Source organism: Nuphar pumila, chromosome 7 (assembly GCF_984573655.1).
Source record: "Nuphar pumila chromosome 7, dmNupPumi1.hap1.1, whole genome shotgun sequence".
Taxonomy (NCBI): domain Eukaryota; kingdom Viridiplantae; phylum Streptophyta; class Magnoliopsida; order Nymphaeales; family Nymphaeaceae; genus Nuphar; species Nuphar pumila.
This window is the reverse complement of record NC_143255.1, coordinates 57736648-57808736: the sequence shown is the minus strand read 5'-3', so window position 1 is coordinate 57808736 and position 72089 is coordinate 57736648. Positions and strand designations below refer to the sequence as shown.

Genomic DNA, 72089 nt, shown 5'->3' with positions numbered 1-72089 from the left:
AACACATCCAGGGACTGAGACTTTTCATGAATCAAATATATGTACCCATAACGAGAATAGTCATCTATGAACATAATAAAATATTGTTGATCATTCCAAGAAGTCGTAGGGAAGGGTCCATAAATATCTGTATGAATTAATTCTAAGACGTCTGTTCTCCTTTTGGCACCTAATTTTCTTATGTTTGTTTATTTTCCTTTTATACACTCAATACAAACCTGAAATTCAGTGAAATCAAGGAAACCAAAAATCTCATTTGACACAAGCCTTTCAATTCTTTGTTTAGAAATATGACCTAAGCGTTTATGCCATAACAAAGCAAAATTCTTATTTGTTATTTTTTGTTTTGTACCACGAGAACTTAATTGCAAGGTTTTATTAAATGAGACAATAGTATCAAACAAATATAGGTTATCAATTGTAGATAAAGAGACGGTCTCAATAAGATTTGAATAAAAAAATAATTTAAATTCATTATTTTTAAATAAACAAGAATAACCATATTTGTCCAAAATAAAAATAAAAACTAAATTTTGCCTAAAAGATGACAAAATAAATGTTTCTTTCAAATCTAAATAATTTTCAGTCTTTAAAAGTAACCTAAAAGTTCCTATTGACTCAACTTCAACTGGTTCGCCATCACCCACATAGATAAATCTTTCAACATCAATTGACAGTTGACAACTTAGACAACCTTGTATAGACACACTTATGTGAGTGGTAGCACCAGAATCCATCCACCAAGTGTGTTCAGGTATAAAGGTCAAATTAACTTTAGAACGAACTAGAGTAAGGAGTGTACCTTTCTTCTCACACCAAGCATGATACTTGGTACAATCCTTCTTCACGTGACCCTCCCTTTTATAAAAAAACAACGAGACTTTGGGTCCTGATGTCTTTAAACCTATCCTTAGAGGTTGCTGTCAGATGAGCACTTTTTGTCTTTTCTTGCTTCATCCTATCCTCTTCTTGCATACAGTATGAAATGAATTCATTTCTCCTTCTGGCAGTTATAACTGACCTTAAACTGGTTGTATTGTGCAAGAAGGGATATCAAAACCAAGTGCACGAGTAAGTCTTCAGACAACTCTAACCTTAGTGCCTTGAGTTTTGAAGCAAGATGAGACATCTCCATGATGTACTCCCGAATGTTTCCTTTGCCCTTATACCTCATTGAGATAAGACTTGAAAGAATGATACTTCTCTCAGCCTTTTCATTTTTGCAAAACATTTTTCAATTTCTTCAAGAAAACGTTTGACATTGGCCTCTTCAGACATGGTGCCCTTGAAGGATTCTAGAATTACATGTTTTATAATCATGAGACTCATGTGATTAGATCAATCCCACCGCTCAGAGTTCTTTTTATCCTCAGTAGAACTCTTATCTGTAAGAACATGTGGTTGATCTTCTCATAGTGTAAGATCTAGATCCATACAACTAAGCACAATAATAATATTTTCTTTTCAGTTCTTAAAATTTGAACTGCTCAAAATAGGGATAGAATTAATGTTTGCAGATATCATAGAAGCAGATGTATTAACTGAATAAAGAACAAACAAGCTCACGATTAACATTCATATTTACATGAAATAATATAAAATATACACATTTAAACAATGGTAAACCCCATCACAAGATACCCAGCACAACATTGACACTTAGTCTTTGGATAAAAGTGTCAACTTATAAGTGGTACTCTTAATACAATAATCAAAATATGGATAATTAGTCCTGTCAAACAATGAGCTTTTTTTTAACGGACTCATTATTCACATGAAAAACTAAATGATTGTCCCATATTTATTACTGAAAGTATATATTTGGGTTCGGCCAAATAGTAATTTTCTTTTGGGCCGATCACTATTCGCATGAACCGCAAATATATAGTCATCACAATATTCTAAAATGAATTAACCTACACAATAGAGGTTACTTTGGCAACATACTGATTCAATCAATTCAATTTAAAATATCGAGCCCAAAATCAGAAATAATACCAACGTTCAAATGTGTCTACACATGCATATGAATAAAATAAGATAACATAATAATATACATGAGTCGAAAAGTAACCAAATATCGACCTACCAAAGTGACCCATAATACACGCCAAATAGCCATATAAAATCCTTAAATTTTTTTTATAGGTCTAGAGCACGAGTTTGACCAATCGGGCCTGGCCGGACCCACCAGCAGGGTCCCAAAGTTGATTTGACCCGAAACGGGTCAGATCCAACCCACTATATACGAGCAGAAAGAATAAGTCACAGGGTTAGGTCTGAATAGGCATGGCCTGCATATGACACAGTTCAGTCCCCACGCCCAAATGGGGATCGAACCGGGTCAGTTATGCCCCGATCCAAACAAAATAGCCAGTTCAGGCTCGACTGAATGTTGAACCCACCCTGAAGCGGTCGGCTAAAAGGCCGAACCGACCAATCCAGGATAAAAAAAGAACCACCCCCTGTGAAGGTAACAGAACCAGCTCATTGCAACTATCTTAGTTAGTTTTGCTGAACCGTCCCAAACCATATAGCCGATCCGGTCTGGGATGGTTAGCCAAACCACCTAGTCCCAGTCTGACTCAGCCACCAACCTAATGGCCGAATGATCCCGGATGCCCGGATCGGTGGAGACCTGAACCAGCCATCGACTGTTATAGGTCAAGCCTGAACAAGATGTCGAGTTCCACCGATTGTGTGACGTTTGGCCATGGCCGAACCTTATCCAGGTAGCATCGATCCTCGAGGTGTTCAACGATGGCCAAATCCAACCTGTGTGCCGACGACTCCAACGAGTCTGACGATGTCCGATTCCAAATACTGGTTGCCGACGGTGGAGGGTCGAAGTTAATCTCGATGACACCCGAAAACTAGTCTTGATCCCCGGTGAGCCAGAAGCAACCAGCGATGGTCAAATCTGACCTCGAATATCGACGAATATAGGTCTTAACAAGTGTTCCCCCTCTCGTCATTCGTCAATGGTCGAATCTGGCATGGGGTGCCGATGATACTAAATTCGACAATAAACTGGACCTGAAAAATATCTTGATTGTCGCTAGTCCTAAGGCACTCAAAGACGATGACTGGGGCAAGTCAGATGCCCCTCGCACCATCATCGGTCACGCCCGACCCCGAATGGTCGCCGATGGTGGCTGGGCCAAGCCACATGCCCAGACCACCATCGGTTGCAGAATGGTTTACCGTGGCCCTCGCCGACCGACATCGAAGATCAAGATGGCGGCAACAATCGTTCGACGATGAGAGATCAGATCAATAGGAAGGGGGAAGGCCGATCAACCCTCTCGCTTGTCTGGAGACATAACCTAAGGGAAAGGACCAACGACCCTTACTGTTGTACAGTCCAATGATGTGAGGTAGGGAGTCACCCGTTCGAAGATCAGACCAATCGTCCAACTGTCTGGTGGTCTGAATAGGGGCAAGCCCCTACTCCACTAGATGACGGTCCGTCGATCAAGATGGAACAGGGTTACCGCCTTATCGACAATGAACGAAAAAACCTGATGGCCCTTCCTGTCTGACAAACCATGTCGCCCGACAATGATTTGGTAATCACAATAGATCGTCACTGTAAAACAAAAAAACATATACAAAATACATGAAATCGTTTAATTTCAATGATTCACCGAGAATATGCGCTCTGATACCAATTGTTGGATTTTAAATCCATCTAATACTAAAATAGGATCGATAACATGCTCTCACTAAACCGTTGAAATCATAAACAAAATAAAACCAAAAGCGGAAGCTATACCTGAATTCATAGCATTTTGGTTGATCGTTGATGAGTATGATCTTTCAGAACCTGTATATTTGAACATTTTCCTTTCTCTAAACCTGATGAAAGGGACTCAATCTCTTTCTGACTTATCTGGAATCTAAAGAGGAATAACCTTTATATAAGGTTTGGAGACCATAAAACCTAATGCATTTAGGAGTCCGTCTCAACTCAACCCATTATAGAGTTGTAGACAGGGTAGGTCTCTCCACATAATGTTTCATACCATTTGAGATACCACTAGTCTCATTTAGATTAGACCACATGAACCGGGCCTAAACCTAAGACAAACTTACGATGTGTGGTTCAACGTATGTAGGCTCACATGATTTTCTAACACTCTAATCTAGCCAATTGTCAAGATATACTTTTAAAGATATATGTTGCACTTAAACATTATATATATATATATATGTTCTATTTTCACAAGCTAACATAAGCCAAACCAAGCCAAGCTGAATGTCATTTGTTTGTTCTCGACTCATTTATGTTTAACGAGCTGCTTGTGGCTCTGCTTGCCAGCTATATAAAATGAAGAAGAACAAGCTTATGATGAGCCACAACGAGCTGTTTGTGCTCCTAGATGGGAGATTCAGAAGATGCCAAGTATCTAGTTGAAATATCTTTACTTTTTTTTATGAAAAAATTTCACAGTAGAATAAACCAAATAGATGGCTTCCTTTTCCATGTACTTTGTTTGGACCACGCTCCAAATTTACGACCAGAATGAGGGTGAAACCATCCGGCCCAAACTGCATATTGATCTTTTATTTTTTCCATTCATTAGGACAAGAACAAACCCAATTCTCATCGACTTATATACGACCAGAATGAGGGTGAAACCATCCGGCCCAAACTCTGGCAATTTATCACATAAGTCTGAGTATGCACCATGTTGGCTCTTCTTCTTTTGGGTACAGTGGGCGCTGCTAAACTAGCCTAATGAACCTCAATAGAGTCTTAGCCCATTCCAGTAAAGAGCTGAGCTACGTTTGAGCTCATGGCAAAACCAAATTAAATGAACTGAGCTCGAGTTGATCACTCATTAACCAAAAAATTACTTCTTTTTTAATTAAAAATAACAAAAATTGGATTCTAAACCTTATGACCCAAGCTCAAACATGCTGAATTATAAATTATATAAATTGTTTCAAGGTTGTAAGCAATAGGATTTGAACTCTAAACTTATTGCTTTCAAGCCAAACACTTATATCATCTACGCTTTATGATAAGTAAAAATATATTTATTAGCCAAGCCTAGTTCACGAATATGAACAAGCTCCTTACTAGCTGAACAAGAGATGAGCCATGAGCAACTTGTTTTATTGCCTACTCTGTACACACACACACACACACACACACACACACTTATGGTGGACCGGGTTACGCGAACCCTCCCATTGCCTGGAACAATGTCTGTCCCATGTTTCTGCGTGTTAAGGATCAACGCACTGGATCCATTGGGTCCAGAATTGACGTAAGAGTCTAAGGAAGTCGTAAATTCTAAGGAAGCTATTTTGGCGAGTTCAAGATTTGAAAAGCAATCTCTAGAAGACAACCAAAATGAAGGAGTTTTGAAAAAGGACTCTCACAAGTTAGAAAGTTCTAGATTCTAGATGATATTTATATATCATCGTATATCTAAAAATAAATTCCATGATATAATATAGTCGGTATAAAATGTTCGGCTCTACAATGTCATCGATAATAAGAATTAAAGGCGATGATATGTATCGTCGGCTATATTAATTAAAACTGATGATAAATATCATCGCCTATATTATCGTAAGCCGACGATAAATATTATGGGTGTATTTTAAAAGTTGACGATAATTATCATTGTAGAGATATTAAAACATCATATATGTTCAAATAGCTGACAATAAATATCATTAGTTGTAGTAATTAAATGCAATGATAATTATCATCGAGTAAACTTAATAACATCGACGATATTTATCGTCGGCTCTCTCTTAAAGAAAATGATAATTATCATCATATTTATATTAAAAAACATATGTCAAAAATATTTGATGATAAATATCATCGGGTATAGATTAAACTCGACAATAATTATCGTTGTATATATATTGAAAAGTCATATATGTTCAAATAGATGATGATAAATATCATTAGTTATATTAAGAAAATTGACGATAAATATCGTCGCTAGTAACTTTGATATAGTCGATGATAAATGTCATCGGCAAAAGTTTTTTTTTAAATTATATTTTTACTAGAACAGTTTTTTGCATGAAATCGTGCGAATTTGCATAGAACTTCCATATGATGAAAATTTGCTCAATTAGAAGAAAAATCGCATAGGCTCATGAAAATATGCATAGTACTTCCACATAGTTTGATAAAAAATTTGTATAATTAGAAGGAAAATTGTATAAAATCATACAAATTTGCATAGAACTTTCACATAGTTTGATGAAAATTTACTCAATTAGAAGAAAATGAGCATAAAATCATACAAATTTTCATAGAATTTCTGCAAAGTTTGATAAAAATTTGCACAATTCTTGAAAAAATTGCATGGAATTGTGCGAATTTCCCTGTTCTTATAGAAGCTGCTCATCAATTATCATAGAACACTTCAATTATTAGAAAAAAAATATAACACTTCAAATTCTATTATTACAGAACACTTTAAACTTCAATTCAAATTTAAACTTTCCCTCTTATTATAGAAAATGTTATTCAATTCAAATAACCAGTCATGAAAATAGTCCATAACAATAATTTTAATAATGCATAATAAGAAGTTTCATCGATAATTAGTAAAATGTAAGAATGTGCATTATATTCTTAGACACAAATATCTTATACTTGCTCAATAAAACATTTTATGTTTGCTGAACCTAAATAGCAAAAACAAAAAATAAACTTCAATTGTTACAAACCCCAAATCATCAATCAAAATTTAAAATACATAATGAATATTCACTTTTTTTTCATCGAATAAAAAAAAGGACAAAGCAAAATCATCCAAATTCAACACATGTTCACACCTGCATAAAAAATTTTGAACATGAAAATTTTTAAACAATCATAGAATATGAAAAACATAATATATATTTAGTGAACAAACTTGAGCAACTAACTACGTAAAGATACATGCACTAAAGAAAAGTTATTACACTGACACTACAATATATTTTAGCTGGTATAGAAAAACAGTAAAACAATAACATGTTACTATTCAAAACTGAAATATCTTTTAGCTAGTTTTTTGGTCGGTAATGACCTGTTTTCTTGTGGTGAGGCCCCTCTCGAATTCAAGCACCTTGATAAGAACCACCATCAAAGCAATTACAACACTTGTTATTCATGAAACTTTCCTAATTTCTACATAAATATTTCTAAACTTTGAAGAAAAACATTAATCATGATGCAGGAGGAAACCCAATAGGAAATCAAACATCCAAAGTTAGTGTTTTCAAAATGTAGATAATCAAAAACATCAAAAACCATTAAATGTTTCTTACCCACCAAAATAATGAATTAAACACCCAAAATCAACACAGCAGCACTCAAGCAGCAGCTTCAAGCAAAGGAAAGATCATACCTTTTCAATATATCCGTAGAAGAAATTAAAAATTAAATCCTAAATCTAAAAGCATCACTTCGCAACCAACGGATGCTATTATCCCAAATGAATCCCTCATAAGTCACAACACATATTTGAAGTCCAAAAAATAGTCTACTCACATAAAAATTTCCTCTAAAATATTATAAAAAAATAGTGAACAAACGTGTGCAGCAAGAAGATAAAAGAAGATGGCAGCCCAAAGATGAGGAAGACAACACACATATGGCCGAGAACCCACCAAGCAAAACCCTAATTCTTCAACCCAATTGTAAATCCAGAACAAAAGCATATGAAACACTATCAAATTACCAAAAATAAGAGAGAAAAACACAATTTAGAAGAAAAATCGTACATTTCACGAAGGATTTCAACCTTCTTTCCCAACATGAAAGAGAGGAAGAAATAGGGACCGTTGGTGATTTATCGAGAAAAGAGGGAGAGAGTGAATGCACGAGTGTCGTCAACAAGAGAGAGTCGAAGCAACTATAAAACTCCAATCCAACCAATCAAAAACAAAATAAACAAAGAAAGTCAATAAAAATCACAGAAAAAAAAAAAACTATCAAAGAAGAAAAGGCTGTGCCAATATCTATTTCACACAGAACGAGATGATCAATGAACCAACCAAAAGAAGAAAAAAAAGACAATAAATTTGTGGTTCACATCCACCGACCGATCCAGAAACCAGGAAAAGATTGCATCTTTGAAAAGAAAAAATCATTAGAAGAATAAGCAGAAAACAAAAAGGGAGCCCTAGATCTGACAGGATTCCTCCCTGAGGAGGAACTAAAACCAGCCTTAAGCTACAAGAATGAGAAGCCGCCTCCGCCGTCGGAGGAACCTCCATGAGGGCAGAGCAACGACAGATCGGAGGAGGTTGACGATGAGGGGATCACTACTCCAGAGTTTCAAAGCGCGGATTCGAAACGAGGAGCAAAGAAACACGTGAGATTTTCAAGAGGGGAACAAAAAGAAAATGGGAGATACAATTGGATGTCAGGTTTGGATGTGAGGTTTTGGATGTGAGGTTTTTGGATGTGAACCGAATCCAAACTGATATGTTCTAGGTTTGGTCCAACTGAATCCATACCTAATCCGGTTCATGATAGGAAACCAAGACAATGACTGTCTCAGTTTTCCTCCATACAGACCTAATCCGGTTCATGATAGGAAACCGAGACAATGATTGTCTCAGTTTCCCTCCATATATATAATTGTATTTTTAAGCCACACTCGGTCTGAGTGTCACCCAAACTCAGTTTGGTTTGGGTGAGGACCCACCTGACCCGGTATGGGTTGCACCCAGACCTTGGTCATAGCCGACTCAGTTTAGTTTAAACCCAAAACCCAAACCGAGTCGGTCTAGGGCTTCATATAAACCGAGACAGAGAGCACTGCTCTCTGTCTCACCCTATTGATGGACCACACTCGGTATGGGTTTCTCCGAGACTGAGTTGGCCATCTGTCTTTCCCCTTTCATATGACCTGGTTCGGCCTGGGTGAACCCAGGCCGAGTCGGTTTGTTTGTGGGTCGAAAGCTCTATGTCTCGACCCTCTCATGTGACCTAGCTCGGTCTGGGTTCACCTAAATCGAGTTGGCTTGTTTGTTTACTATCCAAAAAAAAGCCGGGGGCATCAGACCATTGGCGTGGTTCAAACCGAGTCAATCTAATCCCGACTTTCCCGGGCCAACATAGTGAGGTTCATTCTCTGTCTCATTCCCCAACTTGACTAGACTCAGTCTAGTTTCATCCAAACTGAATTGGTCTTTGAGTAGACCGAGACATAAAGTAAATGCTCTTTGTCTTACTCAACATTTGATCAGACTCGGTCTGCCTACGGATCGAGACAAAGAGCAGTCACCCAAACCCTGACCAAGTCTATTTGGTTTCTCCCAAACTAAGTCCGTTTGTTAATAGGCTGAGATAGAGAGTGTTCACCCTAGATTTTACTAGAATCGATCTAGGTGAACCCATACCAAGTCGGTCCACTTGCAGCTGATTGCTCTTTGTCTCTCCTTGTGTTTGACCAGACTCAGTCTTGTTAAAATCTCCATGTTGAGATAGAGCATTTGCTCTCTATCTTGCTCCTTTGTTTGACCAGACTCAACTTGGTTTTAACCAGACCGCGTCAATCAAACTATGTGCTGAGATAGAGAGCAAATGCTTTATGTCTCAGACCCTCTATTTGACCACACTCAGTCTAGTTTTAACTAAACCGAGTCGGTCTAAATGTCCTCAAAAAAATCTTGGGACATATGTTCTCTGTCCTGCACACCCGACTAGACTTGGTCTGGTTGCCAACTCGGATGGGCTGAGACAGAGAGCGTTTGCTTCCTATCTCACCCCTAATTTGACTAGACTCGGTCTGGTTCATCGAGACCAAGTCAGTCTAGATGCTAGATTGAATTATACTGAGACAACGAGTGGCACCCTCTATCTTGCTTGAGTGAGTGATGTTGGTTGCCAATGGTTGAGGCATAGGTGCTACACCTCTCTCTCTATCTCTAAACAAAAACTCAAAAATAGAGGAGTGCTTGCCTTTCATTGGATGGTGGTCAGCCTTCCGCACCCTCCCTCTCGGGCTCTCTGTCTTTCTTATAAAATGGAGGGGGTGAGGGCTCCCCCCCCCCCCACACACACACACACCCACCCATTCCATTTATGAGGGGGTCTCCCCACCCCTTAATTAATGATTTTAATGGGGGGGGGGCATCCCCATTCCTCACATTTTAAAAACATGAAGAATGGGAAGGTGCACCCCTCGCAAACCTAGTCGGGTCAGGGCTCCAGCCCACCTAGCTCGGCTAGGTACATGCATTACAATCTTATGATCTCTCTCTTCACAAGGATCTTTAGGGTCTTGCTCCTAAGGAGCCACTCAAAGGTCGAAGCAGGTTATATGCCCCCCCCCCCAAGATGCAGGTACGTGTTCGGGGGTCTGAATGAGTGCCACATATATAAGCACGTGGGGCTCGTATCCTCGTGTGTGTCAGCATCACTTAGCATCGAAGTCCGGTGCAGTTGCAAAGACTTAAGTACCTTTTTCTACCACTCTCGTCATGAAACGATGGTTCAAGAAAATAACAAAAATGTCCTCCATCCAAAAAAGAGAAATGACGGTTCGAGAAAAGGACAAAAATGTCCTCCATCCAAAAAAGGGAGGATGATCTTAACTCTTCAAAAGTCCAAATGTTCCATTTTTTCCCTAAGCAGTAAACTTTTGTACCATATGCCGTAATAGGAGCTCCCTTTGATGACGCACCATTTGTCATTGTCTGCTACCACCGGAGCGCCCTTTGTCGTTATCTGCTACCGTCGGAGCATCCTTTGTCGTCGTTTGCTGCCGCCGGAGCACTCTTTGTCATTGTCTGCTGCCGTCAGAGCATCATTTGCCATCGTCTGCACAGTGGGAGAATTATTGCCACCATCAGTTGCATCTACCTTTTGGGTGTTTCTCCTCCACTGTCAGATTACCAAAACACATGGCATTTCAGTGAGTTTCGTCTAAGGTTTTGTTGTGTAAATAAATCAATTTATAAACTTGAATGCTAAATCTTACAATTGGTTATACTATTCATGCTAAATAACACCTTTTTCATACTGAAACAAATCAATTTGTACATATCTACCTTCTGGGTGTCAAAAAATAGTTAGCACGATTTCTTATTATAAAGGCCAAATATTACAACAATATGTACTTATCAAGGCTAAATTTCTACAACGATTTGTATGTTAGAATGCAACAATGATTTATACATTTAATGTAGTAGTGATTTGTGTGTTCGATGCAACAACGATTTATACATTTGAAGTAGTAACAATTTAATGAAATTACCACGATTTGTACTTATGTTTGCTAATTCGTACAACAATGTTTACTTATGAAGCCCAAACATTACAATGATATGTACTTATGAAGGTTGAAATTTCTATAACGATTTATAAGTTTGAAGCAACAACGATTTATACATTTAAAGTAGTAGCGATGTGTATTTATGAAGTTACCTTGATTTGTACTTAAGTTTGCTAAATCTTACAACAATGTTTACTTATGAAGTCAAATATTGCGATGATTTATAATGTTGGTGATTGTTTAACAAATGAGATAATTTATAACATATAATGATGCAATTAAATTTATGTGTTGTGCAGGTTAGCAATGACTAAAGCTCGTAAGACAAGAAAACCTTCGTTGCTTGATGGGATGACTATTGGAGAAATTATTTATCAATCCCATATATATGAGCGTTATGAAAGGTACCAAAATATAATAAAGATTGAGAATGATAAAGACAAGGACAAAGCATTGGAATTGTATAATGTGGAGCATTATCCATCCGATATTGAGGCTGAAGAACAAATGAAGAAGGATGAGGAAAAACTAAAGATGAAGAAGAAGAAGAAGAAGAAGGATGATAAAGAGAAGGAAAAGCAAAGGAAGGAGGAGGAGAATGAAAAGTAAAGGAAGAAATGACAAATGAAGAAGGAGGAGGAGAGGGAAAGGCAAAGGAAGAAGGAGGAGAATGAAAAGCAAAGGAAGATAAGGTAAATGAAGAAGGCGGATGAGGAGAGAGAACGGCAAAGAAAGAATAAGGAGAAGGAGGAAGAGAAGGAAAGTCAATTGAATAAGGAGGAAGAGGAGAGAGAAAGACAAAGAAAGAATAAAGAGAATGAGGAAGAGAAGGAAATGCAATTGAAGAAGGAGAAGGAGAAGGAGGAAGAGAAGGAAAGACAAATGATGAAGATGGAAGAGAAAAGGCAAAGGAAGAAGTATCAGAATGAGGAAGATAAGGAAAGACAAAGAAAGGAGAAGGAGGACAAGGAAGAAAGGGAAATGCAAAGGAAGGAAAAGGAGGATGAGGAAGGGAATAAAAGGCAAAGGAAGGAGAAGGAGAAAGAGAAAGGGGATGAGAAAGAGAAGAAAAGGCAAAGGTAGGAGAAAGAAGACAAGAAAGAGAATGAAAGGAAAAGGAAGGGGAAGGAGGACGCGAAAGAGAAGGAAAGGCAAAGGAAGGAGAATGAGGATGAGGAAGATAAGAAAAGAGAAAGGAAGAAGCAGGAGGAGAAATAGAAGGAAAGGGAAAGGAAAAATCAAAAGGACAAAGCAAAGGAAAGGGAAAGGAAGGAAAAAGTAGAAAAGCAGAGGAGGGAAGTGAAGGAGCGAAAGAAGGAAAAATTAGAAAAACAGAGGAGGGAGGCAGTAAAGCGAAGGAGCAACAAGAAAGATAGAGGATGAGAGAATGAATGGAGAACAAGAATGGCAGAGGAGGGAGGAGGATGAGCGAATGATGGAGCAACAAGAAAGACAGAGGATGGAGGGAGGGGATGGAGAGGAGAAAAGTGTGACCATGGTACGTAAATCACTCATGTTTACCACAATTTATTGTTATAGGTAATATTGTGAATAACGATTACTGTGATAGTGATTACTGTGAATGATTTACTGTGATAGGTATTATTATGTAAAGCGATTATTGTGATAGCGATTACTGTGATAGTGATTACTGTGAATGATTTACTGTGATAGGTATTATTATGTAAAGCGATTACTATGTATAGCGATTACTATGAATGATTACTGTGATAGGTATTATTATGTATAATGATTACTGTGATAGCGATTACTATGTATAATAATTACTGTGATAGTGAGTGTGTAATGATTATTATATATAGCGATTATTGTGTATAATGACATATAGAAGTACAAATGAGATTAATTTTGATTTGATACAAAGAATATGTTATTTTGTGTTATAGAGAAATTAGAAGAGAAGTAGAGCACCAGGTGAAAAGCTCAGAGGGAGGTATTAGTACTTCTATTGTGGTATGAACAGCTGAGTGAATATCAGAAGGATCGATTACGAAATATGCACTTCAGTGGCCTTTTGAACCAACATTATTTTGAAACGTGCTGGAATACCATGATCTACTTGGTAAATAAGTGGAATCATAAGACAGACACATTCCAGTTTGATTCTTTTGAGATCACCATGACCCTAAAAGATGTGACACGAATTACGGGTCTTAAGTGTCATGAAAATGTTGTCTTGTTAGGAGATTCAAACTATAACATAAATGACAAGTGCACGACCCTTCTAGGAATGTCAATGGAGGACTGGGGTCAATGTATTTCTGGTGGAATCATTTCTATATCGATGAAAGTTTCTTCTTTTGGTAATAAATGGGAAGGTCGGTCTGCTACACGTGCATCTTAAAGAGCTGATCAAGAGTTGTGTGGTTTCCTTGTTTATTTTTTGGACTTACTTTATTTTTAGATTTGTCTGGTTCGAAGTTAAGTTACCTGTGGCTGCAGTTCTTGGAAGACTTAGATGAAGTCGACAACTATGCATGAGTGTGATTATTGCTAATTTTTTCTCTTGTTTCTCTTTTTCTTTATAGCCTATTTTCCCTTTTTGAAGGGGAATAAAAGATAGAAAAGAAGAGAGAATGAAAAAATGAGAGAAAGAGAAGAACTCTTTTGCAAAGGTCTCACTTGACCTAAATTTTGGAAATATTTTGAAATTACTCACCTCCATTTTTGAAGATTTGCAGGAAAATGGAGAGACAGGATTCGCTTGTCGGTACGAGGTTCGACCGTTCCTGGTGCTTTTACCAAGGGTAATCGAACCAAGGATCGAACTTATGCCTTTTGCTTTGCCTAAATATTATCTAAGAAATTCTTCTAAGTCTAAAATGCATAAAGAATCATGCTTGTGCAATGCAAATGCAAAGATGTATGCTTTTGAGAAGAATAATTTTAGAACTTTTGGGATTTATCCAAGTGATTTTTGAAATAAATTTGAAGATACTTGGAGAAATGATTCAAAAGGGTTTGAAATTGGTTTGACAAAGTTAGCTTTTAATCTAACTTAGAACTTTGAACAATGGATCTGGAAGAAGAGACTTTGAAAATCTAAGTTTTGGAATAATCAGAGTTTGGAAAATAAATCTTGGATGAAGAGAAAATGAGAATTGGAATTCAAAATTAGAATTTTGAAGTAAGAATGAAATTTCAAAGTCAAGATAAACTTTGAATTTGGGTCAATTTTCAAGAATCGATTTTGAAAAGGGATATTTGGTTTTGAGTTCTGAATTCAGAAACTGAAATAGGAATTTTTTATTTGAAAATTGAATTTAGACTTGGAGAAATAGATTTAAAAGTGGTTTTGGAAAATAGAAATTGAAACTGGAATCTTGAAATCCAGATAAGATTTGAAAATGGAATTGAGTTTGGAATTGAAAATCAAATTGGAAAATGGAACTGGATTTGAAAAATCTGAATCCAAGGTAGAATTGGATTTGAAAATCTGGAATCTAATATGAAATCCTACATGAAATTCAGAAAATTTGGAATTGAAATATGGGATCCTAGATGGATTTGGATTTTGCAATATGGAATCCAAGATGAAATTAGATTTGAAAATCTGAATCTAAGGTGGAATTGGATTTGAAAATCTGGAATCCAAGATGGAATTGGATTTGAAATTCTAGAATCCTAGATGGGATTTGAAAAATTTGGAATTGAAATCTGGAATCCTAGATGGATTTGGATTTTGCAATCTGGAATCCAAGATGGATTTGGATTTTGCAATCTGGAATCCAAGATGGAATTGGGTTTGAAATCTGGAATCCAATATGAAATTAGAAGATGGATCTGGATATTGAGAAATCTTGATGAGATCTGAAGATGGACCTGAACCATGGAAATCTAGATGGGATTTGAAGATAGATCTGAATTTTGAAAATCCAGATAGAATTTGGAATTGGATTCAAGAAATCCAGATAGAACTTGAAGATGGATTTGGATTTAGCACTAATCTTTAGAATTTCGATCCTTACTTTCAAAGTGATTTGAAGATTAGAAACTCAAAAGATTTCAGAAAGAACTAAGATATTTTGAGAACTTGAAGTGAAGAATAGAAAACTTGATCAGAAGAGGAACTTCAAAGTTAAATTTGAACTTTGAAATTCGATTTGAGTTGATTTTGAAATTGAACTTTTGAATCTTGGAAATGAATCTGAAAATTCCAAATTGGGATATTGAAGTTTGAATTTTTGAAAATAAGATAAAGTAGAAAAATGAATTGGGATTTACAGATAGGAATTGAAGATTGATTTGAGAAATGAAGAAGATATTTGAAGAATCATTTCAAAATCACTTAAATTTTTAAAGAAAATTTGAAATAATTTGAAAAATATGATGTAATTCTATCCTAAATGATGAATGAATTAAAGAATTTTGAAAATTGGATATTGAAAAGCATATTTCATTCTTTAAATAAATTGAAATAAGATTGAAGAGCTAATACATTCCTGACTATGGTCATAAAATATATTATAAGATAATCTATATTTAAATTCAGATGAAGAATAAAACACATATTGGTGCCTTTATAGAGTTTAAAATGAAATCAACTCTCAATATATCCTGACTATGACCATTGATATATATTTTAAGTTAATTTCAAGTTAAACTCTGATAAAGGAAGACAATATTTAGAAAAATATGATGATTTTTGAAGGAGACCCAGTGTGGATCCAATGTTATTCCATAAAAGATAAAAATCCTAAGCATTGTTCACATTTTGACTATGGCCATCAATGTGAGTTATTTGCTTAGGATTAATTACCTCTTATTAGAATGGTGCACGTGTCATTCGTGTTTTACCATGATGGATTTTCAGAAATAAAAGAAGAATGATATGAAAATAGATAATTTATGACATTTATATGCTCATACATTCTACTCTAGTACTGAAATGTAAAGAATTCTCATTATATCTAGCTATTACATCACTGAATGGAATTTTAAAATTACTAAACTAAGAAGAAAAAGCAGTCTCTTCCACCTAATCCCTGCAAAACTCAAGTTAGCACAAGGTAAAGGTAATTTTAGACATTTTATTTTCAAGAAAAATGCTTATGTTTACTCTAAGTGAAGAATATACACATAATATCTAAACACCATACCTAACCAATGGGAAAATATGCATGTGACATCTATGGGCCAAGTGAAAAGCTTGTGGGGGAGTGCATATGCATGTTTGCTTGGGGGTAATGAAGACATATTATGAAATGAAAGAAGCTCCAACCTTCATAAGGTTGATGTGAAGAAAGAGAAACTACAACACATTGGGATCAGTCGATGAAGTGGAAAGTCTGAACAATTCCATGTGAAGGGGTATAGTGTGAGCTTGGTATTGGAGACAGTTGGACACTATATAAGGGATGATGTAGGTAGGCTGGAAGCAAGGAGTGGCGGGTTACATGCAGGAAATGAGCAGCAAAGATGGTGAAATAGTGATGGGTAAATGCAAGCACAAAGGTGAATGTGTTGTATAGATGATAACATTAAGGTGACAACAAAGGGGCGACTGAACCAAAAAAATGCGAAAATTGTTGTTAACAGGTGGCATGCACAGTGCCGGTTTGTGAGGTGATAGGGTGCTAAGGTATTGGTAGGGGAAGGTGTAAATGATGGGTGCATAGCCACAGTGGGGAATGTAACAGTGGTACACAGAAAAATGCAGGGATTTGGTACCTGCAAAAGATGATGCAACAGAAGCTATGGTGAGGATTGTTGTGACTGTAAAAGTGTAGATGGAAATGTCAATGATATAGCAGATGGATGAGGGTACAGTGGAAGTGGATGAAGCTGTTGGCTGTTGTGAGAGTGTGCTACGTGAAGTGAGATGGGAAGTGAAGAGATGATAGTATAGGTGTGATGTTGGTAGATGGTTTAATAGGTGATATGCAAAGAACAAATCAGGTGCAACATAGCTTATGCAGTGAATTGTCCAAACCTATCCGGTGAGGGTGATGGAAGGTAGATGCTGGAGGTTATGCACAGGTGGTAATGTAGGTGCGTGTAAATGGTGGCATATGCCGCAGAATGTGAATGTGGAAAGGTGATAAGTGGACGGGGGGGGGGGGGGGGGGTGTAGTTGGTGCCATATGTGTGATGAAGTGCAGCAACTGACTAGTGACATGTTAAATGTAAAGTGGATGATAGTGAACAGTGATGAAGGTGGGTACAACAATGATGGAGCATATGCTGGAATGTGTGGAAATGAGGGTGTTATAATATGGTGGTGCACGTGTGTGACATGCGCAAAGGTGGTGAATAGTGTATTTTGATGAAAAATATACATGATATGAGGTGGGTGCAATGTGATGTTACAAGGAAAAATAAACGCAATTGATAAAAGCAAATATAGTACATGATCAAATTATAACATGCTATGATGAATGAATCAACGAACAAGCCTAGACCGTCAATATAAGAAGTAAACTGTTGGTTTAGTTGAATCACCAGACATCCTTGAATGTCATTTCCCTATCACCCAAACGACCCAGTAATCGTGGCTCATTAAAGTTGCCAAGGTGGAGATAAATGAAATTTCTTTCATAGGATCGTATCAATTCAGAAATGGTTGAAAAACATATCCAAGTGCTTTAGCTGAAGGCTCCTCCATTTGCAAGGAATGATGCTTCTGTCTTAGGCAAATCGACTCTTGTCATTCCCTTGGAAATATCTTCCTGCTTTTTCCTGTAAAAAGATCCATCAACAAGAGATCCATTATGAATGGACATATCTGTCTTTTCATAATTAGAACAATAACTTTCTTTGTTGTCACCATCACCACAGTCGTCCTCATCATCATCACTTTTCTGATTCATCCTCCATGTACACCAAAAGTGTTGATCCCTGTCAAGATCCATACGATCTGTCTCATGCAACCTCCCATCTCAAGCATACACTCGAGCACATCTTTAAAATTTCTTTTTAGTGGTTACCTGATCTGAGTAATGAAAAGTTGCTCTCAGAACTGGATCTGTAATCTTCATTCCATCATACTGAAAAAGGCACTCTATCGAGAAGGCCTTAATTTTAGATCTGATAAATGTGCCCTCCAAATTTAGCATCAGGGTCCAGCAGCAATGATAACTCCTCCAATTTATCCAGTGGAATATTTGGGATAAACCAAATAGTTTTTAAGATTTCACTTGGCAATGTTTCAATTTCAGGAGGAACCATAAAAAGAAAACGCTGGGAATGTGCAAGCAAAACACCTATTTATCAGTGTTGCAGACAAGCTTGTGATTCTTATAATTGTGTTCAAATTTTCTGGCATCCTGTTTCCATTAACCTCTCAAAGAGCCTTTTCAAATTTTCTTTGAAGCATCCCAATCAACTATACTCTCTCTCTCTCTCTCTCTCTCTTTTTAGCAATAATAGCATCTTGACTTTGGGTCGATGATGGAACAAGCAAATGAAATCGGGAGGCAATCAACAGGGGATAACAGGAAAAATAAAATGGACCATCAAAAGAAGAGATGAAGTTGATCAACAATCAAAGACCAAAATACAGATAAGTTATTCATGGTAGCAACAGGAGGTTAGGGTTACCGAAATATATATAGACATGGCACATGTATGATAGAAACAAAATTTTAGAAATCACAGAAGATGAACGAAATGTAGAAACATAAATAGAGATGATACTCTAAATAGGAATATAACAAAAACAAAATGACAATAATGATAATCAAAGCAGGAATGAGTAAATTGAGTGTGATGCCTTCACAAGGAATGCTATTTCAAAACAAGATGCCAAGACCTATGCTAACATGACTAACGTGATGCAGGAACATACTATCAAAGAAGATAATCAAAATTTTAAAAAGAATGAAAACGAGCTATCCACGGTAAAACAGTAAATCCAAAAAATAGACTTATTAAAAGAATAAATGAAACACCCAAACTATCAAGAGATCACGGTGAAGATTGTTCATGGCTGAACAGGAAATCAAGACTATTGTGATCATCAAGATCAACCGGATAATCAAAAGTTTAAAAAGAATGAAAACAAGCTATCCACGGTAAAACAGGAAATCCAAAAAATAGACTTATCAAAAGAATAAATGAAACACCCAAACTATCAAGAGATCATGGTGAAGATTGTTCATGGCTGAACAAGAAATCAAGACTATTGTGATCATCAAGATCAGCTGACCACTAATTTGACAATCAACAGGTAATCAAAACAAACATAAACTCAACCATCAATAGATGATAGAAATATAAATCGATTGTTGAAAAGAAAGCTAGAAATCAGGTGTGAAAGAGAAATAGAGATAGGAAAAAGAAATCACAATAGAACGGGACATGAATTAGAGTCACGATCTACTGTATAATAACCCGAGCATTGACATATATAGAACTACTGAAATTCAATAACCAAAAGAAAGAAAAAACAATAAAAAAAATGTCAGAATCGAGTCATTCTGTTAATATTACACAGTGATGCATTGAGGTTGCTATATGCAACTCAACATCATCTATGGTGTATTAATGGAGACCAAAAACGAAAGAAAAATAAAGAAGTTAAAAGAAAATTCAAAGGAAAATCAAAGGGAAAAAACAAAAGTAAAATAAATGCAGAGATAAAATTGAATTTCAAAACAGATGAATCGGCGATGCCATTGCGAGGCATCATCGGCCATCAGTACATAAGGAAAGATATTAAACAAAATCGAAAACTCATTGTGAATTTGAAACATAAATAAATGCCAGAAATTAAAAAGCAAGTGAAGAATGATATATAAAGAGATGATGAAGGAGAAAATAGAGGAAATCAAACTATAAATATGCGTTGAAACTCAAAAAAATCCATGGATAAAAGATGAAAGGGGGAGGGGTTTCTTACCTTGGTTTTGCAGGAATCCTGAAGGAGGGAGGAGGGCTTTTCCTTCTTTCTATTGTAGAGATCTTTCTACTGCTGAAGAAGAAGAAGGGAAGAGACAATGGGGATTGAGGGAGGAAAAAAAATGAAGCGTGATCGGGTGGAGAGGCAAAAGACCGATCATCGTGAAGGAGAAAGCAAATGGCGAGGTAGAAGATGGATGATGAATCGACCCCCTGAGGGTTGGTTTTATAAGAAGTGGTTGTTAGGCCCTTTTTCAAATCTGGTCCTTCTTCTTTCAAGAAATTTCAAAAGGGTGGTTTTTGAAAAGAAGTTTTTCAAAATGGTGGTTTCAAAAAAAATGTTTTCAAAAAGGGGTTTCTAAACTATTTTTTTGTATTTTCATTTTCTATTTTCTATTTTTTTGGTCTTTTCTTTATGTTTATATATATATATATATATATATATTTGTGTTTTTGAAATAAAAACTCTAAAACTATGGAAAAATAAAGGATTTTAAACTATTTTTGCAAAAATTTAAAAATATTTACAAAAGAAGGGTTTTCTGAGAATTTGGGTTATTCCTTTGAAATTTCCTCAGAAAATGGGTTTGGATCTGAGGTTTTGAGGAAATATTCAAGTTTTGGACCTCAAATCTAAAAATACAGAGCAATGGATTCAAACGGATACCGGATGGACTGTCTAAGCCATTCAGAAACTATTTTTGGTATTTTTATATTTGCGATTTAAAAATTAGATAACAGGGCTCAGAATTGAATTTTGATATTGGATCTGGATCCGAAATTGAGTGAGATATAAAAAATGGATTTGATTCTAGAAAAATCTAAGGAATAAACTGGAATTTTGTTTAAAACTGACTCAATTATTCAGAAAATGGGGGCCAGGGACAAAAAAGGGATTTTTTGTAATTTTTGAAAAATTTGGGGTGTTCACAATGGGGTGCTGCTATGCTCGCACACTTGTACAATCAACTTTACTGTGCGAGTAAGGGTACAAAAACCATCACAGGGTTTTAACCATTTGTCTAAGTAATTGTTTATTACATATTTGGTAGTTGTAGACTAAGATCATTGAAGGTTATAGTCTTACTAATATATTGATTTTGTAAGCCTGATTGTGGGAGCATATTGTCACCTTGCGTCCTCAGTGCAACTTTATGATTTGTGATTTTCCAAAGATCAACCGGTGGGCTAGAATAAATGTCAAGGAAGATATTGCTAAGTTCATTTTAGATGGTCTGCAATTAAATGAGGTAAATAGTTTCAAATCGTTTACAATCATTTCAACATTTATCATTCATTAGTATAAATCCTTGAAATATTTAGCATTCTTGTAATCATCGCTGCAAGATTTTGTCTTCGTTTATACAAATCATTCTAATGTTTAACATTCTTAAGTAATGATCGTTGAAAGATTTTGTATTCCTTAGTACAAACCGTTATCGCTTTAGCATTTAACTTTTATTAGTATAAATCATTATAATCGTTAACATTCTTAAGTAATGATCATTACAGGATTTTGTCTTTGTTAGTACAAAGCATTATTGTTTTAACATTTAGCATTCATTATTGTAAATCGTTGTAATATATTGCATTCATTAGTGTAAATCATTTTAATATAAAATCTCATTAGTAACAATCATTGTAATATATTTAGCACTCATTATTATAAATCATTTAAATATTTAGCATTCATTAGCATGAATAATTATGTCTATACCTAAACCATAATCTCCAATGTACAGGTTGTGTTGAGATCGTATGGAGATGAGGAAGACGGGGACCAAGAGGTTGTTGTTGAGGTTGTGAGATTGTCTGTTTGACAAATCTGAAGCCGAGTTGTAGCATGGTAGTCGAGTTCTCCTACAAGCTGGCTTGAGACAGTCTACCCCAAAGCAGCTTGTGAAAGTAAGGAGGAAAATGAATAGTGGTGGGGCCAGAAACGTGAATTGGCATGAACGCTTTAGGGAACAATTGAACAGTTGGTACAAAGAAGGTGTTTGTGCCAAAATATATGATTATAAAAAACAAGAATATGACCCCAACTATTTCAAAAAATATTGGGAACCCATGCATCGAAATGTGAAGATTGAGAAGAAGCAATGTGGAAATGTTGGGAACCCATGCGTCCCTTCTGTCCCCCATCATGTCGTCTCTCAGCATGGAAAAAATGTCCATCATGTTCCTCCGACTACAACAACGATTCTCTCAGTTGCAGTACACGATGAGGAGCGAACATAGCTCACAAAAAAGAAGGTAGACTCCGCCACAAGATTAGAGATGTTAGAGACTGAGAATAAAGAGTTATAGAAGCAGGTGAGGAATTTGGAGAGACAAATGCGGTCAAAACATGGTACACTGGTAGAGATGATTACCAGTGGTTTTAATAAGATCAAAGGAACCAAAAAGCCATCGAGAAAAAGAAAGAGACAATTTGTATGTCATAGTCCATCTGAGTCGTCAAGTGCCACTGAATAAACATTATGTAATTTTTTTATCCTGATAATTATTTCTTGTAATTCTATAATTCTTTTTTATAACGTGATATTCTATAAATATATAATTCTTTTTTTAATAAATGTAACACATAAGTGTCACTGAACAAATCAGTGTAATGTTTGGCCTTCATAAAAAAAATTGAAGAAGCGTTTAGCGTTGTGTACTACGCAAATTATGATTTGTGTTTACGAGCTATCTTTCTATCACAATTTACACAAAATTTGATAAAAGGCTAAAACAATTTATACATATGAAGACTATGTGCTATCGCGATTTGCTTGATACCAATTGGCTTGCAACCAGTTCTATAAGAGATCGTGATTTATTTTTTATAGAAGGTGTTCCATCATGATTTGTATAGATATCCCAGCTAAACCCATCCAACAATCTAACCAAATCTATTTGAATATCCTATTGCGATTTGCTTTTACAAGCTTTGTCTAAGTGAACGATACATACCATCGTGATTTACATAATGACTGATTCATAAAAAGTGGAAAAGAAAAACACTAAACAAATCAAGATGATGTTTAGACTTAGTAAAGTACAAATTGAGTTAACTTCAATGATACAGAAGTCATTGTGTAAATCGTTATGGGACACTATCTGATATAACGATTCAAATACAGTATATATACAATGATTTGTCTTATAGCGATTTACACAACGACAGATAAAATGCAAAAAATAGAAAGAAAAAATAAATCGACATGATGTTTATTGGTAAAATATAAATCTAGGTAACTTGATAAATATAAACCAACTTACAACCACAATTCTATCAAAGATTAGGCAGATATTTTTCCAATTACAAAGTATGGTTTACGAATGATGGAGTGTAAAAGTGATTAGTGTTGTGTACAATGGAAATTATGATTTGCGATCTTCCTATCACGATTTACACAATGATTGATTAAAGGTTGAAACGATTTGTTTGTATGAAGGCTACGTGCTATCGCAATTTGCTTGGCACCGATTGGCTTGCAACCAATTATAATTCATTAAGTAACATAACATTCTATGATTATATAATTCTTTCTATAACAGATCATGAATTATTTTTCATAGAGAAAGTGTCTGATTATGACATGTACAACCACAAACATAAAGCATAAAAGATTTATCCTATCATGATTTTCTTTTACGGACTTTATCTATGTCAACGATATGTTCTATAGTGATTTACACAATGACTACTTCAATGGTAAAAATCAACATCCCGTTTAGAATTAGTAAAGTACAAATTGAGGTAACTTCAACGATACAAATTGAGTTAACTTCTTAAATACAAATCAATTTCGTGCACAAAGACAAATAGAGACATATCATTGTCGCAGTAACTTCATAACTATAAATCCACATGATTTACAACCACATTCATTTACAAAAAATATTAGTATTTAGTTACAATACATCATGACCAATGGTTTGGCTTAGATACAATACATGACCATAATCATCAAAGAAAACAAATATCATCACCAGTATGAAACCCACGTCCAAATAGTGATGTGCTTCTAATGCAATCTAGGTGCACATGAAATACAACTTGCTAGTGCAGAAAGCTTCGAGGCATTGTGTGGTTTGCGAACGATGCAGTATATCAAAAATTGTTGTGCACTACTTTAGAGAGAAGTATGGAAAGCACCTTCAGTTTACTGAGTGGCCTTCGCTAGTCACTGGGAATAATAGAAGGCAAATCTATCTACCAATGGAGGTCCTTATCTACCACCATAATCATCATTGAAGATTATACAAATATTTTCTTACGGTGTGAAACAACTGCATTATCATCATCAAACCCCATCTATCAAACACAGATAGAAGAAACATAGAAGAATAAAGAAGAAAGAAAAATACAAGGAAGAAGAAGAAGACAAAGGTGGAGGAGAAAAAAGAAGAAGAAGTTGCGCTGCCATAGAAAAGAGAAAGAGAGGTTAAATAGATTAGGGTTTTAGACCTGAACAACGGGTTGGGTCTATAGGGTTTTACATAGAATAGGGTTTTACACAGATCTACATTAGGGTTTTACACACATATCGGTATCGTTCACAAAGACAAACAAAGTCATATTGTTGTCACAATAACTTCATAAATACGAATCAATGTCTTGATAATTTTTTGTTGGGATTCTATAAATTTTTATTGTAATTCTATAATTCTTTCTTTTAACGTGATATTCTATAAGTGTATAAATCTATTTTAATAAGTGTATCACATAATTGCCAGTGAATAAATCATTGTTATGATCGGCCTTCGTAAATAAAAAATGAACAAGCGTTTAACGTTGTATACTGTAAAAATTATAATTTGATTTTACAAGTTGTCTTTCTATCATAATTTACACAATGATTGATAAAAGGCAGAAATGATTTGTACGTATAAAGACTATGTGCTATCGCGATTTTCTTGATACTGATTGGCTTGCAACCAATTATAATTCTTTGTTGTAAATTCGTTTGACCTATCGAGGTATTTGTACAACCACAAACTTAGTAAAGTACAAATTGAGGTAACTTCAACGATACAAATTGAGTTTTAGGTTTTTGGGTTTAGGGTTTAGGTTTTTAGAATTTAGGGTTTAGGGTTTAAGGTTTAGGTTTTAGGTTTTTGGGTTTTACAGGTATAGGGTTTAGGGTTTAGGTTTTAGTTTTTTGGGTTTTACGGGTTTAGGGTTTAGGGATTTAGAATTTATGATTTAGGGTTTAGGGTTTAGGGTCTAGGGTCTAGGTTTTGGTGTTTAGGGTTTTAGGGGTTTAGGGTTTAGGGTTTAGGGTTTAGGGTTTGGTGTTTGGTGTTTAGGGTTTAGGTTTTAGGGTTTAGGGTTTTAGAATTTAGGGTTTAGGGTTTTAGGGTGTAGGGTTTAGGTTTTTGGATTTTACGGGTTTAGGGTTTAGGGTCTGGGGTGTAGGTTTTGGTGTTTAGGGTTTCAAGTTTGGGGTTTAGGTTTTATGTTTTGGATCTATCTAAATTCCAAATAGATCCTCTTATATAAATAGAATTTGGGTTCATTTGATAACCACATAAATTTAATTAAAAAATATATATGTAGATATGTATCTCTCTCTCTATATATATAATAGTTTGGATTTAATAAGAGCTAAATGGGTCTCACAACCAACCCAATCTAATCACTCCCCCACCTAAACCCATCCAACAATCAAATACATCCCATCCCACTAAACCTGTTTGAATATCCTATTGTGATTTGCCTTTACGAACTTTATCTAAGTCAATGATACATCTTATCACGATTTATACAATGACTGATTCATAAAAGGCAGAAAAAAATAATAAATAAATTGAGTCGATGTTTAGACTAGATAAAGTAAAAATCGAGGTAACTTCATAAATACAAATCGATTTACAACTTGATAACGATTTAAGTAACAATTGCAAATTGATTTCACTGTAACAATTTTTACAACCACAAACATAAAGCAAAAAAGATTTGTCTTATCGTGATTTACATTGATGAGCTTTGTCTATGTGAACGATATGTCCTATCACGTTGACGAGTTTTGTAAAAGGCACATGAAATAATGTTTTTTAATTTAATTAATGCACAATGCAATTTATTTGTGTGTGATTTTTTAAAATAAGCGGTATGTGAAATGACGTTTCTTTTATAAATGAATAACACATTGCACAAGTTTAGGAGGGTGTCACTTTGCTTTGCTTCATGAGTAAAAAACAAATGAACCAACGTTTCCTTTATAAATGATGTGTTTGTGGGTCAAACATATAACTTGCTTCATCACAAAGGGGGTATCGATGCTGAGAAAGGAGACGATGACAACTACACGACCAACGATGGTGAATCAGGCGTATATTTTCTATATCTCATGATGAGTTTCTTCAAAATTTATCTCTTTTATGACATATAGTTGATTTGTGTTGTGTACTATAGAAAGGAATTGCAATATTGTTTATTGAATATTCTACTAATGTCAGTGGAACATCTATAAAAAAAGGTGTTCAAAAACTCAGGAAAGAGCTCCAAGATAACATCAATCGGCTGCAAGATGAATTTGTAGAAGGAAACACTATTAGTAATTTTGTACGTATGAAACCAGTATCAGTTATATATTTATGTATGCCATGGGTATGTATGTTAATATGTGCATATTTGTTACAAACAGACTATATATGATTTTGTTATGTATATTCAAAGTAACACAACAATCAATACTAGACGCGTTGTCACCCCTTATTTCATGGTATATCGGTTCTCTTATATGTTTATTTTTTTTATTTAATCTTGTTGCTTCGTGTTTTAACCTTACTATTATCACAGTTTCGTTCAACAGAGTTTCGTTCGTCGACTGTCATACATCATTAGATTTCAAGATGGACTACAATGTTGGGGTAACGATGATCACTGTAAAGACTTTTGGTTAAATGAAAAGGTAAGTAAAGAAACCTCTTGTCCAAGGTTTAGGCATAACAGTCTTAACACGATTTGTACTATCGATTTATAAGATATTATATCGATTTAAGACATTGTTTTGATTCTTATTATCGATTTGTATGCTGATTCTAAGCTATCAATATGGATTTCCATATCGATTTATAAGACATTTTATTATCAATTTGCAGATATTGATTCCTACACTGTGGCAATGTTCTGAGCATTGGGTCTTATACGTAATAGATTTACAGAAAAAACAACTATAGTGCTACAACTCATTGGAATTTCACACTGGTATACAACGTGACAATATACATTTGGTAAATTTCTATCTATAAGTGTATCATATCTCTTACGGTGACCCAAAATTCACTTGCTTCTACATTAACTATAGGAGGAATTCATCAAAGACATTTTGGGTGTCGACATTGGTGAGTGCAGGTTTCGCTGTGCACATGATACTCCTTTACAAAATAATGGCATGGATTGTGGTGTACTTATAATGAAGTATATTGAAGCAATATATAATGGACACGAACTTGATTTCGACGCTGTATACTCTACACTTAAATATGTTTTATTATCCTCTATTATTGAGGACTCAATTTATATATTGGTGTCACATTATCTTTTTGTTGCAAGATGATATACCTGGATTCTGCACATAACTAAGCAAAAAATTGATGAAGTTTCTAATTGTAGAAGAGAAAAAAACTCAGCCGACAAGAATACCTAGAAGGCAAATTTCTAGGTATAAAAACTCAACCCCCCCAGGAGTAATATGTTGTACAAAGATTTCTAACAGATTTTATAGACTGTGTATAAAAAATTTGTATACAAATTTTGTATACAAATTTTATATACAAATTTTATAAGAGTGTGTATACAAATTATGTAAATCTCTCTGGGTTGAAATAAAAATTTAATTTTACTAAACACCCCAATAAGTTGGACTGATATTTATAGCAAAAGCAAATCGTTGTCTCCGACATAAACGTCATTGTGTAAATCGCTATAGGACATTGTCTGGTATAACAATTTAAATACAGTATATGTACAAGGATTTGTCTTATCACGATTTACACAATGACTAATAAAAGGTGAAAAGATAAAGAAAAATAAATCGACACAATGTTTATTGGTAAACTATAAATCTAGGTAAATAAATACAAATCGACATCATAAATGAAAATCGTAAAAGCGATTAGCGTTGTGTATAGTAGAAATTATGATTTTCTTTTAGGGTCTTCCTATCGCGATTTATACAAAAATCGATAAAAGGCTGAAACGATTTGTACGTATGAAGGCTACCTGCTATCGCAATTTGCTTGATAGCGATTGGCTTGCAACCAGTTATAATTCTTCTTTATAACGTAACATTTAATAATTATATAGTTCTTTCTATAAGAGATCATGATTTATTTTTTATAGAGGAAGTGTCTGATCATGATATATACAACCACAAACATAAAGCAATTTTTTTCCCATCACGATTTGTTTTTACGAGCTTTGTCTATGTGAACGATATATCCTATCATGATTTACACAATGACTTATTCAACGATACAAATTGGCATCCCGTTTAGACTTAGTAAAGTACAAACCGAGGTAACTTCAATGATACAAATCGAGTTAACTTCATAAATACAAATCAATTTCGTTTACAAAGATAAACAAAGATATATCATTGTCGCGGTAACTTCATAACTACAAATCAATAGGATTTACAACCACATTCATTTACAAAAAATATTAGTATTTAATTACAATACATCATGACCAATGATTGGCTTAGATATAATATATCATGACCAAGGATTTGTCCTATTAGTTTGCGTTTATGAGCTTTGTCTATGTGAACGCTATGACCTATCACGATTTACACAATGACTGATTCATAAAAGGCAAAAAGGAAAAACAATAAACAAATCGATATGATGTTTAGACTTAGTAAAGAAGAAGTCGATGATGTTCACGATACATCATGACCAAAATTCTTTAAGTTTCATAGTATAATAACATTTTTCCTATCGTGATTTGCTTTTACGAGCTTTGTCAATATGAACGATATGTCCTATCGTGATTTACATAATGACTGATTCATAAAAGGCAGAAAAGAAAAATAATAAACAAATCGACATAATGTTTAGACTTAGTAAACTACAAATCGAGGTAACTTCAACGAAACAAATCGAGGTAACTTCATAAATTCAAATTGATGTCGTTCATAAAGACAAACAAAGACAAATAAAGAGATATCGTTGTCGTGGTAATTTCATAACTATAAATTGGCGTGATTTACAACCACATTCATTTACAAAAAATATGAGTATTTAGTTACAATACATCATGACCAGTGAGATTCTAGTGAAATGCATTAGTATATCAAACTAATCTAAATCTATATTTTTTAAGTGGGATTCATTTGAGTTAAGTGGATCCAAACAAATTTCATAGTACAATAAGAAGATTCATTTAGATCATAAGTGAATCCAAATCTTGTTTTCTTAAGTAGGATCTATTTGTGTTCCCAATTGAATTCAGATCAAAACAAATTCATTTTACCATCATGAGATCCATTTAGGTCTCAAATAGATCCAATAGCCTTATTTTGTTATTCGAATCCAATTGGATCTCCAAATTGGTCCAAATATTAATTTATATAATAGAATATAATTGAGTCTTCAAGTATATTTGATATCTTATTTTATGAGACAATAATTTATACTTAAACTTTTACCACAATTTGTAATAATGTAAAGTGCGATTTTCATCCAGTTTTTGCCAAAATAAACATCATTGCGTAAATTGCTATAGGACACTACATGGTACCACAATTTATATACCAAATAAATAGCCATAAAGGCAATTTACTAATGATATAAAAATTAAGCTACAACGATTTAACAACGATCATGCACGTGTATTAAATTTTACTCATCGGCGTAGTTAAAACCACAAATGTGTCAATGTTAGCAATTTAATACTAGCGAATTACCAAATGGGAGAAGTCGGTAAATGCTATATTAGTAAGAACCCGTTATTATAAATTGTCATCACACATTTAGAATTCATAAATAAAAATCGCACTGAAAGAAAAAAAATATTTTGTATCTACAATGATTTGTACATGTGAAGGCTACATGAGACAACAATTTTTACTAACGGTATAAGCACTGAACACCGACGATTTACCAATGGTATCAAAATTGTAGCTTTGTAGGCTAGATGAGATAACGATTTATACATATGAATGATACATATTATAACGATCGAATATGTTAATATAATCAAATACAATTATATAGCGGAAGAATTCACACATGATTCTTGTGTTCTATTACTCACTTTTGAATTGAACTGAGCCTGTCATAAAACAAAATAATATAAGATACTATATTAAGTTCCACAATAAATGCAAACATCCTCCCAAGATTGATTACATACCAAAAGACTTGTAAAACTAATGTCATCGTTCCACTCAAACTGTTCGAGAGGATTGAAGGTTCCAACATTACACATCTGTAGGGTATTGCTACATGTTGAAAATTACACAAGTAAGATATTGACAAGCTGCACGTAATGCAATTTATATGAGAAGCAATATAATATATTACATACATGTTCATGCGAAGGGCTTGGTTGTTTTTGCTTAGGGGTTAGTTGTTTCTTAGACTTTTTCTTGCCAACCAATTCTAGTGCATATTTTATCCTCTAATGACTGCGATCAGAGGCAGGTTTTCTTTTGATACCCTTAGCTATGTGATTTTTTCTGTCATAATCTATAATGTTGACTCTTGACTTGTTAAAAATGATGTTTACGCTTCAGCATAATTTCTCATGCGGGTCAGGAGAAGCATGATTTTCACCTTCGCTGTTCGCTTCCATTTTCTTGGACTGATCTTCATGAGTTGCAACAGACTGATGGTGAATTAATTGCACATTTTTAAGCAACTCCCTTGACACTTTTCTCATGCATACATAGGCTACTTTATTTTTCGATGCCAAATCTGCAACATGCATAAGTGACTTACATAGTTGTTGGTAATGGGAGGCTATGTGGCACTTCTCATCAACACCAGATAGACTGAGATTATTTTTATCCAGCAGTTCAATCTTTGCTTGTCTCATCCATCTTAACATTAAATATGACTCATGTATTTCTTATATCTTTTCTTGATTAAGTATGTAACACCCCAAAAATTTGAACAAAAAATTTTGGATTTTTTTTTTGAAATAGCGGAAGTGATAAGTCCAAGTGTCAAACGAATTACAGAGTAAAATAGAGAAGTACTAAAAGACATTTCATTCATTAATTAAAGCATTAATATTATTAATTACATCTCATAATTGAAACATAAATCTAACAAATCAGAGTCTAAACATGAATACTAAAAACTAAGATCCCATGGATAGTTCTATTGCGACACCCACGATTGCTCCATTCATTCGCTTCCTAAAAAAATTTAATGCAGAAGGGTTAGACTCCCCTATATGCGTAAGAAGCATTATATTTATATGTTGTGCTCAGTGTCCTGTGTACAAATATGTGCAACATTTGCAGTTATTAAACTCATAAAATTTCATGCAACATAACTTGCTAAGAAGAAAATTTCTATTGAGACAAACATGCTTTCTACTTTACTATGAAACAAGAAAAAAGTACTAGATACATGCTCATTCTTATAGTCATTACTTGTTTCTACCATTTCTAAGATCTAATACAAGGATTACAATATTTACTCAGAAACTATTATGAGAACAAAGTAAAACTTTTATGTTTATCTTTCACTTACCCTGTGGGTACGTACAGACATTCAACATTGTATCAGACTGAGACCAGACGGGGGTCTATTATTTAATACCCCGTATGACTAGCCATACGGATATCCAAAGAGAACGATCTGTGACCGAGAGAGAGCTCCCCAGTGGGTAGAAGAAGAATTAGGATGCACCCTGTAACTTTTGCGGAAGATTTGGATCTACCACCTAGGACGCATTGGTAGTCCTGACCGCTTAACTCTGTGGATTGGGGATCGGGTAACACGCCTAGCTCTCACAAAAACATAATTGTCCTATGGAGCTTGTACCATCTACCCTCTCCAAGGTAAACCAAAGGTTTGGTAACATACACCGTCTTTCAGATGTACCCGGAGCCCAAAGAATCCGGTAATATACAACGTCTTTTAGGTATACCCAGAATCTCAAAAAAAAAATTATATTCATGCATACATTTATGTTCTTGTGCGAGCCATCGCACCATGAGGGATTTCTAAAATCCCGAACCCGTGTCTGGGTTCAAGCACATTGTATGCATCTTATCACTTGGGTGTCATAAGCACCGCCAAGACGTGTAAAATTCTCAGAATTTGGCTTGACCCAAAGCTCACATTCAAACATTTATTTTTTGAGTTATGGCATACGCTTTCAAACCCACGAGCACTGCCATATATGCGGCAAGCTTTGTTTATCTTGTATATGCATATTTCTTTCTTTATATGTACTCGGATTGAAGTCACATGGACTTCACACACCGCATCAGGCTGCCCTAAGTACGCCCACACCATGGCCGTGTGGCAACTACAACCAAGTGACACCGTTAACAAGACATGCTAATCGATGCTAGCACTCGTTGAGGAGTCCACCTGCCACATATGTTAGCAGGCCCAACAAGTACTTGCAAAAAGGATTCTTTCTTTCCTGACCCTGCTGCACCAATGTCATGGTGCAGTGCTACCATCGATGCAGCAAGTCGCGATACCTTTTTTGGATTCGATGCAGCAAGTCGTGGTACCTTTTTTGGTCCGATAGATCAATACCATCGTGGCCTGGGCCACGGTTGCCGCCTAATCAAGGTATGTGACCCTCTTTTTAGTTGAGGATAATCAACCGGGGGTGCAAAATAATTAACTACAGGCCGAAAGCAAATCAACCACAAGGTCAACTCGGTTCACAATCACGGGTGTGATCGGAACAAGGCAGGGGTCAAGCCGACTCCTGCCCAAACCCTCGTATGGGGTTCTGCTGGCTACAGTAGTCCCGCACAAGGTTGTAACATGAACGTCGGTGTCCAGTCAGAAGCATCAACTGCAGGCTGTTGTTCCAGTCACATGCTGGCAACACAAACGGGTGATCCGCTGTTCTGCTTTAGCTGACCACCGGCCATCAGTAGTTGGCAGTACCATATTGCCAAACCGTCAACCGACAGTACTCACGTCCACCATCCCACTCGGTCTGCTACCTGACCGTCAGGGTGGTCTAGTTCATGGTTGGGACCGGGTAGGCTCTCATCTGGGAAACACAACAGCCAGGCCGAAGCCATCTGTGCATTAAGTGCACTGCTGGTACGCTGTAGGGCGTTCTGTGTATATTTTTTTAGCTGATTTAACCACTGTCGACACAGAGGCCTTCATGCAATGAGCAGGGCACCATTGTCACCAAACCACCATTTTCTTCCCAGTTAGGAATCAGTGCCTAACTGAAGGTGCAAACTGTGTCACATGTATGTTTTTTTTTTGTGTGTGTGTTATTGCTAGGCTACATGTATGTGAGTTCATGTTTGAATCACTCACACCACAACCCCTGCTAATGCCTTGACCAATGTATTAAATAACAGAGCAACAACATCATAAAAGATAACACACGGTTTGTAGGCTGCTTGTGGTGTCATACTGGAGGTGTTATAAAAAAACACTAATTAGATCTAGATTACTAATTTTATAAACCCCTAAACAAGTATATAACTAATTTTATACACTTGAATATTTGCATAAACCATGGAAATATAACTTGTTAACATGCCATTTTACTATATCTATGACAACAACGTTTAAAGACTTACACCTACGTGTAAGCACCATCCACTAAGTTTGGTGGAAGGTCTCCGAACAATTTGCCAGACTCATAATGAACAACAAGAGTAAAAATGAAGGTACTCTGACAGCCCCAGGTAACGTGCACACTTGAAGTCGCAACATGTGACCCCTTGCATCGACTACAATGAGGATCCGACCTGATTAAACTGCCCTCACGTCAAACCCGCAGGCTATGGGGTTGACGTTGAAAGTTGTTCATCACTTTAGGGCTGCAACTCGTGAGGGAGTGCAGCGCTATCTATGTGATCAAATACCCATTTACGGTGGTAAAAAAAAAATTGGTGGGTTCCAAATCAACCACACAAACAAGGTTTCGACCTATACCATCAACGGCCATGATTAAGGCTCATGACTACCGTAGTAGTCACGTTTCCTCTTGCTTGTGTTCGGAAGGGGGATGCAACATACTCATACAATAGGGCATTGAACACTCACATATAAAAATAATACCCCTTACTTTGTTTGGAGAATCAAGCTGGTGAAGGTGATATCTTCTTCTGCGGTTGGAGCTCCATGTGAAGCGAGGAAAGAAGATCCACACAACAACAATGGGGGGTCTTTTGTGGGCTTAGAGAGAGAGAGAGAGAGAGAGAGAGAGTCCAAATCGTGTTTCACGATTTTGGATATGAGAGCCTCTCCCTATTTTATCTCTTTCATTTAAGCATTTCAAATTCTTAAAAACAAAAATTTAGAAACCATCCCCCATTCACGTCTTCTCTTTTTTTCTAAGCTCTAAACCAAATGTATGATATTGCCCCTCTTTCTTCATGTACATTTGATCTTTCAAAACCGTTTTTCCTTTTTTTGGTGTGTGCTTCCTATACTTGTGGTGCAAGCTCTTCCTAAAATCGTGGAAGATGGGAGATATTCTTGCTAATGTTTTTAGAGTGGATAAAAATGTAGGGTGCTAGGGTTTTGACATTTTTTTTTCAAAAAGGTAAAAATGCTAGTAAACCGTGCAAAAAGCCAAGTGCACAGGGGGTTTCGAACTGAGATCTATTCTCAAAAGGGCAACGAACCCCACCACTATACTATGTTCAATTTTGTTATTTGTTTTGGCAGAATTAATTTATATAAACTTACGTTTGATGTTTCTCTATTCAACGGATTTTCTCATTTCCACGTGGGCTTTCCCGATTCTTCTTATCTTCGCATTAACTTCTATTTAATATACTTCGGATCTCACACCAGAGTCTTGGAGTGTTAGAATTTATCGAGATACCTTCGTGAATCAAGTTGAATCTTTGGATCTCCCTGAAGTCCGAATCTGAGTCCAAATATGAGCTTTCTTTATTGAATTTGTGTGAACCACCCCAGATTCAGTGGAATTGCATTGAATTTGACAAAGTCATATTATTTCATAATATTTCACATTTTTATTTCACTAGAAATTCATTAAAAATTCATGTGTTTTACATCATTCTCCCCTAAAAATGAAATTTGTCCTCGAAATTTGTGATACATATCACTCAAATAACTGAGGGTACTTGTCCTTCATCGCAACCTCTAGTTCCCATGTGCATCCTTATAAGCCATGATATCTCCATCTCACCTTGACTTACGGGACGATCTTGTTCCACATTACCCGCTCCCGACAATCCACAATCTTGATCGATATCTCTTCTATTGTTAGGTCCTCTTGCACACTTATATCCTCGAACTGAATCACATGCGAAGGATCTTGTATATATTTCCTCAACATCGATACATGGAATATATTATAAATCCTGACAAGCTGAGAAGGTAGCTCTACTGAGTATGATGTCTCGCCGATCCACTCCAATATTAGGAAAGGTTCGACATATCTGGGACTTAGCTTTTTCTTTTTCCCAAACTTGAAGACGCTCTTGGTCGGCGATACCTTGACAAACATTGTATCTCCCACTTTAAAACTGAGTTCTCTGCGGCACTGGTCTGCATAACTTTTCCGTCGACTCTGTGCAGCTCAAAGTCGATCTCGAATCTTCTGTATCTGCTCTGTGTAATGCTGAAGTACTATTGGTGACTCGATCGCTCTTCCGCCAACTTCATCCCACTGCACTGGTGATCTGTAAGGTCGCCCATACAATGCTTTAAAAGGTGCCATACCGGTGCTTGCGTGATAGCTATTGTTGTAGGCAAATTCTACTAGTACCACTTGAACATCCCATTCTCCTTTCCAATCCAACATACAGGCATGTAACATGTCTTCTAGTGTCTGTATGGTTCTTTCTGACTGACCATCGGTCTGAGGGTGAAAGGCAATACTGAACTTCAACTTAGTGCCCAAAGCCGTCTGTAATTGCCCCCATAATCGTGAGGTAAATCGAGGGTCTCTGTCTGAAATGATTGAGACTAATACTTTGTGTAGTCGTACTATCTCATGGATGTATAATTCGGTCAGGCTTTTCAATGACTGACCCTTCCTCATTGTTAAAAAGTGTGCCGATTTAGTGAGTTGGTCTACCACTACCCAAATAGCATTGTGATTTTTGCGGGTTCGCGGCAGCCCCATCATAAAATCGAGTGTGATATGCTCTCATTTTCATTGAGAAATTTCCATCAATTGCATTGTTCCTCCTGGTCTCTGGTGTTCAATTTTGATTTATTGGCATGTTAAGCATTTCATGACAAATTTTAGCAATTTCATGTTTCATTCTGTTCCACCAGTACCTGCATTGTAGATCTTTAAACATCTTGGTACTGTCCGATGAATGGTGTACTTGCTCTTTTGTGCCTCGATCATTAATTCCTCTCTGAGTTTTGAATCGCTTGACACCCACAGTTGATCCTTAAACCATATGCTACCATCCTCCTTGCGCTAGAATATTGTGTCCTCCTACAAGGCCAATGCCTCCATCTTTCTATATTGCGAGTCCTCCTTTTGTTTAACAATGATCCTCTCTCGCAGTTTCGAGCGTGCCATCAAGCTCGACATCTTGAGTATACCTCAATCATCGAAGAAGGGCTTCCACTCTATGAACTCAAAAATCATCTTTCATCCGATGTTTACCAAATTGGCCAGATTTCCCTCAGCCTTGCGACTAAGTGCATTTGCGACCACATTTGTTTTTCCGGGATGGTAAGAGATCGTGAACTCATAATCCTTTATGAATTCAAGCCATCTTCTCTACTTCATATTGAGCTCCTTCTGAGAGAACAGGTACTTCAGACTTTTGTGATTAGTGAAAACTTTGAACTGTTCTACATGTAGATAGTGCCTCCAAACCTTTAAGGTGAAGACCACGACCGCCAGCTCCAGATCATGAGTGAGGTAGTTTCTCTCATGAGTTTTCAATTGTCATGATGTGTAGGCAATGACTTTGCCATGTTGCATCAGCACACAACCCAACCCAGTACAGAAGCATCCATATACACCACGAATTCTCCACTTCCAGATGGTAAGGCTAGCACCGGAGCAGTGGTAAGTTTTGCTTTAAGAATCTGGAAACTCTCTTTGCTTTTCTCATTCCACTCAAATTTCACCCCCCTTCCTTAGAAGTTTCGTCATGGGCATAGCGATTCGAGAAAACTCTTGAATGAATCACCTGTAATATCTTGCTAATCCCAGGAAACTTCGAATCTCACTGACATTCTTTGGTTATGCCCAATTCATCACGGCCTTAACCTTGGCTGGATCTACTGAGACTCTGTCCTTCGAGATCACATGCCCAATGAACATGACTTCTTCAAGCCAAAATTCATATTTCAAGAATTTGGCATACAACAGATGTGTCTGGAGGGTCTCTAAAACAATTTTCAAGTATTCTCTGTGTTCCTCCGTGTTCTCAGAATATACTAGTATGTCATCGATGAAAATGATGACAAAGGTATCCAAATATGGCCTGAATACCCGATTTATCAGGTCCCTGAATGTAGTCGGGGCATTCGTGAGTTCGAATGGCATCACCATGAACTCTCTAAATGCTGACTTAGGGATATCTTCATCCTTTATCCTCAGCTGGTGACATCTTGATCTTAAATCAATCTTCGAGAAGACCTTTTTCCTTTTCAATTGGTCAAACAGGTCCTCCATACGCGGTAACAGATACTTGTTTTTCATGGTTGCCTAGTTCAACATTCGATAGTCTATGCATAGCCTCATAGATTTGTCTTTTTTTTCACGATCAGGACTGGTGCTCTCCATGAAGATGTGCTAGGTTGCACAAAACTGTGCTCTATTAACTCTTGCAGTTGCTTCTTTAATTCCTTTAACTCTGCTGGTGCCATTTGATAAGGTGCTCTCAATATAGGCTTTGTACCCGACATCGGTTCAATTCCAAATTCTAGTTCCTGTTGTGGAGGTAATCCAAGAAGTTTTTCTGAAAATACGTCGGCAAAGTCGCAAACAATTTCCAGATCTTCAATCGGTGTTGGTTTCATTTCTTCTCTGATCACACTTACCAAAAAAGCCATAACTCCTCGACAGAGATACTTTTGGGCCTTGAGGGTCGAGATAACCCTTTTCTTTATTTCAGGCCTTGCTAGTCGAAATTCAACATCTGGCATATCCAGTCAAGACAAAATTACTTTCCCATCTCTACAGAGAACTCTAGCATAGTGTTCAAAAAGCCAATCCATACCAAATACGACATCGTACTCGATTATATCAAGTAGTATTAGGTTGGCTGGTAAATTATGTTTTTCTAAAACAACTTCTACTTTTGGCATGTAGTTCACACAAATTTCATTGAATCCTATAGGGTTATATACTATTAGTTCTTGATTCAATGATTCTGTGGGGATTCTGAGTTCTTTTGCAAAATGTACAGAAATGAAAGAAGGAGAGACTCCACAATCAAACAATACTAGAGCAACTTGGCCAGAAATAAACATTGTACCTTGCACCAAGTCCCCTCTCTGCAATTGATCAACCGAAGTAGTGTAGACTCGACCTGCTACCCGCTGTTGAGCCACTTGCGACTATGGTGGTGGTGCTCGATATTGTCCCCCAGTCTCACGCCTTGCATCGTCGACCTGCTTCTTCCAACACTCCTTGATGTACTGTTTCATCTTTCCACAGTAGAGGCATCCTCTTGTCTCTCGGGGACACTGCTGACCAGAGTGGAAGCGGTTGCACTTCTGGCACCTCTGGTTCTGCGTTGGTTTGGGTTTGGTGCCTCCATCATACCTCTGTTTCTTTGCCTGATTGTTGAGACACTTCCCACCAAACTTCTTCTTGAACTCGGGTTTCTGAACTCCAGTTCTGTTCTTTTGCGACCTCTGCCCCTTCCAGTCATCGTCGATGAGAGTCGTAACCTGGATAGCAAGGATAGTTGATAACCAATCAATGTTCCTCGATATACTAAGTATTAACTTTGATAACTTACATAAAACTTGTATCACAACGAATATAGTGATTTTATCTGGATAGCCTTGTCAAGGGTCTTGGGCCCTCGAGTGTACAGACGGTTCCTTAAACCCGTCTTCAATCCTTGGGCGAATTTCATAGTTCAGTTCTCGTCTGAAGTGTATACATTTGGACAGTATCACTCCAAGGTATGGAACTTGATAATATAGTCCGCCAGTGTCAGCTCGCCTTGCTGCAGGTCCAGAAATTCTTGCATCTTCTTTCTCCGTTCATGCTTGGGGAAGTAAGTGGGGCATTGCAAGCCACCATAAACTCCACCCAAGACACGGGGCCATCCTGGAAGCTGACCTCCCTGGTGGTCTCCCACTACTTCTCGGCGTTTTCCTTGAGACAATAAGTCCCAAAGTCCACCCATCACTCCTTAGGAACCTCTAATACCTGGAAGATACGTTCGATCTCCCGGATCTAGTTCTCTACTGCCTCCGAATTTGTCTTTTCAGAGAAAGCGGGAGGGTCCATGTCCATAAATTTCTTATAGGACATACGTCCACCATTTGTTGTTTTCTTATGGGCCACTTGATGAAGGTTATTGCCCATCTACTTCATTGTCGTCGCTTGTTGACCTACGACCTCTACCAAGTTGTGTAGAGTATCCATGATATCATTGCCCCTGTTTGCCCACATCATCTACTTGGGACAAACATAAAGATTGTTATAATCTTAATTATTATTTCATAATAGTACAACACACTATTATATTGTTATTCCACTCTCTTCTACTTTTAAGAGTTCTACATACTTACAGAGCCATCGCGGTCGCTGAAAGAGCCATGATCTCATGTTTTTAGTCCTGCTCTGATACCAAAGTTGTAACACCCCAATAATTTGGACAGAAAATTTTAGATTGTTTTTTGAAATAGCGGAAGTGATAAGTCCAAGTGTCGGGCGAATTACAAGGTAAAATAGAGAAGTACTAAAAAGCATTTCATTCATTAATTAAAGCATTAATATCATTAATTACATCTCATAATTGAAACATAAATCTAACTAATCAGAGTCTAAACATGAATACTGAAAACTGAGATCCCATGGCTACTCTTGTTGTGACACCCATGATTGCTCCATTCATTCGCTTTCTAAAAAATTTTAATGCAGAAGGGTCAGACTTTTCTGTCTGCGTAAGAAGCATTATTTTTATATATTGTGCTCAGTGTTCTGTGTACAAATATGTGCAACATTTGCAGTTATTAAACTCATAAAATTTTATACAACCTAACTTGCTAAGAAGAAAATTTCTATTGAGACAGACATGCTTTCTACTTTACTATGAAACAAGGAAAAAGTACCAGATGCATGCTCATTCTTATAGTCATTACTTGTTTCTACCATTTCTAAGATCCAATACAAGGATTACAATATTTACTCAGAAACTATTATGAGAACAAAGTAAAACTTTTATGTTTATCTTTCACTTACCCTGTGGGTACGCACAGGCATTCGACATCGTATCGGACCGAGACCATACGAGAGTCTATTATTTAATATCCTATATGACTAGCCGTACGAATATCCAAAGGGGATGATCCGTGACCGATAGAGAGCTCCCCAGTGGCTAGTACAAGAATTAGGATACACCCTGTAACTTCTGCAGAAAACTTAGATCTACCACCTAGGACGCATTGGTAGTCCTGGCCCCTTAACTCCATGGACTGGGGACAGGGTAAGACGCTTAGCTTTCAAAAAAACATAATTGTCCCAGAGAGCTTGTACCATCTACCCTCTCCAAGGTAGACCATAGGTTCGGTAACATACACCGTCTTTCAGATGTACCTAGAACCTAGAGAATTTGATAACATATATTGTCTTTCAGGTATACTCAGAATCTCAGAAAAAAGTTATATTCATGCATACATTTATCACTTTCATTTATGTTCTTGTGCGAGCCATCTCACCATGAGGGATTTCTAAAATCCCAAACCCGTGTCTGGGTTGAAGCATATTGTATGCATCTTATCACTTGGGTGTCATAAGCACCGCCAAGATGTGTAAAATTCTCAAAATTCGGCTCGACTCAGAGCTCACATTCAAGCATTTATTTTTTGAGCTATGGCGTACGCTTTTGTACCCATGAGCAATACCATATTTGTGGCAAGCTTTTTTTTATCTTATATATACACATTTCTTTCTTTATATGTACTCGGATTGAAGTCACATGGACTTCGCACACTGCGTCGGGCTGCCCTAAGCACGCCCACGCCATGGTCGTGTGGCAACCACCACCAAGTGACACCGTCAATGAGACACGCAAACTGACGCTAGCACTGGTCGAGGAGTTCACCTGCAACATATGTGAGCAGGCTTAACAAGTACTTGCAAAAAGGGTTCTTTCTTTCTCGACCCTATTGCACCAATGTCATGGTGCAGTGCTACCATCGACGCGGCAAGTCGCGATACCTTTTTTGGTCTGATAGATCAATACCACTGTGGTCTGGGCCACGACTGCCGCCTAATCAAGGTATGCAACCCTCTTCTTGATTGAGGTTAATCAACCGGGGGTACAAAATAATTAACTACAGACCGGAAGCAAATCGACCACAAGGTCAACTCGGTTCGTGGTCATGGGTGTGACTGGAACAAGGCTGGGGTCAAGCTGACCCCTGCCCAAACCCGTGTATGGGGTTCTGCTTGCTACGGTAGCCCCGCACAAGGTTGTAACATGAACGTCGGTGTCCAGTCGGAAGCAACAACCGCATGTTGTTGTTCCAGTCACATGCTGGCAACACAAGCGGGTGATCTGTTGTTCTGCTTTAGTCGACCACCGCCCATCGGTAGTAAGGAGTACCACGTTGCTAGACCGTCAGCCGAGAGTACTCACGTCCACCATCCCACTCGGTCTGCCACTAGACCGTCAGGGTGGTCTGGTTCATGGTTGGGACTGGGTAGGCTCCCAACCGGGAAACACAACAGTCAGACCGAACCCATTTGTGCGTTGAGTGCACTGCTGGTACGTTGTAGGGCGTTCTATGTATATTTTTTTAGCTGATTTAACCATTGTCGACACAGAGGGCTTCGTGCAATGAGCAGGGCACCATTGTCATCAACCACCATTTTCTTCTCAGTTAGGAATCGGTGCCTAACTGAAGGTGCAAACTGTGTCACATGTATGTTTTTCTTTTTCTTTTTCTTTTTTTTGTGTGTTATTGTTAGGCGACGTGTATGTGAGTTCATGTTTGAATCACTCACACCACAACCCCTGCTAATGCCTTGACCAATGTATTAAATCACAGAGCAACAACATCATAAAAGATAACACACGGTTTGTAGGCTGCTTGTGGTGTCATACTGGAGGTGTTATAAAAAAAACACTAATTAGATCTAGATTACTAATATTATAAACCCCTAAACAAGTATGTAACTAATTTCATACACTTGAATCTTTGCATAAACCATGGAAATACAACTTGTTAACATGTCATTTTACTATATCTATGACAACAACGTTTAAAGACTTACACCTACGTGTAAGCACCATCCACTAAGTTTGGTGGAAGGTCTCCGAGCAATTTGCCACTCATAATGAACAAGAGTAAAAATGAAGGTACTCCGACAGCCCCAGGTAACGTGCACACTTGAAGTCGCAATATGTGACCCCTTGCATCGACCACAATGAGGATCTGGCCTGATTAAACCGCCCTCACGTCAAACCCGCAGACTATGGGGTTGACGTTGAAAGTTGTTCATCACTTTAGGGCTGCAACTCGTGAGGGAGTGCAGCGCTATCTATGTGATCAAATACCCATTTAGGGTGGTCAAAAAAAATGGTGGGTTCCAAATCAACCACACAAACAAGTTTTCGACCTATACCATCAACGGTCATGATTAAGGCTCATGACTACCGTAGTAGGCACGTTTCCTCCTGCTTGTGTTCGGAAGGGGGATGCAACATACTCATACAATAGGGCATTGAACACTCACATATAAAAATAATACCCCTTACTTTGTTCGGAGAATCGAGCTGGTGAAGGTGATGTCTTCTTCTACGGTTGGAGCTCCATGTGAAGCGAGGAAAGAAGATCCACACAACAACAATGGGGGGGTCTTTGGTGGGCTGAGAGAGAGAGAGAGAGAGAGAGAGAGAGAGAGAGAGAGAGAGAGAGAGAGAGAGAGAGTCCAAATCATTTTTCATGGTTTTGGATATGAGAGCCTCTCCTTATTTTATCTCCTTCATTTGAGCATTTCAAATTCTTAAAAACAAAAATTTAGAAACCATCCCCCATTCACGTCTTCTCTTTTTTTCTAAGCTCTAAACCAAATGTATGATATTGCCCCTCTTCTTTCATGTACATTTGGTCTTTCAAAACCGTTTTTCCTTTTTTTGGTGTGTGCTTCCCATACTTGTGGGGCAAGCTCTTCCTAAAATCGTGGAAGATGGGAGATATTCTTGCTAATGCTTTTAGAGTGGATAAAAAATGTGGGGTGCTAGGGTTTTGACATTTTTTTTTCAAAAATGTAAAAATGCTAGTAAACCGTGCAAAAATCCAAGTGCACAGGGGGTCTATTCTCAAAGGGGCAACAAACCCCACCACTGTGCTATGTTCAATTTTGTTATTTGTTTTGGCAGAATTAATTTATATAAACTTACGCTTGATGTTTCTCTATTCAATGGATTTTCTCATTTCCACGTGGGCTTTCCCGATTCTTCTTATCTTCACATTAACTTCTATTTAATATACTTTGGATCTCACACCAGAGTCTTGGAGTGTTAGAATTTATCGAGATACCTTCGCGGATCGGGTCAGATCTTTGAATCTCCCTGGAGTCCGAATCTGAGTCCAAATCTGAGCTTTCTTTATTGGATTCGTGTGAACCACCCCAGATTCAGTGGAATTGCATTGAATTTGACAAAGTCATATTATTTTATAATATTTTACATTTTTCTTTCACTAAAAATTTATTAAAAATTTATATATTTTACAAAGTGCCTTTAATGCACGATGACATAAAATACCTTTGACTTCATAAATTTTACACGTACATTCAACTGTTCTGTTGTCAACATTGTACGTAACATATGCTTCTTGCCTTTTTGGATGATCTTCGCACTCCCATACAATATGGTATTTGTGTATATTCTCGGTTTGCATATGTCATTTTATGTTGCAGTTTATGATCGGTATAACCTTCTTCTTAATCTATTCAAATACAGTTAGTGTATACAGATCTGCAAGTCACATCAATATTTCCATGCCCAAAGTTACAGGGCGTGTATTGAAGTGTTTCACATCTTGTTCAGGCTCATTCTGTTTAGGACCAACAACAACAACAACAACTACGCCTTCATCCCAAAACAATTGGGGTCGGCGATATTAACCAAAAAAGAAAATCATTCTGGGTCTTCCACATGAATCCTTCTCCTCCAATCATTTCTATCCAATGCCATGTCCTTGGTGAGGTTCAAAGCATTCATATCATTTCCTATCACCTCCATTCATGTCTTCCTAGGCCTACCCTGACCTCTTTTAACTAATATATTTTCCCATTTCTCCATCCTTCTAACTAGAGCATCATTAGGCCTTCGCCGAATATGTCCAAACCACCGTAAACGATTCTCTCTCATCTTATTTTCAATGGGAGCAACGCCTACTTTCTTACGTATCTCCTCGTTCTAAATCTTATCTTTTATTGTATTTCCACACATCCATCTCAGCATACGCATCTCAGCTACACTCATTTTTTGAATATGATGTCTCTTGGCAGCCCAACATTCCGTACCATATAGTAAAGCGGGCCTAATAGTCGTCCTATAAAACTTTCCCTTCAACCGCAATGGCATTCTACGATCGCACAACACTCTAGTTGCACTTTTCTATTTCATCCACTCAACCTTTATCCTATGATTTACATCTCCATCAATTTCTCCATACTTTTGAATGATAGATCCCAAATATTTGAAACAATCACCCACCGGTATTTTTTGCTCACCAAGCTTCACTACACTCCCATCACTACTTTGTTGCTTACTAAACCGATATTTCATGTATTCTGTCTTACTCTTACTCAACTTAAAACCTCTTGCTTCTAATGTCTGTCTCCATAATTCTAACTTAGCATTAACCTCAGCTCTAGACTCATCAATCAAAACAATATCATCAGCAAACAACATACACCACGACACATTTTCTTGAATTGATCTCGTAAGCTCATCCATCACTATAGCAAATAGGAAAGGGCTTAAAGCAGATCCTTGATGTAACCCAACCGTTATAGGAAAATTGGTTGTCACCCATCCACAAGTACAGACATTGGTTACTACTCTTTCATACATATCCTTAATTATACTAATGTACTTGAGAGACACACCTTTCTTCATCATTGTCCAGCAGAGAACGTCCCTAGGTACTCTATCGTATGCCTTCTCCAAATCAATAAAAACCATATGCAAATCTTTGTTCCTCTCTCTATTTCTCTCAATAAGTTGTCTAAGAAGATGTATAGCTTCCATACTCATTTTGTTTAAGACCGTTTACAAATAATTTATATTATTCTATGAAGTGAAATATTGTTAAACATAAATACAAGGTTTTCTTCAGTGTGGCATGCATAGATTCAACTCTTTGTGTGATTATCATACTTGCACAAAAGTATTGTCTTTCATATGCCAATGCCCACTTCTCTTTGTCTGCATATAAATTTTCTAACCACAAATAGTTTTTAAGGTCGTACATATGAATCATTTTCTCTCAATCAGATATAAAGGTGACCTTGTCTATGCTCTCAAGTACACATCTTGTAAACTTTTTATCAAACCCTGTCTTTTGATTAAATATGTGTCCTATGTTCTTTGCTGCATTTTGAAAGATATGCCACAAACATAGGCGATGATGTGCATCTGGCCATACATGAGACATTGCAGCCACAATTGCGTGATCACTATCTATAAGTACAACTTCAGGGTGCTTCCCATTCATTGACTGTGTAAATACTCTAAACAACCACTCAAAACTTTGATTGGTTTGGTCATACAAAAAAGCGCCACCTAATATGCAACTCTGTGAGTGATGGTTCACTCTGACAAACTGCGCAAATGGCCACTGTTCAGTATTAATCTTCATTGTCGTATAAAAAACAAGCACATCATTGAAGCATTCATAATCTACTCTTAACTTTGAATCTGCCCAAAACATATTCACAGCATATCCATCTTCATCCAGTTGCATTGCACTAAAGAAACCAGAGTCATTGTTTGATTTCTTTTGTAAGTAATCAACCAAACAAAATATTCCTTCATTCTTCATGTTATCTGTCATCTTCTTTCTCAAGTGGTTTCTTAGATCCATAGGCGTGAATGGCATATTCTCACGACCACTATCTATGTGCGTGCATAAATTGTATATTATCCTTGGTGCAATGCCGATGCTATCAGTTATTTATGCAATTGCAGTGTGCGCTTCAATTACTTTACGATGTGACCTTAACATAGGAGTCATAAATGAAGCTGCTAATTCATGGTTATGATCACTGATTAAAGTACGAACTATGTATTTCTCATTCGAAAGTTTTCTTAACACCATTTTCGTTGGACAACCACATCTTGAATCTGGCTTGCTCCTTGTTAGATTTCCACTTGACTTCTTACAACCTTCCTTAGAACAAACATATGTCTTTCTCACCAGGACACCCTGTGCATTTTTTTACCAAGAATACCTTCTAACACTGAAGCCAAGTTTTAAGGCATATATAATCATTGTAAAATTTATATGAAGCTTCCTTATTATTAAATTGCATTCCTTCTATGGAAACAGATTCAAGTGTACTATCATGTACATTCCCAGTGCCTGCACCTTTATCAAGTGTATTGTCATGATCGTCTACCTCATTATCGAATTGCATTTTTTCTGCTGAAATATTCAAGTTAACAGTGAATCCAATGTTTGCACCATTCTTATCATGTGCATCATTAGTGCACATGTTCACTTCTTCAGGTGTGTCATTAGTACAAATGTCCACTTCTCCATAACTTTTCAATGATTGAGATACATCATCTTCACTGCAACCAGATGATAAGCTCACCACTGTCATAAGCAAGATATCAATTTGCATTAGCCAGCTTATATGTTTACTACGATTTACTCAAGATGCATATAACAATGGATACTGATTAGTTAAGCAAGTCAAAGAAACAATTGAATGGATCACAGTATAAAAGCAACAGTGATCTGTTATTTTCTTATACTATATATCGAGTTGTTATTTACCATACCAATAAAAGAAATAATTTATCGTATATGTGTGTTGACGATAGTGATTCACGTGACAACGATTTAATTATATCTATGATACTGTAAAGCGATTTCAATAGAAATCGCTAAATGTGCAACGATTTGAATACGCAAATCGCCACCGCAAGCGCACAACAAGGTATTTCCGCACACATATGTTTTAAAATCATACTACAAATATCTTACAAATCTATACTAGAAAACACATAATATCTTACAAATAGATATACATATCACATAATATATTACAAATCGATACGATAATTCAGCATGATAGCTTATAAATCTACACTACAAAACACATAATATCTTACAAATCGATATACATATCGCATAATATATTACAAATCGATACGAAAATTCAACATAATGTGAAATAAGACCATTCAAAAGTTGATTCCCACAAAATCAAGCATGTAGATCACATTTTTATGATCAGATTTTTACAAAAAAACGTCAGGCACCTCTCTCTCTCTCTCTTATATATATATATATATATATATATATATATATATATATATATATATATATATATATATATATATATATATATATATATATATATATATATATATATATATATATATATACCAAAGAGTTAAAACCCTCCATCATTTGTCACATTGGCTGACCTTCAATTGGCGAAACCCTCCGGATCATTCCTGCCAACTGGGGATTACTCTGAGCTTCGACAGTAAGGGATGCTACCCATGGGTTATAACTTATGATGTCATCGTCAACTTAGTGACATTCACAAGTCTCGCTACCAGATGAGCAGGCTCTTGTGGGCATCTGCTCTGAATGTATACTAATCCATCAATTATATGTGTGGTAAACGAGCTGAAGGCGCTGAGGTTGCAGTGTTCATGCTTAAGCTGATTCTTGTAGCGAGCCAAACCGAGCTCAAACTCATAGTGGGTTTCGAGTAAAACAAACTGAGTTTGAGCTGGATTGTTTATAGAAATTAAATATACATTGGTTTAGAGCTGGAAAAAATAAGATTACAAAAAAATACATATAAAATATATCTAAAATATGTGTTTTTTATATTTAATGAGCTAATATGAGTTGAGTCTAGCCTAGTACCTATTATTCATATTCAGCTTACTGAGTATATTTTACAAGTTCGAACGAGCTCTTTACGGGCCCAATTTGAGCCGAGAGCCACGAGCGGCATGGCTTATTTGCCAGCCCTATATTTTCCTCAGGAAGGGTTTCCCGCCCTCCTCTGGTTTTATGAGAAAATGGCAACTCATGAAAAAACATGGTGCCACGTGGGATGACCACTTTCTCACAGACCCGCTTGCTTCACGTTTCCCCCAACAAAAGTCATTTTCCTAAAGAAAAAAAGAGAGCCTATATAAGAAAGATAATGCTAGTAGCACAGAGGGGACCATACACACCATGATCGTTGCAACTTGTCCTTGAACGACTCTTCAAATGGACAGGCAAGTGCCGGGTAAGCTTAATTTCCAATCAACCACATCTTTGAGACAGAGATTGTACAAAGAATATGTTATTATTAATTTGAATGAAAGAAAATAATCAGGAGATGTGAGTCAAGCTCATCAATTGATTGGTTGCATTAATTATCTGGTTATTCCTTGAGCCACGGTTGAACTCCACTACACTTTCAGATTGGTTTGTATAATTGTAGGGCAAAGGTTGATATACTAATTGATGGTATGAAACCCCCAACGGGGGCTCCGCTTGTATGGCAGGAGCGGTTAGTGCACGTCACCTTGTGTTGGGACGTTGCAAGTTCCAATCCCTATGGGATAGTTGTATAACTGGTGGGGGGTCTACCTAACCCCAGCTTTCTTTGTTGAAAAAAAATGATGGTACGAAACTATCTACTAAAAATGTTATCTGCTTAATTGGACTTGATGAATGGGTATGCTTCTCTCTCTAGATCTTGAACTAAGAAACATGCTTTGATGAATCATGGTCTTTAATAAATAAATAAAAAATTGTGTCATAAAAATTTGGTAAATTGAGGACCAGATATTTGGTAAACAAACTGGCCATATAGGCATGGCAGCCCTACCCGAATCCAAACTTTTGGATACGAGCTTAAAAATATAGCCCCGAATATTGTTTGCATGGATCTGAATAATTTTGTCCAACCGAGTTTGAGCTATGATTTTTATCGCATATCCAATCCAACTTGACCCAAGTTCATATGTCAAATGCACTGAAATTGTACAGCAGCTCCCATTTTCTCGATGAGTTATAAACCAAAACTGAGTGCATGTTGCGGATTTTGGGTGCACAGTCGTAATGGGTCAGGTATCTGACATGCGGAGTTTTGGTCGAGAGAGTCGTATACTGTATCAGTGAGGCCCAGCTTAACCTGGTCTAGATTTTGCTCCCATTTTCCGATTTATCATAACCTCTTTGAGTTATGATAGTGCAACCTAACCATCCAGCTATCTGATTCTCATTTGCCGTGAGGTTAAGGCTGAGCCATATGGGATGGGAATGGGTTTTGTCCCAATCCGTATCCCCAATTTGGGGAACGGAACAAGATAAGGATTAGGTGGACCCAAGACACGTCCAAACTAGTGCACAACCTCCCAAGAGTGATCTTAGGAAAAGCTGAAGGAAGAGGCCCCTTACTTGCCTTGTCAAAACCTACTTTTGGGACCCACTTGGCCTAATCCATCCTTTTCTTCTTTCTTTCTTAGGACACTTTTTGGAAGTAGCGAAACTTTTCCAACAAAAATCATGGAAGTTGTAAAAATTCTCATCACCGTTTATACAACATCTCTTTAGGCGGAGAAGTTTTTCCCCTAATTGTCACGTATGGAAGCTGGTGAGCAGGAGAGAGAGTCACCTCAACCGGAGCAGACCGAGTGTTCGGGACCGAGAACTCACTTATAAAGTGTATGGGCCTTACCAATTGATTGCATGTAGTGTCTGCCCCGTTATCAAAAGCCTCGTATTAAAAAAAAAAATGGAGCTTGCATTAATAATGTGGTGGGGCTTTGCTTTCTTTGGCCTAGTTATATATAATCATTCATAAATATTTTTTTCATTTTTTTTTATAAGTGATCTTAGAGTTGCCAACAAGAGCTCCACCCATTTGGTAAAGACAACTCATGTATATCACTAGCTTAAAACACAAAGATGTGGAGGCAAAGGGGATTTCGGTGAGCGAGATGGTTTTTCCTTTTTTGTTATATAGAAAGAAAAAAAAAAGTGATCTTAGAGTTCAAGCCGAATAATGGTGTCCATGAGAATACAAGCTGCCATCTTCCTTCAACAAAAAAAAATTTTTTATTAATAATAATAATAATAATAATACAGGCTGCCATCAAAGCGTGGACCTATCACTTACCAATAAACATCACCTATTAAAGTTGATGTCCGAAAGATTGGTGCAAAATTAAAAATTAGGGGTATTCGTGTTCTTATCAAGAATGTAGGGCAGAAAGCAATGTTTAAATCACTTTACACAATTTAGCTTTAATGCGAGGGACCCGACATCATTCAACCCCAATCCTTTAAACATAGCCCACCTAGCCAGGAGCGCTTGTAGGTTATGCAAACTGAAACAGCTAAAAACATGAGGATTCGGATATAAATTGGATCTTGAACTGCTAAAAATTACAAAACCTCCATCTTGAATCGGACCCAATTTGCATCCCTAATTATCCTCGATATAAACTTAACTTCCGGCCCTTAAAATGTAACATATGTTCCACATTGGCAGCTACATTCAAGAAGAAGGAAAAGAACTTTGGGTCACAGAAAGTGAGTGTGTCACATGTGTCCTGTGTCAAGCCCATGATGGAATCCCTCTTCTGTCACATGGGGAGGGGGGAGTGGCTCCGCTTAACCCCAGCTTGGCCCCTTCAAAAACAAAAAAATGTAATAACTGAAAGGTAAAAAAAAGAATTTTAGTAAATAGAATATCAGGTTTTTGTAAATTGCCCCAAAAGAAAGACTGAGAACTTATTCGGACGTAAATGTCCCTAGCAGTCGGTGGTAACAAACTTGTACATAAATATCTCACAGGCCACTCTGAGTTGTCCATACATGGCCCATTGCCATAGCTTAAATAACCTTCTCGATGGGCCCTCGGTAATAAAACAAAATATCGCCCACGAAAGATCCCCAAAAGGAGGAGCTGGCCGTAATAAAATAAAAAATCGAGGACTTTGTAAGACATTAATGAGAATCCGATAATGTTACACTTGGCATCAACAGTGAGAGGAGATTTTCGTGTTTTTCTCCGGTGCTTTCGCTAGAACCGCCCTTCAATTTGATTGCAAACTTTCACCTCTTAAGGATCAAGGATCTTAATCAACCAAAAGTTTAACTGGTCACAAACAATGGGATATGTCTCCCCTTCTCTCTTTTTCCTCGTGTAACGGCTCAAATATTTAACTCAAAATTTTATGATATATATATATACTAGCATAATCAGAATATTTAAAAAAATCGATCAAATAGATGAACAGTTTACAGGAACTTAAAAGATATTTATAATCCATAAAAGCTTTAACCGACCTTATTACAATAAAGAAATAAATTATCGTTCCACATGACATTATTAGAAATATAGTCTCATGACTTCGCCCACAGCGATCCGCAATGACTCGGATGAATTCTTTTATTCACTACCTGAAAATAGTAAACCATAAAAAAATCAGACTATTTCTTTGCCTGAGTAAGAAGCACAAAATCAATATATATGTGATCAGTGCCACGCGAACAAATATATGTGTATCATAGTTGTTTAATAACAAGGAAATGACTAATTTCAAAAGAATCCTACACTAGTCATGAAATACCAAAATAGAATTTATAATGTTATACTGTAAGGAAGAACAACATAGAATTATGCAACTCAGAAAAATATTCATAATTTCAATATTTGAAACATACAGTTTTTTTTTTTTGACAAATGAAAGTGAAATGACTATGTTCTTGTTAATTACTCGGTGGATACGCATAGACATTCGCCATCGTAGCGGACCGAGACCACACGAGGGTCTATTATACAATTTCAAGTAATACTTCGTGTACTAGCCATACGGATATCCAAAGGAGAATAGTTCAAGACCGATAGAGTATTCCCCAATGGAAAAGACTAAAAATTAGGATGCACCTTAGTAATTTTTGCAGAAGACTTGAATTTACCACCTAGGATGTATTGATAGTACTGTCTTCCCTAACTCCGGGAACTGAGGACCGGGTGAGACGCCTCGCTCTCACAAAACATAAGTGTCCCACGGTGTTTGTACCATCTACTCTCTCTAAGGTAGAACATGGGTATGGTAACATACACCATGTCACAAGTCTACCCAGAACCTTAGAAAACCGGTAACATATACCTTCTTTTAGGTATACCTAGTGTCCTGCAATATAGATTATATGTGCATATATTTCAAGTTTGTTTGTTCATTTGTGCGAGTCATTGCTCCACAAGAGATTTCTATAGTCAATTAACTCACTCGGTGATCTTAGTGAATGCACATCGCCCACCCAATGCACCATATGCAATTAACCATTATGTATAATTATATATATAGTGAAGAGCAACTGCTTATACATGCGCACCACAATGAGGCAACAACTGCTATCATGCCAAGCATATATAGTAGCATGAACCAGTTGGTTCGGCTGGCACCAAACCACCTGAAAATCAAAGCAAAACTGCTCCATACAATCGGTTATCAAGTAGGTGGAATCATCTTGTCCCTTTTTATGCATTTATATGCATGAATGAGAGAGTGTAGACTATTTACTTAATTTATCATTATGCATTGTACCAACCCGAGGCATACCATCGAGGCATAAATACGGGCTTAATCAGAGGATTTAACCCATCATTTCGTATATCCAATGTTGATGCATAAACAAGTAGATGATGCAATTAACCATTGTATCTATTGAGTGATCCACACCTGTTCTTGTGCATTTAAAATCTATGATACATACCTACATTCAATATTTTTTTTTGTTTATGTTCATAACCCTGTGTGCAATCACTAATTCTCACGTATAGCTAAACTGCATTCACAAATCCAATGACAGATTCATGTTATAGCAAGCCTACATATGTTGAAGTGTGACTTTTGCATATGGAAAGGCTGAGATGATTTAAATCTGTGATACAACCCTACATCCAACATTTTTTTTTATAACCCTGCGTGCAATCACATATTCACACGTATAACCAAATTGCATTCACGAATACAATGGCAGATTTAAGTTATAGTAGACCTACATATTCTAAAGTATGAATTTCGCATATGCAAAGGCCAAGATGATTTAAATCTGTGATATAGACCTACATCCAACAAATTTTTTTGTTCATGTTTCTAACCCGGTGTACAATCACAGATTCACCCATATGGCCATTCACCATTGAAATTTTGAGTACTTGAATAGTCAATATAGCACATGCATGCATAATTAGGGTAGAGTCAAAACTTCTTATCATAAAGAAAATGGGGTTGCTCATCAAGTCGTCAATCATCTGTTTTCATACATAAAAGGAATGTGACGTAGATAATCTATTTTTGCATTTATATGTTGAGTCTTTGTTTTCAATCTACATGAGATGTATGCAACCTAGAAATCACGCTCATGCTCCCATATACTTAGAAACGAAATGGAAAAAATATAAGATTTATCTGCAAGTTGTATTGATCTTTTGATCATTTTGAAATGGTGCATGTAATCCAAGAGGTCAGACATAATCTTTCATATGTCTAAATACATAATAGAGGAATGTCTTCCTGATTCATAGACATGCTGATACATGTGCCTTTACATAGTTAGTATAAATAAAAAATCCAACGTGTTGGTGGGTGTATCATCAAAAGGTGAACAGAATATGTAGAAAACGTCATACAATCCATAACCAACATTTTTTTTCTTTTTCCTTTTTTTATAAGCAAGATTCGAAAATAAAAAATATAGAAACACCACAACCCACGCTAATACATGGATTTGAATTTACATCTGTAGAGATATGTAAATTTGTTTATATATATATATATATATTCCCATGGTTGTTTGCTGAAATATATGTATTATGATACATATATTCGCAGGGTCATACACACTTACGTGCCCCATGGAACTATTCACATGTATAGAGAAGTGGTGCCCTTACCTCTTTCGAAGATTTGAAACTCAAATGCGAGAGTGGTTCAACATATTCACTTGATTCTCATGCCCTCTTGCCTTGTTCTTCACGAAGGTAGCAGGGAAAGAAAAAGAAAAAATGGTTCAAGCACACTAGTGAGACAAAAATGGCTGGAGAGAGAGGAGGAAGATGAAAAGGGGGGGGGGGATAATACTTTCTCTCTGTGTTTTTGTAAAGGTAATCTCTCCATTTAGTAGCCTTCTAACTCTCTCTTTTCAAAAATTCATGAATATGAAAAAGTTCAGCCTACTTTCCATAAATGTGACCCTTCAAAACTTCATTCCTCTTTTGCACCTTCTTAGCTTTTATGAGAAAATTTATTAGGGAAGTTTTTCTTTTCAAATTCCTTAGATTTCCCTGTCCATGCTCTGGCTAGGTTTCTTCTTTGGGATTTTCGGCCAGCCTATTGCCTTTGAAAACCTATGCCTCCATTAAATATCAGATTTATGATGAGTTACAAAAAAAAATGATCATTACCATGTATTTTTGCAAAAATCTTAGCACAAGAGGATTTAAACTTGAGTCCTTCTTCTAAAGAAGCAACAAACCCCATCAGTACACTACATTCTATTTTATTACAAATTACTACATCATTAATATATTTAATTACTTGTAAACGTCAGGCGATTTATCAAAACAGAAATCCACGTTTTCACTATAAAACGTCTGTGTTAGTGTGGTTAGTGGGTTTTGAACTTAGGTTGTCTAACAACCCGGTAATACGCCTCCCCACATCACCTCTTGTTGAACTCATGGTCCACGCTAATTCCCTTATATGCAAATGGATTTCTAGTGGATCTTTGTTTCAGTTTGGAACCACCTAACCATTGGATCTTCCAATTTCTTCATGAGAAATCATGGATCTTGCCAAGTCTTTTACTCCCTCTGGTTCTATTACCAATCAATTCGATTTTAGTTGGGTTTCGGGTTTCACTCCATCTCAATTGCTGCACTATTCGATCTGCAACATTCTAAATATTACAATATTTCTTGTTTTGAAGAACAATTTCTCTTTTTTAAAAAAAAATGCTTGAATTTTCTGGGTTTTACATATTGTCCACTAGGAAAGGTAAGGTTCCCCTTAGCTTCAGCCGTAGAGCCAGGAAGGAGTACTTTCAAACATGGGATGCCCGGACAAATACTCTTGTGAGTTGATAGGTTTCACAAAAAGCTACAGTAAATTACATTTTTCATGTCCTAAACTTTTTTAGAAACCTTCATTAGACGAAATTATTTTCTTCTCAACCACACATTCGAACCTTGCACCAACATGTCCTCAATAAACGTGGGAAGCTTGAGCTTATAAGTGGAACCCTTAGGTATAGAAAGTATTTCGCGTGTTGGCCAAATTGCGGGGTTGTCCCCAAACAGGACGGACGGGGCGGGCGGGCGAAGGAATTAGGGCAGAAGACAGAGGGAGATCAGGTAAAGTAGCTATAGGTAAAAATAAAAATAATAAATTTATAAGAAAGGGTGGAAAGTGGAAAAGGGAAAAGGGTTGAAGACCGTTAGGATAGCGGACAAAAGCTCGCAAAGACCACGTCTTTCTGACGTTTCCTATGTCTCTGTGTGTTGCCTCCGTGTATTTAGAGGCGCCGGCAATCTGTTGCTTGAATTCCAGGCCAGGCTATCTCTGTTTCCCATGTTTTGACTTTCTTTTCCCTCAAGGTATTTTGAATTCCGGTAGCACTGTGAGTGTTTGTTTGGTTTTCAGGGAAGCTCTTCTCTTTTCTCTATGTCGAGGTATTGCTCTCTCTCTCTCTCTCTCTCTCTCTCTCTCTCTCTCTCTCTCTCTCTCTATATATATATATATATATATATATATATATATATAATGAAAACTGGAGCGCTTTTCCTATCAACTTGCCTTTGGACCGGTGGTGTCGGGATATCTTTAACGAAGGGGGATCTCCGGTTCCGCTTTAATCCTACCGGCGGCCTCAGCCCGATAGCAGATTAGGTGATCTGTCAAATCACTTTCCGTCCATTGCTTCATCCACAATGACCTCATGGCCCTTGTGGACGGTGAGGATGCCAAACCACTTTTCTGGCAGATCACTTGATCTACTTCCGAGTTCATTTGACCTAAAAAGCAAAACTCCAGGTCCCCCTTTGCCCGCCAGTGAGTGCACCCAGCCTCGGCCTCGCATGAAGGGATGGATGCGTGCGTACCTGTATGATTCGAATTCGTGACTTCCCGTCCACTTTGGTGGTTTGCGAGTGACCCCTAACAGATGAGTGGATTCCTTTGTAGGTTTCGTCAGATTTTTCTGGATGCCTTTTTTAGCTCTTGGGTTGGTCAGCTTCTATTCCTTTTTATTTTATTTTATTTTCCCTGAAGATTTAGATATCACGAGAGATTTTCTATGGGAGGCCGAGCTTAAGGATACTTTTGGTTGTGTTTTTCCAAGATCTTGACTGAATCTCACACAAATGTCACTTTTTAAATCCCACTTTTTATGAGGTTTGTTTATCTTTGATTGTTTTTTAATACTGTTCAAATGAGATTCCTTTTCTAAATCTCATGGGACACATGAGATGAGATGCAACCAAACATACGCTAAATGTCCAGCTCTTTTAGTTACTTTTCTTTTCTTTGTTGCTTTGACAATGATACGATTGGTTTTGTAAATTGATTACCCTTACTGCTTGTTTGGAATCCAATTCCATCAAAATTCTTTTACCAAAAAAAGGATAAAAGAGAATTTTGAAAGAACTGGATTCAGATTCCACCTAATTTAATCCAAACACACCCTTAATGGCGTGAGTTGGACAAGAAAAATATAGCAGACAGGAATGATAAAAACCAAATTCTCTGAATCTTAAATTCTTAATGTAATCATTATGACATACATTTTTCCTGAAATTTTGATATCGGAGGTGAAGTCTATTCTTCATCTGCGATATCCGTTGCTATTACCTTTCTTTTCTCATTGTCATTACAATTGAGGATCGAAGTATTTATATCCTTGCAGGATGTTTGCTTTTACATGGTCTTGGTATCAAGTATCAACAAATTGGTGAAATATCTTTTGAGATTAGGTCGAGTTACTTGTTGTGCTTAAGATCTAAGCTCGGAAGAATTCGTGTTCTCTGTTGCCTTTGTTTCCTTTTAGCTTCTTTCAGTTGTGGCGTTATCTGCTGTGCACGTCTGATCTTTCTCTTCTCATTTTACTGTTTTTTGTGGGACTTCTTATTCTTGTTTGATGATTGTTTAGTGCTTCCAGGGATGTTTGATTCAGGCCTTCTTTTACTGCTTGTTCCCAGTGTACTATTTAGGGCATGCTTGTGTTCCGTGGACAAAGGCTCCGTGGCAACACATGCCGTGGAAAGAGCATATGTGCCCACAACATTAGCGCAGAAAATGGGGTGGGGCCCTATGCGTTTCTGCGATAACCTCCTGGTTTCTGTAGCACAGAAACATAACCTTAATGCTAAGCTTGAGAATTGTGACTGATCTTTTCATGTTGCAAGATTTCTTGATGTCTTCTTTTGATCAGTTTCTTTGCTCACTTACAGGGAGTGCTGTTAACTGTGCGAGTATTCATAAAGCAGCATCAATTTAGGTGATAAGTAGCTTGGTTTCCAGAGTGCATAAGGTTTTTCCATTTGGTTCTCATTTCTCCTTCATGAACTGTGTCAACTGGGAGATAAGTCGGAAGAAATTCGAGGTACTTTTCTTCGTCTTTTTGGTGAAAACTCTGGTATGCATCTGGAAACCACAATTTGTGAACTCTGTAAACCACGTCCAGGTTTCCTGTTGGTGAAGCACAAAATAGCTCGGGTGCTATGCTGGACTCCTGAAGTCAAGAAATAACCAATTGTTGTCATATGTAAATTAAGGTGCTTAAAGTCCTCTTTTTAATGGCGGGCCGTGCTGCAAAGAATTGTGTATCCAGCAATGTGTTGGTTCACAAGTCTGATAATGCAAATGCTAGAGAACCCATGCATCCTTCACAGTTCGCTTGGCTTGCTCATTGGAGGCGATCAAGCAAAGATCATGCTTCACAGAGTAACTCAAAATTGTCAATTCGTAATGTAAGCGCAAAGCAAGCTTCTGAGGAGAATCTGCCTCAAGGACTAGATCATAGTAAGTTCGGAAGTCTAGAAATAGATTTTAATGGTCCCGAAAAGGACTTACAGAGAAATGGGCAGGAATATGTGGAGGTAATGCCGAGCCTTCTCCAGCCTGGCGAAAGGGTAATTACTGAGTCCAACAGGACTAAGAGCATGGACAAATTATGTGGGCTTGTGACTAGGAGTCCTAAAACCTTGAGTCTTCCCTCACCAACTAAACCAGTGGTAATTAATGAGTTACCAACCTTCAGACAGCCTTGTGATTTTGGTGATCATCCGAAAATATGCACATGGACCATTCAGTCTCCACAGTGTTTCCCTTCTTCATCGCATGCAAACTTTGGACTATTTGCCACTCCGTCTCCTATCTTTTCATTTGATAAAATACTCAAGGATTCTCAAAAGACTACTGATTTGGAAGTTGCTCCTAGAGAATCTTCTTCACCTCATGCAAGGGACACATCTTTTGGTGACACTCCAGCAGGTCATGCTAAGCCATGGCCTTTGGCAGTGAGAGAATGTATTGGGCAAGATGTGGACTTTGTTGCTAAAACATGTAATGGCCGACTTGAAGATCTGTCCGATCAGCCCCATCAGGTGTTGAAACTAAACCATGAAAACAATGGTTTATTTAATTCAAAGTTTGACAGAGATAAGTTTGTTGTATCAACTTCAGATGGTCCGATGCATGGAATACTAGAAACATTTGAATCTAAGGGGTCAAGTTCGCAGCCATGTAGATGTAGCAAAGTCAAAAATAGGCAACGTAACTCTCGAGAGACCTATGAGGAACACATTACTAATACTCATTCAACTTACTGTGAGAATAAGCAATGTCACTTCCACAGCTGTTTCACTTTTCTTGATACTGAAAAGAAAGTGAACATGGTGGAAACAGCGGATGGTGGAAGTAATGATATTGAGAAGAAATTCGCGTGTCCTTTGATTGGCGATTTTCTTTTTTCAACCTTTATGGAAGGTGAAAGTAAGATTGTACAGAGCTTTTCTGGTATGAAATTTTCACAAGGTACCAGCCAATGTACACCTGGGGCTGCCAATTTTGTAGAAATACCAGGCAGAACTGCTTCAACTAAGATGCCTACGTGCTCCATTCGTGATATGGAGACATTAAGGTTTTGTGCAACTATTGATAAGGTAGGGGAACCCTCAAAATTTTCAAAAACTACTCATCGTTTTCTGCTCACAAAGAAGACAGATGTGACCTTTTCAAAGGAAGACCAACTGATCCAAAGGTCATCGGTTGATGTAGAGAGCGACCGGAATGCTTTCCTTGGAATGGTCGGTTTGTCTCCATCTCATCACCGTGATAAGAAAGACACAAGGACCATGTCTTCAATAAAAGTTCCTAAGATCAATCTGCTGAATGAAGACATGCACGGTTCTTGTTACAATTTAAATGGCATTGCAGAAGAGCGATCAGATTTTAAACAAGACAAAGTTTCTTCTCCGAAGTCTAGTGCTAGTAATGAGATTCGTGTTGACACTGGTAGTTCTGAAGCTTCCGTTGAACGACGCCCTGCACTACTGATCTCAGAGAAAAATGTTGTGTGCAGAAAAAGGGCTGATGGTACTGAAGAGATGGGAGGTCTAGTTCATTCCAAAACTAGCTCCAGTAATGTGCAGAGTGAATCATCTGCCGATTCAGAACAACTGGCTTTAAACATTGTGCTGTCCAGGAACTCTGATAAAGGTATGTCCTAGACTCCTAGTACTCTTACAGTTTTGTTTTACAAACTTTGATGTTTGGCGAAGTATCTAATGCTTATTCTCCATAAGGAAGCTTTGTAATAAGTTCATGCCTTACGTTTTGCAGGTCCAACCTCCAATACAATCCATAAGGTATGATTGAGACCCTGCGGAATTATTTGTGCTATAATGTGGAAAGATTTATGCTGTAAAACAGTTGGACTGATGATTGAATTGCAGTGTCATGCATAACAACAACAAGAAAAAGAAGCAGTGTCATAAATATGGTGTATCATTAGTACCGCTAGCCCATGTGATACAATATACCCCTCCCTTTCCCCCAAAAAAATCAGAAAACACAGTGTATTAGACCGTATCGTATGACACAGCTATTTTTCACATTTTTGTTGAAAATTTTCAAGTAATTTATTTTGGATCCTTTTCACTTTTAGTGATAGTTTTTTACATAAATAAGGCTTTAGTAGAGTCCTTTTCACTTATTTCATAAGCTAGGAGAACAAAAAAATAGAAATTTCTTTTTAAATTGTAAAGAAGAGAAGTATTTATTATGGAAGAGCACACATTATTCAACTTATTGTAATTAGGGAAAATAATTAATGAAAGACATTATACTTATGAAATGACATTATTATTTTGTTACTTTTTACTGTTTAATGTCAGACTCTTGTTACATGTAATGGATACATTGCTATAACGTCATATTTATTTATAGTGTTCATATTCGATAACTATCGCATATTTATTCACACCCTCCCAGGGTGCCCAAGTGGCAGTGGGCTTGGGAAGAAGGTGTTGACCCCTTCGTCCTAGGTTCGATTCCCATCGGGTGTGTGGGTGTGCCTTTAACTAGTGGGCTCTATAAGGGCTTGGGTGTCGGTGACCCCACCCAAGGTTTACCTTGTAGGGGGCGGTCCCATTATGTAACCCGATTCTCGGTGAGGATTTCTCGTCATAAAAAAATTTGTTACATATTTATTCTTGCTCAATTTATTTCCTAATTAAGTTTACTTAATATTGTAGTTTGCTTAGTGTGTTTATTCTCTTTGTGGTCTTTTTTTATTATTTTTTATACATTTTTTAAATTTTATTTGATTTTTGAATTATATGATTGTTGTTATAGTTTGTTTAACTTTTTTCTTTTTTTGTTATCTAATGCGATTCTTAATAATAAACCTTTTGTTTTGCTAGTTGTTAGTTTGTTACAATATCGTTTTGCTTGTTATAGTAGTACGTATATTTGATTTAAATTGTATCTAAGATACTTGTTCATAATGCTTGAATTTGATTCTTTTTCCTATTTTATTTTATGATTTTTCTAAATTGTTATGTTTTTTTATTTTTTTTGTGACTTTTAAGATGTTTTTTTCTGTATCTTACGATACGATATGTACAATAATTACAACATTGACAACAACAACAAAAACATCATCTACAAGTTGATGCTGATGGTGGTTTTGAAGAAGCCTTTGAACCTTCAAACATGGCATTTTGTTTTTTTATTTGGTTAATGTCCCGCAACCATCTATGATCATGTTAGGATTTCTGCATATATAATTTTTGCATAGTCAAATTTAGCAATAATTTGATTATATTATATAACTAGCATGGGTTTTAATTCAAAATAAGCTGGTAACATTATCGTGGTTTCAAATCTAGCTTCCTGTTTCCCATCATGCTGCCAAACTTGTGAAAACCCTTATGAACTTTGCAAAAAGAGAGAGAGATTCTTTATGTGGAAGATGGAACCATGTTGCTGTCAAGAAATTTTTGTTTGATAGATCTTGTAAACCTATTCCTTTATGTTCTTCCTCAAATCAAATTGTCAGATCAGCAACTATAACATCTTTTCTGGTGTTGGCATGTGTTTGCAACTTTGCATTGATAATGAAATTTACAGGCATACCATATCTTTGTTCGATAGCCAAACAACAAATTGAAGTCTTCTTTCTGTCCCTCTAATGCTGCAATTTTTATTTTCAAATGCCTCATTTCTGTAAAATCCTATTCATTGTGCAGGTGGTAATTATCCAACAACTGTTGTTAAAAGTTGAATATTCAATTGAACTCTAATGTTAAGCAGTACTTGTGAATAGGAATTGGGATGAGCCATCGGATTCCTCAAAATGGAATCGCTTCTTGTCTACTGAGAAATCGCCTAGTTGAATTGTTTGTAGTGGTCCTGCTAAGATAATTAATAAGATTTAACCACATGATTGGTTGATGATACTACTGATCATCTCTACTGAACCAACAGGACTGTCTGAAAGCCGAGATTTCATGTGAACCTTCGGAAAGGATGACTCTATCAGGCAAAGAAACAGGAAGTGGAATTATGGAGACCAAGATTCCTAGCAGAAATGACTTTTTGCCCTCGTGTTCAGGTGATGATGGATCTGAAAACAAGAAAGAAATATGTGCATCAAGAACAAACAGTTTGGATGCAGAAGACCACCCTGGTACTTCACAGTCAGATTTCAGCCATCCGGGATCAGACCCAATCAGCAGACCGGTTAAACGTCTTAAGCATAGCCATTTAGAGGCTTTTGGCACCAAGAGATCAATCGTTGGAGATATTTCTTGTGAAGATAAAAGGATTAAACTTCTCAGCAAGGTGCTGAACTACAGTAGATTCAATTCGAACTCTGAACCACTATGGAGTGCGCACATTCAGAAGCAGCAGCGGCAGTTGGTTGAGATGGTGACCTTGCCAAGATGGAGTAAATCAGCTGCTGAGCAAATCAAGGAAAGTAAGGATATCTCGTCTAATCCTTGGATCCAGAGGTGGCGATCTCCCAAAGCCCGAGGCATGCAAACTGTCTCTGCAGAGGTTACCTGTGAGCCAGATTGCTCAAAGGTGTCCATAATTGAAATGCAAGGTAAAAAGTTCCCTAGCCTTGGGGCGATGGCCTTAATGGGGAAGTCCCTAACCAATTTCAGGCCATGTGAGTTCAGGAGCCGAGGCTCTTTAGTTGTGTGGAAGACCGAGGAACATTGAGAAGAATATCATGTTCAACAGTTAATGCTGAAATTGAGTTGGACTTTAGGGTACTTGCTGAAAGTGACCATTACCTGGGGTTTTGCAGTTTTTCTTAAAAATTGAAATCTTCATATCTTGTGAAAAGCATGAGAGGTAACTTCCCCACCGTTTTAGGTAGAGAAAAATTTCATTTTTATGGGTTTGAAAATGGTAGTTGTTGTATGGGTTTGAAAATGGTACAAAAAGGTTAATCGCCGTTTGGAATAAGATGGAAAGGTTCTATTTTTCATACTTTGTACAGAATATTCCTATGATTCTTCCACCAGATGCGAGCAATTGGTTTTCAGCAGCTTCTTTAATTTTTAACTTGCTGTATCAAAGATACTGCATCTGTACTCCATTTCCGTATTCCGTTGTTTGCTAGTTGTGATGGAAAACGTATCTGCAGGACATGGATTCATCTTGTTAAGTGGAGATTGATGTTCCATATTGCACCATGAGATCCGCTGTATTTTTCTGCTAAATCATGAATCATTTTGCACTTATGCCTTTTGTTAAAGGAACTCTAAAACATTTGAATACGAATTGCTAGACTCGGAAACGTACCAGCTTTGCTAATGCAGATCTAGATGGAACTGGTTTATTAGGAAATTAGAGTCTAGCATGGTCTCTGCAAATGCCAATACATGAAAAACATCACTATGCAGGAGCTGTTTTCATGTCATACATCTTCTTTAGATCCCTTTGCTTGGTGATATTATGCTTTTGAAGGTCAATGAATGCTGTTAGTCTTCAACAATGATTAGTAACAATATTTCCCTTCTCAACATGGCACCCAATGTCGTGCAAAGCAGGTGGGGAGAACTGCATTATTATGTCCCTAAGGGTGATTACACCAGCAACTTTTTCTCTCTCAACCAAAAAGCTACGGTCACTTCTGCATTGCACCAGGCTTTCTATCGCTTGCTTCAGCGTCTGTTTTCTGGTTAGAGACTGCAAAGTTCATCTTTGGCAGACAAGCACCTTTCAGATGCAAGCTTCCAGCAGACAAAAGCGCACCCAGGTCTCTCTCCGTTGGATCTACTGGAGGTGAGCGTGACCAAGTTCTCATGGCATCAAAATGAATGAATTCCTTTATAGCCATTGTCCTGTCACCCACCAAAGAAAAAAAAATGGTATTTGGAAATTTACAAGCCTAAATTGCTTCATGAAATGGCTGTAAACTTACTTTCTTCCACTGAATAGTCTACTCTCATCCAGGAGAAGTGGGATGTCGGTGTTCCTCACACTGCCAATCAGGCTTTTGGATTCACGATCAAGAACAGGAATCCCGCTTATAGGATTTTCCCACAAGCTGTGTAGTGCCTCAGCAATGCTTTGGTCTCCATACACGTGAACAAGAGAATCCCCTTTCTCAAACCTGAAGCCCATTGAATAAAAGAAAGGAAATAGAAATTGAAGCAATGAAATTCTTTTGACATATAATTGGCCTACTGATGTTTATCACTTTTGTTTTCTTTTTCAAAATTACAAGATATAGAAGCGTGTATAACATCAGAAATTTCTTAGGAAATTGACCGGTTTTTATTGAAATAACTCATGAAAGATATCACAATGATACCACCTCCCTATCCCCCCCAAAAAAGAAAAAACAGCTGCATCCAAATCTACATACCTGACTTGAATTTCTTCCGATTTTATTCAGGAGAAGAAAAAACCAAGAGAGGTTCTCAAAATCATTGATTTGAACTTGTTCACGAGGTTCCAATATTGTCTTTTTTTCAGATTTTCTCGACAATTAATGTATGAAGATGTCTTCAGGTTAACTTTTCCTGAACTTCTCTCTTCATCTTCATCAAGTTTCGACCAAGATTTTCCTATGAAAAAATGATGAGTTGATTGACAATTATGGTGTGTGTGAAACTTAATTACACTTTCCTATACATTATCTTGCAAGTTCTCACTAATTATCGTACGTTGATTGGAAGATCATGCTATATCAAGCTATCCCCTTAACTAAGGTTAAACCTTGAGAAACAAAATGAGACCTCATTTGACTTGCCTGAATTCTGAGAGAGATTTATCTGCAATTTGATCGAACCAATGTCCAATGCATTGCAGAAGCAACTGCACCACTGCATTCTAAAACTCAAAAGGATGTATGATCATGTATTAGTCAATGATGTGTGTGTGTGTGCGTGTGCGCACCAGTACGTGTGTGTGTGTGTGTGTGTGTGTGTGTGTGTGTGTGTGTGTGTGTGTGTGTGTGTGTGTGTGTGTGTGTGTGTGTGACAATTTTTTTCTGATAACGAGGAGAAACCACAGCTGTGGTTCCCGTTGTGGGCCAAGAGGTGCACACTGACCGTGGCCCTGTTTCAGGAGCTTGAACTGAAAGAAAGAATTCACCTGTGTAGGGAAGCCTGTAACCCTTGAATCCGATGGATTGATGATAGGCACGGCTTTCAACTGATGCTTTGACAACAGAAGCAGACGTGCAAGACACTGTCATCTGGGTATGCTGGAAGGAATGAACCCCACCTAAATGACTTGGCCAATTCTTTGATCTGTGGTTGCAGTGTGCATTAGATCATTGCAATGTAGCCCACCTTGCAGTATCTTATTGTGCATGCCTTGGCTTGACCAACATCAGGGAGCTCATCCAATGCAGAGAAGAAATGATCGCCTTCCTTTTCAAATTTGTTGGTGGATTTCTCAATTTCCTATCAAACAAAGCTGATCAAGTTCTAAACAGTCCTTAGTATTAAGAGGCTACCAAGTGTCCACATGAAGAAGTACAACAAACCCTACAGAAATAACTGCCCACCTGTGAATTGAGATCAGGTGCAATGTGATTGCACGCTTTTAGCGTGCTGCTGCACCTCATCACCCTCCATCTGCTGTTGGGCCCAACAGCAGATGGTGGGTGAGATCAGGTGCAGCAGCATGCTAAAAGTGTGCAATCACATTGCACCTGATCCTCCCTCCCCACCCGTGGTGTTAACACCGAAACTGTGATGGGGGGTTGAATGCTTACTGTATGTAGAGCAGTTCTATATGTGCCATCACTAATGGGCATATCTTAACTCTTATTGTTGTTACAAGGGTCAAAAAATTGTTCGTTTTTACCTCCATGCACCAGAGAACCAAGCTGGAAAGATCAATCAAGCCGATGTTCCGCTCAGCGACATTTCCGGCATCGGTTGCCCATTCATTCGCAATTGGTGCGGCAAATACATCTTGCTGATGTAGCAAAGCAATGGCATCTCGAATGCAATCGTTCGGTTTCAGTTCTAGCACTGACCAAAGAAGCAAAATCTAGTCATTGCTAATTCTGGCTATGCTGGCAAAGAAGCTGAACGAACTGAACACAAAGTGTTACCAGCGTGGCTAGTCAAACCAAGGTTCGGATGAGCTCGAGCAAAATGTGTTGAGTTTGTGATGTTAGGAAAATTGTGTGGGCCTATGATAAATCATAAGTTTAAGGCCTTTTTATGTGATCTAATTAGGTTGGGCATAAGTACCTGAAGAGATTTCTTATGTCTTTTTGTATATTTTTTTAATTTTATGATGGGCTGAATTGGAAAAAGACTTTCAGTTAAGGTCCTCAAACCTTATATAGTGGCCGTCTCTTTAAGCTCCTCATCAACAACAAGAAAAACCAGTCCCTCTCTCATTAGGTTTAGAGAAAGGCAAGGGAGGTTCTGAAAGATCATATTCATCAAACATCTGTCGAAGCACCAATGAATTCAGGTACACTTTCGTATTAAGATTTGGTTTCTGTTTTTATTTTAACGATTTAGCGCGAACAAGATCATCAGTCATTTTAGTTTTTTAGTGAATTCAATATCCAACAATTGGTATCAGAGCGGTTTGTTCCCGTTGAATCGTTGAAAAATCCGATTTTATTGTATATATTATGTTTTCTCATTGAAGGCACCAATCTGGTATGATCGGTGGCTGGACGCAGGCAGAAGATGGTTGTTCGACCCTCCTCGGGCCATTCGGTTGCGCCCGAATGGGTGGAAGGGTCGTTCGGCCTTTCCCCTTTGCATCACCGGACAGTAAGGTTGGGAGGGATGTACGCCCCCCTCACTTTTTTTTTGGGTTGTTGAAAACTACAAGTGGGAGGGCCAATCGGCCCTCCCCCTTTTTTCTTTTGATTGGACGACGGAAAGGGGGGGGGGGGTCTCCCTTCCGTTCAGCTGGACGAACTGTCCTTATCGCCAAATGAAAAAAGGGTTTCGTCCCTTTTTTTGCTCATCGACAATAGGAAAGGGGCGAAATTACCCATTCAAAAATCCGACACAAGACGATGAGTCACCGTCATTCAAATCTTTCGGACGTCGGCAAAAGCAGGTTCACCATTTTCTTTTAAGATGGTCAGACGAATCGGCCCTCCCCCTAATTATCTCCCTATTTACCGAACGTCAGGAGGGACCTCCTCCTCCAACGGATCGTCGAACGATGAGCGACGGAGGGTCCTCCTCCTTCTAATTGCCAGACAGCGGGAGGGCGAACGTCCATCCAGACCCATTGTTTATGGGTCCAACGGCCATTCAAATTTGTTGCTAGCAATCACCGTTTTCATCCCGAGGTCGGTGGTGATAGTTTTTTGGTTTGGTCCTTCGCCGGTGGCAGACATCATTCGGTTTGGTCATCGACCGGCGAGAACCAACAACCTTATAGAAGTTTGGCCACTGCAGTGATTCGTAGGCCGGCTTCGGCCATCGTCGTGCGATCTGGGTTCGACGGCAACTGGAGGCCTCTTCGTTTTAGACTACTGTCTACCAGGGCCGGTTCAGCTTTCGATTGATCCGACGACCCGAGACAATCCAGCCACATGATGCGCAGGGTTGATTTGGCCTTCAGCCGACCAAGCCAGGGTCAGTTTGGCCAACTGCTTTGGGCCAATTTGGCACCATTCAGTCGACCCGTGTTGGGCCAGGCCGGGTTAGGCCAGGCCGGGTTAGGCCTTATAGGCTGACTTGGTTCGGTCCCCATCAGGTTAAGGGGACCGAATCAGATTGGATGGGTGGGCCAGACTCGTGTTGTTCCAGACTTGGTGTGACCTGCGGGTCAGGTCTGGTCAGACCTGACTCGTCAGCTTAGGCCTGGTGCCAGCTGTGGTGTTAGGGATTGACCCGTGATGGGTCAGGCCCGATTTGACCCTTGTAAGCGTCTCATAATAATAAATATTTTTTTATCAAGATTTTATTAGTAAATTGAGGGGCATTATGTATGCTCTATGGGTTTCTTTGGAGGGTCATCTTCAATTATTTTTTGGCCCTATATAGATTATGATTGTATTTTCTTTTTGTTTATATGCATGTATTGACATATTTGAACCTTAGTATTTCTTTTAGAATTAGGGTCTGATATTCTAAATTGAATTGATTGAAACAATATATTGACAAAGTAACCTCTATTGTGTGGATTAGCTCATTTTGGAATCTTATGATGTTTATGTATTTAAGGTTCATGCGAATAGTGATCAGCTTAAAGGAAGATTACTATTTGGACGAACTCAAATACATATTTGTAGTAATAAATATAGGATAAATGTATGCTTTTCTATGTGAATAATGAGTCGGTCCAAAGAAAGGCTCGCTGTTTGACAAGATTAATTATTCATGTTTGATTATTGTATTAAGAGTACCACTTACAAATTGACATTTTTGTTTAAAGATTAAATGTCAATGTTGTGCTGGGTATCTTGTGATGAGGTTTACGACAATTTAAATATGTTATTTTATGTTAATGCATGTGAAAATGTATGTCAATCGTGAGTTTCTTGATTCAGTTAATACTTCTGCTTCTTCGATATTTATAAATATTAATTCAATTTATGTTTTGAGTGGTTCTAATTTTAAAAAGTAGAAAGAAAACGTTATGATTGTTCTCAAATGTATAGATTTGGATCTTGCACTACGAGAGGATCGACCACCTGCTCTTACGGATAAGAGTTTTACTGAGGATAAAAGAAACTTTGAGCTGTAGGATAGATGTAATCGCATGAGTCTCATGATCATGAAATGTGCAATATCTGAATCCTCCAGAGACACTATGTACGAAGAGGTTAATGTCAAAGGTTTCCTTGAAGAAATAAAAAAATATTTTGCTAAAAATAAAAAAGTTGAGATAAGCACTCTTCTTTTGAGTCTTGTTTTTATGAGGTATAAAGGTAAATGGAACATTAAGGAGTATATTATAAAAATATCTCATCTTGCTTCGAAACTAAATGCACTAAAGTTAGAGTTGTCTGAGGACTTACTTTTGCACTTAGTTTTAATATATTTTCCTGTATAATAGAGTCAATTTAAGGTCAGATATAACTGCTAAAAGGATAAATAAACTATTAATGAGCTCATTTCACATTATGTGCAAGAAGATGATAGAAAAAAGCAAGAGAAGACAGGAATTACTCATTTGGTAGTAGCCTCTAAGGATAAGTTTAAAAAAAAAAGAACTAAGGAAGCTACAGTGGACCCTCAATCGTAGAAGAAACATAAAAGACATCAGGATCCAAAGTTGAGTTATTTCTTTTGCAAAGAGAAAGGTCATATGAAGAAGGATTGTACCAAATATCATGCTTGGCGTGAAAAGAAAGATACACTCCTTACTTTGGTTTGTTCTAAGGTTAATTTAAGTTCTTTGCTCGAAGTCACTTGGTGGATGAATTTTGGTGTTATCACTCACATAAGTTTGTCTATTTAGGGTTGCCTAAGTTGTCGATCACCAATTGATGCTGAAAGATTCATTTATGTAGGTGATGACAAATCAGTTTAAGTTGATGCAATAGGGACATTAAGGTTAATTTTAAAGACTGAAAACTATTTAGATTTGAAAGAAACATTTATTGTGTCATCTTTTATGCAAAATTTGGTTTCTATTTTCACTTTAGACAAATATGGTTATTCTTGTTTATGACCTCGTATAATGAAACCTTGCATATAAGTTATTGTGGTACAAAATAAAAATTAACAAATGAAAAATCTTCTTTATTATGACACAAGCGCTTATGTCATATTTCTAAACAAAGAATTGAAAAGCTTGTATCAAGTGGGATTCTTGATTCTCTTGATTTCACCGATTTTCAGGTTTGTATTGAGTGTATAAAAGAGAAACGAACAAGCATAAAGAAGTTTGGTGCCGAAAAGAGAACATATGTCTTAGAACTAATTCATACAGATATATGTGGGTCATTCTCTACGGCTTCTTGGAATAGTCAATAATATTTTATTACGTTCATATATGAATATTATCGTCATGGGTACTTATATTTAATTCATGAAAAGTCTCAATCCTTGGATGTGTTCAAATCTTTCATGGTTAAAATTGAAAACCAACTTGGCAAAAAAATTAAGGCCATCAGATCTGACTGTAGTGGTGAGTACTATAGTAGATATGATGGATCAGGTGAACAACGTTCAAAGCCCTTTGCTAAATTCCTAGAGAAATGCAGGATCATCCTCCAGTATACCATGCCAGGCACTTCTAGCATGAATGATATTATTGAGAGACGAAACAGGATCCTTAAAGATATGGTAAGGAATATGATTTCTCATTCTACCTTACCAAAGTTTCTCTTGGGAGAGGTATTAAAGAATGCAACTTATGTATTAAAAAGGGTACCATCTAAAGCAGTAACCAAGATTCCATATGAATTACAGATAGACAAAAAAACTAGTATGACGCATTTTCATATCGAGGATGTCCAGTTGAGGTTAGGCCTTATAGGCCATATGAAAAAAAATGGATTCCAGAATGGTTAACTGTTATTTTATTGGGTATTCTAAAAGGTGCAGGGGCTATAAGTTTTATGACTCTGTGAATAAGTCATTTTTTGAAACAGGAAACACTTGTTTCTTCGAGGGTACTGAGTTTGTGGAGAGTGATAAGGTAAAAGACATTGCTTTTGAAGAAGAGTTTCTTTCTCTTTCTACAATTGTAAATGACGATGATCAGATTTCTATTCTCTACATTGTTCCTACAAATCCAGATTAAGGCAATGCTTTAGATCTCTTTATTCAAAAGCAAGATTTTACTCTTTGAGTACAAACTCAACAACCTCAAAAAACACCTCAAGAACAATGAAAATTCACTAAAGAGAGAAAAAGGACAATTTTATATGATTATATTGTCTTTGTACAAAAACATGAGGATGATACTGGCCTAAGGGAAGATGATTCAATCATCTTTCATCAAGACACACAAAGTTCTAACTCTCAAAAGTGGATTGATGCAATGTATGAGGAGATTAAATCTATGATAGACAATGACGTGTAGGATCTTGTCCCATTAGCTGAAGGTGTGAAACCCATTGGTTGCAAATGGATATTTAAAACCAAAAGGGATTCAAAATGTAATATGAAAAGATATAAGACATGTCTCATTGCAAAAGGGTTTACTCAAAGGGAAGACATTGACTATATAGAGACTTTTTCTCCAGTTTCTACGAAAGATTCTTTTAGGATTATGATGGTACTTGTGGCTCATTATGATTTGGAACTGCATCAGATGAATGTAAAGACTGCATTCTTTAATGGTGACATTGATGAGACAATATATATGGTCTAACCAAAATATTTTATCTCAAACGATGCAAAGAAGATGGTTTGCAAATTAAAGAAATCCATCTATAGATTTAAGCAGGTTTTCCGTTAGTGGTATCATAAATTTC

The 72089-nt window shown here is 37.2% G+C and overlaps 3 protein-coding genes across 5 annotated transcripts; 1 reads left to right on the top strand and 2 right to left on the bottom strand.

The window, feature by feature from the left end:
• Positions 1-37973: 37973 nt before the first annotated feature.
• LOC149832323 (uncharacterized) lies at positions 37974-38381 on the bottom strand. Its single transcript, XM_090013221.1, has one exon. It carries the CDS (start codon positions 38379-38381, stop codon positions 37974-37976), a length of 408 nt encoding a protein of 135 aa, XP_089869347.1.
• Positions 38382-56237: 17856 nt separating this feature from the next.
• On the top strand, positions 56238-64596 carry LOC149832322 (uncharacterized). 3 transcript variants are annotated; one of them, XR_016433099.1, is made up of 6 exons: positions 57867-57996; positions 58147-58298; positions 58380-60415; positions 60539-60564; positions 62687-63562; positions 64264-64596. XR_016433099.1 is itself a non-coding variant. In XM_090012423.1 (5 exons), exons 3-5 carry the CDS (start codon positions 58492-58494, stop codon positions 63425-63427), a joined length of 2691 nt encoding a protein of 896 aa, XP_089868549.1. In that variant the 5' UTR covers positions 56238-56370; positions 58147-58298; positions 58380-58491; the 3' UTR covers positions 63428-63899. The 3 variants fall into 3 exon arrangements, 2 of the variants coding, with proteins under 2 accessions (XP_089868549.1, XP_089868548.1); XM_090012423.1 differs by lacking the exons at positions 57867-57996; positions 64264-64596 and adding an exon at positions 56238-56370 and having other exon boundaries at positions 62687-63899; XM_090012422.1 differs by lacking the exon at positions 64264-64596 and having other exon boundaries at positions 62687-63899.
• LOC149832321 (uncharacterized) lies at positions 64341-67933 on the bottom strand. Its single transcript, XM_090013220.1, has 6 exons — positions 67831-67933; positions 66536-66705; positions 66040-66129; positions 65773-65927; positions 64638-64829; positions 64341-64557 (listed from the first exon to the last, which is right to left on the bottom strand). Exons 1-6 carry the CDS (start codon positions 67931-67933, stop codon positions 64341-64343), a joined length of 927 nt encoding a protein of 308 aa, XP_089869346.1.
• Positions 67934-72089: the final 4156 nt, after the last annotated feature.

Coding starts and splice junctions, on each gene's coding strand:
- LOC149832323 (XM_090013221.1), bottom strand. CDS start 38,381: ATGCCAGATGTTGAATTTCGACTAGCAAGGCCTGAAATAAAGAAAAGG.
- LOC149832322 (XM_090012423.1), top strand. CDS start 58,492: ATGGCGGGCCGTGCTGCAAAGAATTGTGTATCCAGCAATGTGTTGGTT. Junction 60,416..60,538: donor GTCCAGGAACTCTGATAAAG/GTATGTCCTAGA, acceptor TACGTTTTGCAG/GTCCAACCTCCAATACAATC. Junction 60,565..62,686: donor CCTCCAATACAATCCATAAG/GTATGATTGAGA, acceptor CTGAACCAACAG/GACTGTCTGAAAGCCGAGAT.
- LOC149832321 (XM_090013220.1), bottom strand. CDS start 67,933: ATGGACGTTCGCCCTCCCGCTGTCTGGCAATTAGAAGGAGGAGGACCC. Junction 66,706..67,830: donor GAGGTCCCTCCTGACGTTCG/GTAAATAGGGAG, acceptor TTCTTTGGTCAG/TGCTAGAACTGAAACCGAAC. Junction 64,558..64,637: donor AGACTATTCAGTGGAAGAAA/GTAAGTTTACAG, acceptor GGTGGGTGACAG/GACAATGGCTATAAAGGAAT.